Source organism: Lygodium microphyllum, chromosome 10 (assembly GCF_053477565.2).
Source record: "Lygodium microphyllum isolate KBCC chromosome 10, Lygodium_microphyllum_v1.1.10, whole genome shotgun sequence".
Taxonomy (NCBI): domain Eukaryota; kingdom Viridiplantae; phylum Streptophyta; class Polypodiopsida; order Schizaeales; family Lygodiaceae; genus Lygodium; species Lygodium microphyllum.
Window position 1 is genome coordinate 87,492,639 of NC_141144.1, and position 72,089 is coordinate 87,564,727.

General features: G+C 41.6%; 1 protein-coding gene and 1 pseudogene across 4 annotated transcripts; one reads left to right on the forward strand and one right to left on the reverse strand.

Annotated features, from left to right (window-relative positions):
- Nucleotides 1-1,839: 1,839 nt before the first annotated feature.
- Nucleotides 1,840-48,042, reverse strand: LOC148030251 (YCF49-like protein). 4 transcript variants are annotated; one of them, XR_015692153.1, is made up of 5 exons: nt 47,530-48,042; nt 21,699-21,777; nt 2,818-2,886; nt 2,522-2,735; nt 1,840-2,378 (listed from the first exon to the last, which is right to left on the reverse strand). XR_015692153.1 is itself a non-coding variant. In XM_087686541.1 (4 exons), the coding sequence occupies exons 1-4, from the start codon at nt 47,937-47,939 to the stop codon at nt 2,628-2,630; spliced, it is 666 nt and encodes a 221-aa protein (XP_087542667.1). In that variant the 5' UTR covers nt 47,940-48,042; the 3' UTR covers nt 1,841-2,627. The 4 variants fall into 4 exon arrangements, 1 of the variants encoding a protein (XP_087542667.1); XR_015692155.1 differs by having other exon boundaries at nt 1,841-2,251; XR_015692154.1 differs by having other exon boundaries at nt 1,841-2,280.
- LOC148030252 (phosphoribulokinase, chloroplastic pseudogene) lies at nt 39,295-43,191 on the forward strand (annotated as a pseudogene).
- Nucleotides 48,043-72,089: the final 24,047 nt, after the last annotated feature.

Consider the following 72,089-nt stretch of genomic DNA (forward strand, 5'->3'; position numbering starts at 1 on the left):
TCTCGATTCTTAGACTCCAACCTTCGGAAGGGATTAGCAACAATGGCAAACAAGAGTGGGACCAACAAGCAACCTTGCCACTTCAACCTTTTTAGGGAGAATGCTTGAGAGAGTACCATTAACACTAACCTCTCTAATCCTAATTTATCCATGATAGCAAGGAGAAAGTCTAGACTCGTATTTATCACCATTTTCTATAGTGTGTTCAAGTTGAGTGTTGCACCGTGTATTTTACCCCACCTAGCAAAAACTTTACTCGAAGGCCTATTGCATTGGCCATCATCAAGTATGTTACATTTAACCACGACCTTGACTTATGCCTCACTAGCGACTTGGATAATAGCTTGATACCCCCCTCTTTACAAAGCTTGGAATTCCTCGTGCATGCATTCGACAACCCTCCCAAATTGCATCATAACTTGAATATTAATTCCATCTATCTCGAGATTTCATCTTCTTGACCACATTATGAAGCTCCTCTATCTAGAAGCTTCCTCCCTCTCTACAAGCTTAAGGAAGTTTTGGAGATTGTTGGCATAATCGTCCTCCACTAGGAGTTAAAACCCAACAAGACTAAAAGTTAGTACTTTTAAGGAAAGTTGAGGGACCAACCACCATCCATCGTGATACATGATACATAAGATCCAACTTGGCCACACAAGTGTCATCTCGATGCATGTTATGCCATGTAAACATCCTCCTAAGCCTCCCTCTCCGTACTATTCATGGTGTTACAAGCATGTCAACTCGACTTGTCATATTCCAATCTCCAACCACCAATATATTGTTCTCTCAATGCTTATTGCCCCCCCAAAGCCCTCCCACTCTTTGGCCCGATCTCTTCCATTATGGCACCTCCCCTACCTCATCCTTTATGACACCTCCCCCCAAGGTTAGTCAAAAAACTAATATATCTAAGAGTGCCAATTGGTGCTAGGTTATCTCCCCCAAAGAATGGAGTGGCTTGTCAATAAGTTACAATCAAAGCTTGAAAGATACACTATCCCTCTATCATTCAAGTGTTGGTTAATTGTTGTAGACAAGATCCTTCCCTTGTAGTGACATTTGTTCTCAATTGGCTTGGGAAATTATGCAACTAGAGGAGAAAGAAGATACATGCTAAGTAAGAGAGGCTCTACATAACAAGTCGATGATTGACATCACCATGTGATAAAAATGTGTAAAGATCTTAAAGAGAGCTACGTCAAAGGTGTAAGTTGATACTTTCACAAGAGAAGGTCCATACCAAAGGTAGGAAAGCCCATTTATTTGAACTTTAAGATCCTTTTCAATTAACTTTGATATCCTCCAAAGGTTTAGAAGACCTAATCGCCATTAGATATTCAATAACACACTCGTGAAGCCATGTAAAAGAATAGCTTGAGCTTTAACTATCTTTAGAAACAAATACTTTTCTAGGAAATCGATCAATCCAATAAAAGTGTGTAAGCTAGAAAAAACCGAAAATATCGTGCATAAAAGCTAGTGAGACATGTAAGCTAGTGACCAACCCGAGTTCTAAAAGGAACTTATATCATTGTAGAAAAACAAGTATAACCTATAGCCAACAAGATCACTATGAGTCCCAAAATATTATTTTTGTGACTTACTGCTCTAATCCAAGTAATGATTATATGCTAGTTCCATGTGCTCAAGAGTAAAGTGTTCCCAACAATCAATCTATCTTGTTTCTACACGACTATAAAAACGATACTAACTCGGACAATCAAGGGGAGTAAATACATTTAGAGTTAAACTTTCTATATTAAACAAACATCAAGGCCCACATTTTAATTTTCTATATTAAACAAACATCAAGGCCCACATTTTAATTTTCCAGCTTAAATAAGCACTAAAAGTCTAGTTGTTCACAGGTATGAAAATGCCATCAATTGAAACGAAATTCTTCAAGGCAGTGTATGGGTCCTATGATGGATCCCTAACACACTTATATGATAATATCAATGTTCAATTATGAAGCCCCTTTGTAAGGATAGTTAAACCTCATAGATCTATTCAAGGCATACCTAGGCTCTATTGTACCCTTAAAACAAACCATGAGATCAGGCCGAAAGTGGGCACGCACAGCACCGTATAGAGTACGCATGAACCACTCCAGGAGTACGCTCTCACCCATCACTGATCAATGGCCAGGCAAAGTCATCATTCAAGCAGGTGTGCTGGTTCAAAAGTCAGACGTCAGCCTCCCTCTCGCACAGTGCACTTAGTACGAAATATGTCCAATTCTTCCCTGTGTAACATATAGATAATGAACACGCACTGCAGACATTCAATGGTTGCCAATTACTGATCAGGTTACATAAAAAGGATCAAACAGCCCTACATCTGCACAGCACACATTTGTCCCTTGTCTATTTCTGCACATGAAACTGAATGTAAGGCTCTGAGAATTACACAAATGAGTAAATACCCTTGAAACCAAGCCGCCCCCCCAACCCCCAAAGAAAGAGAGAGAGAGAGACACACACACACACAGAGAGAGAATATGTATAAGAACCACCTCTCAAGGATCATCGTGCTGACACCATTTCTTTATGTTCAAAAGGAAAATGGATGATGAAGGTGAATGGGGGGACAGTGTGAACACTGGTTTGCATCGCAGAAACCTATGAAACTTTCGAGCTGTTTTGGGTTGACTTATAGATACGGAAGGCAGCTAACCACATTGTGAAATTGCCTATCATCGTGAGTGCAGCTTGTAGAGCCACCAAAATCTGTCAGCATCACAAGCCAAAGTTTCAAGTCAGTTACAGAAAGTGGCCTTTCCATATTCTTATGAAGAATTTGCCGCCTTACCTCTAAAGATTCAGCATTATAGAAAAAATGCCAAGTACATGCACACATAGCTCCACCTAACAGAGGTACCTGCAAAGGTAACATACCTTTTGAGTGGAATTCAATGCACTTTTGTTTCAAACTTGGATGAAACCTCTGAAATACTGGCAGCACGTTTTATCCTTATCTAGATAAGGAGCTAGAGTTGTATGCTTACTAAAAATTGAAGAAAAGATTTTGCAGGACAGCTTCAAGTTGCCTATAAACACCTATTTGAAGGTCAGTAGCACAGTTCTTAACAAAACTCACTGGAAAACCTCACTCTTGCATGTCCCAAAAGGCTATAGAAATAGGTCCTGATTGACCAAGGTTATTCTCATCTTAATCAGACGTTTCTTTGGGGGCATCACTAAGGTAAGTGGGTTCCAATCACGAGTCCACATGTTAGTGCCTCTTTCAGTCTCAAACATGTTCATGAAGTCCACTCCCATTGGTATTGTTGTTTCATTTTGCTGTCAGATTTACAGAATTGGCGCTTTACATCTTTTTACAGACACTTTCATGGCTTTGTCTTCAATGAACTCCTGCATGTCCATGTCACAAGGTTCTTATCCTGTGCATGCCCCATCTTCAAATATATATTAATGGGTTTCAGGTGGTGTTGACCAAATCTCTAATTGTCAACAAGCCTTGACAGCTCATGTTGTAAGTTGTCGCGTTGCACTTCTGTGTCCCATCCTTGTCGATCGCATTGCTCTATGGTCGTATGCATCAAATGGAGAGCATGTATGATTTATTTATTTATTTCAGTAGTGGTTCACATGCTATTTGTCTCGGATAGTCAAGCCTATGTTTGCCGGCATTATCACACCCGCATTACTTCAATACAGAACTGGCACTTATTTCGCATGGCATCTTAAAGCCATCCTTTATGGCGGAATTGCTCAATACCCTCACATCCATCTACAAGAAGGATAATGCCGATATTCTCCTGGAAGGGGAAGAGTCCTGTATCCAGAATGTTTCAGTCTCCAGTGGCTTGCTGGTGACCTACTCGGAGCTGTCATTATGAAGCTTTTCTATATAGATCGTTGTGACTGAAAAACTGCCTTACCCTAGTAACCTAGTCACAGAAAATGCATACATTAGTGACCTAGTCACTCTTCTACCATCAATGGAAAGTTAATACGTCAAGTCAATTACAGCATCATGGTAGAGGACATCATGCAAGAGCAATCAAATGAGCACATACGTTCTCATACCATACGTTAGGTGCATGTTTCAAACCATACAAGGCCTTATGCAACCGGCACACCTTTGAACAAAGCCAAGAGGTTGTGTGACATAAACCTCTTCATTTTACATCCAATTGATGCACATGCCAATTAAAGTTAGCAACCAATGCAATGATATTGCAAATGGTCATCGTGCATAAAGTGGGTGAAAGGTCTCATCATAGTCTAATCCCATATTCTGGCATATCCTTTGGCTAAATACCACATCCCTACCAAAAAAACACTTATTTGTGGAAGGTCGGTGCAAGCGGTACCCTTTATACTCTGCACTATAGCCAACAAAAACGCACAACCTTGTCTTGCAACTTATGTTTTCATGGCTATTGCACCAAAGCATATGCCAACCAGCCAAGTGACGTCACTAGCTTGAAGCCTATAAGTTGTCGAGATCTATTTTTTCTTTCAGCCACGAGATTTTGCTGATACACATAAATTGTAGTGCATTGACGGACAATGCCATTGTAGTGCATTGACAGACAATGCCCCATTCAGCCATAAAAGTGTTGAACCCTTTTGACTCATGTGTCCAAGACGCTTGTGCCATAGCTCTGTGTGTGACTATACTTCTACAACTGGAACAAACTTTCCAAGAAGTGCCTTGCATTGCAGATAATACAAAGTTCCTCTTTTACTGCCTCTAGTGACAAGCATGGATCCTTTCTGCACCTTCCACATTCCACCACCAAAAGTAGTGAAGTAACCCTTGTTGTCTAACTGCCCAACTGAAAGCAAACTCTTCTTGATGCTTAGTACATACCTAACATCATGAAGAATCAATTCCTGGCAGTTTTCAAGAGCCAAGTGTATGGTGCCAACTCCCTCTATGTCACGTGCATAGTTATTCCCTAGGTAAACTTTCCCAAGGTGACCTACGTCAAAAATGGAGTAGCAATGGAAGCGTAAGCATATGTTGTAATAAACTGCTAAAACACAAGACAAAAGAGAAAGGAAAAGAGAACACAATACAAATGAGAACTCGGATGTATGCTCGAGAAATGGAATCCATGTATCAGGCATGAGACTGTCGCATACAACAATGAGTCACTGGCTACATGGACACCGGCACCAGCTCCTCTCTCCACACGACCTCCAAGTGGTGAACTGAACTAACTAAGGAGGAGGAACCTAGAATAAATAGGCATGAATGATGCCATAAAATATGTCAGGTCTGCCAACATTTAATGCTGGCCAACTGGCAACAATAAATGCCACAATAGCATAAAATGCTACACAATTAAAATGCCTAAAATAACTATCTAATGTGCCCAACCATAATACATGCCCAAACTCACACATGAGCTGACATACTCTACTAACACCCTCTCTCAGATCATGGGTAATCTGATACAATACAATGGTACAATGAGAATGAATCAGAAACTATACAACATAGAACCACCAAGTAGAACCATGGATACCCAAGTAGTGGGTGATCGAGCCACCACCAAGGTGCCTCGAAGAGAACCTGATATCAATGTCAATCATACCAACTCCTGAAGATAGAGAAGATCATAGCAGCTCTCAATGTCTGTCAACAATGCCTCTGATGTAGTATACGTGACCATCCTGCCACCAATGCTCCAGCACATAAATGACCATGTATTCCCCTCCTTTGGCTAGACCGCCAAAGTGTCCCCTCATATCAACTCCAGACAAAAGCCACCCACTCTCTATCAAAGAACTAGCCCATCATGAACTTGGATGTCAATCCTAGCTCCAGGATTTGTACCTGCCAAACTTCGGTCAATGCGTCAAGGATATCCCTCTCTGAATCCTATGCATCTATATAGAAATATAGATGAGGTATGGCTACCCCATCTCACCACCCTCTCACACTCCCTCTCTGGCACTAGAGAGTTTTGAGGGATAAACTCATCACCACCACTAGAAAGCAGCTGAGGAAAGGGCCACCAAGCCCTTCCCACAATCCGAAAAAGAGGATTCCTTCCGTGCCTTGGACTTCGCCTTGGCCGGAGAATCCAAGTTGAAATCTGAGGTAGATGATAACTCATTGGATGAGTCCGCATCCCGCTTCATCTTTTGTTCCTTTTTCTTCCTGGAAACCACTAACTCTTTGCAATCCTTCCACAAGTGGCCCTTCTTGCCACAGTGGTAACACTGGGCCTTCGATTTCTTCATCTTCGAACCCCTCTCTGAGGCTACAAGAGCCTCACCTAAACCTCCATAATGTGACGGAAGCCACCCTTGTAGTTACAAAGTAGCCTCATGCTCAAGCAGCATTGAGGACATATGAAGAAAACTTACAAGAGTCGTAGATGTCTATGCCTGTAAAGCATTCAGTACTCCATCAAACTCCTGAGGAAGCTTGTAGAGTACCATACCAACAAGATGTGCCTCTGATAGGGCAAACTGCATAGTGCGAAGCTGGTCCTGGATTTAGATAACTCGAAGTAGGAATGATTGGATCGTATCTTTGGTTTCAAACTTTAATTGCTGGAGCTGGCCATAGAGAGTAACAGCCCTCATGGTGAAAGGAGTCTCGTACATCAACTGCAACTTCAACCATACGTCTGAAGCTATCCTGCAAGAGGTAACTGCGGCCTGAAAATTGAAAACGCAGGCAGCAGAGGGGCTATAGACAGCAGACGATGGCAAATTTATAGAAAACGCACGTAAAACAAGTCGCTTATATGGAGCAGCAATCACCTAACCAGCAAGGGTGAAAACAGTCCTAAAATCAGTAAGAAAACACAATAAGAGCACAAATCTTGAAATCTGATACCATGTCAAAACTTAGAAGTGAAGCAGCAATGGAAGCATAAGCATATGCTGTAATAAACTGCTGAAACATAAGACAAAAGAGAAAGGGAAAGAAAGAACACAATACAAATGAGAACTCAGATATATGCTCAGGAAATGGAATCCATGTATCAGGCACAAGACTGTCACATACAACAATGAGTCACTAGTTGCGTGGGCACTGGCACCGGCTTCTCTCTCCACACGACCTCCAAGTTGTGAACTGAACTAAGGAGGAGGAACCTAGAATAAATAGGTATGAATGATACCATAAAATATATCATATCTGCCAATATTCAATGCTTGCCAACTAGCAACAATAAATGCCACAATAGCATAAAATGCTACACAATAAAAATGCCTAAAATAACTATCTAATGTGCCAAGTCATAATACATGCCCAGACTCACACATGAACAACCTACTGCATAAGAAGAGAAACACTTCAAAAACAGAGTTACACGAAACGAAGCACCACTGTCGACAATCCACGATTGTGACAAACCATCATGGGCAAACAACAAGGCATCTATCACGTCTTTTTTGGTGATATACATGTATTCTATTGTCATAGCATTTGGATCTAAAGATGCAACCATCAAATCTACAATATCTTTATTTTCTTCTCTCTCTTCAATGACAACCCTAGATATCACATTTGCCTTCTTTGTTTCAGAGGTAGAGTCGCTATCTTTCTCATTCTTTTGCATTTATCTAATTTTCGAGTTCTTGTTCCTTTTTAAAATACCTACAATTGGGCTTTTTATGCCCTTTGCATCCACACTAGTAGCAAGTAAGATCTTGCTTTTTTCCTTACTTTTGCTACGATTTTGTGTTTATTTGCAACATTTCACTTATTTTCAATTCTTCCTCTTACATTATAAGCCGATCCACTACTACTCCCACTTGCCTTGCATCTAATCTCCTCATTGAGAACAGAACCACGCACACTATCAAAAGTCAAGTTGGGATTGTTACTCAAAGAAACAACCAATGCTTCCCATGAATCTGGTAAAGTCATGAGCAAGAATATCACCTTCAACTTGGGATCAAAAGATTGTAAGCCTGCATCCTTTAACAGACTCAAAATCCCAGTAAATGCATTCAAATGCTCTAAGGCAGCCTTGGAGTCATCAAGCTCCAAGTTAACCAACTTCCGCATAAGATGGACATGATTGACAGGAATCATATTTTCATATGAAGCTTTGAGTTTCACCCAAACTTCTCACATGTAGTGGAGAGTCCCTTGATATCAACCAAGATATCATCTATGACTGCCATTTTGATGTAAACAGTAGCCTTCTTATTCATCTTAGCCCATTCCATATATGACAAAGCAACAAACTTTTCTTGTTCCAAAGCATTATCACATACCTTCAAAAACAGGATACCCTACACATGATCTTTCCAAAGATTGAAGCCGTTGGCATCAAATTTCCGAATCTCGAAAAGATTCTTTGTGTCAGAAGTGGATGCATTGCCAGCCATTTTCAATTTCTGTGGATACCATCAGCCAATAGCAAGGTTGCTGAATATAACAGCAACTACACAAAATGCACTTCCAAAGGTGCTCAAGAAGTACATAATTTGCTGCAATTTCAGTCCAAATAGGCTGGTTACAGCATATACATGTACAAAATGTCATAAGTATGCATAAAAAACTACTCCTACTTCAATGATACATCACCGTAATGCCCATATGCAACAACCCAAGTGCTGTATATACCACTATTTCACTACGCAATAAGCATTTAGCAATATATGTACTAAAGGAAACTGCCTTTTGACAACATTTGATACATCCCAAGCAAGAATTTCTCCCACTCACCAATGAATCTGCTGTTATTTCATTGCCAAAGTATGAATTCGCACAAAATACATCACCGATGTGAACAATCCCAGAATTTCTCCAAAAAATTTGCCCCAAATGTATTAATACAAGTTCCCAAGTGCCAAACAAGGGCAAATGTTGCAGAAATTTAACAAATTCTGCAAAAGCCCCAAATTTCTCGGGTCTAGACGTGCACCAATGTCAATGAATTCAACTCAGCTGAGCAAAATTTCACTGGTACATGAAAAGCCCCAAATGTTCCAAAGCCAATGTGTACAATGTTTTGCAAGTTTTGGGTCAAATGTCACTATACAAGCATTCACTGTGCAAATCAAAGGAAATCCCAAAAGGGCTAGCTATTGTGGTGTCCAGAGATTGCTCCAGATTTAATGAATGTCAGTCCAAAACTGACAGCAGGACTGCCACATCACCACCAGAGGGCCTGACAACTGTTGCACTGTTCCAGAAGGTACTACCAGCTGTCATCTGTCTGATTTAAGTGTTTCAAACAGCCTATCTGATTTTAGGGTTTCAGACTGTCTGTCTGAGCAAAAACAACCTATGCTTGCCTGCTTGAGCAAAAAACAACATGCGCCTATACCAGATTTAGGGTTTCTGGCCTGTCAACTAACAGTCTAGCATACACATGACCCAAAAAGTGATGACCTGATGATTTTCACGCCAAATGAGCTGGATCTGACTCATATGGACTCCAAGAAGCACGCATGCCTTGACCGAAGCTCTGATAGTAGTTTGAAGGGGGTGTGTACAATAGGAGTGCAATGTGTGCAGCAGTAGAGAGTGTAGAGAAAGCAAAAACGTGAGTAGGGTGTGTAGCAATGTGGTACACACAAAGAATAAAAGAATGCATTTATCCTTAGGTACAGTACACTTACACCCGTAAGAGTGCGTTCACATGTACAAGTAAATATATACACGAGAAGCATAATGAAGGGCCTTTACACCCAACAATTTTTGTGGTGAGATTCAATGAAGTTGTGCCTAGAAAGCGAAACCCCACAAATTTCTATAAACAAGTTTCGAGACATAGAATTGTAAATCCCCAAAGTTTTGGAAAGAAATTGAGGTGAAATTTCATGTGTAAGATGAGATAGCTAAAATTTCTGCTTAGATGGAGGTTGCACGCAAGCAGGCCTTGAACATTGAGTTGACTTCTTGGAGTTGAGTCAGGGCAGTCCAATGAATCGTGCATGTCAAGTGGCAACAGAAAATGTTAGGCAAGAGGATTGCAACAATCAAGGCAACTGTGGCAATCAAAATGTGAATGCAACAAATCTTCTAGAACAAGCAATGCAAGAGTGGTAGGTGTTGTGGCTAAAGAAGAACCATCAACATATCACGCAGGCCACGCAAAGCAGTAGATATCGTTGCTCAATAAGTCATGGCCGAACACATCATTGTGTTAGAGATCATCCCCAGGACACAAGCATTTTCCTCTTTCAGGCTGTGTACATATGTAGTTTCCAGCCAGGCAGCCGTTCGGGAGTGTTCCAGTGTGCGGAGCAGGTTGACAGATCCGTCAAGGTCAGTTTGAGTGCCACATCAGCAGCAGAGTGCCACATCATCATTTCTGCCAGGTCAGCAGTCACATGTGTGATGGGAGATGCTGTCGCAAATGCCACGTTTTTGTGCAGTCGGCATTTAATGCAGCTGACCTAATGTTGGGCATTGTTTTTTCCTAGGCTATATATAGCTAGTCTCTTGCACACTCTCAGATATTCACAAGCACTCTCAGGAGATCATGGAGATCAGATCGTGATCAGGCCTTGCTGTCCTTGAGATGTGCACGTGTGGTGACATCATCGAGGAGGAGATACGCAAACATACGCACTGCGCCCGTGTACATATATGCATTCCTTTGTATTCAGCATACTTCCTACAGCAGATCTTCTTGTTCTACTGTTTTTTCTCTCTCTCTCTCTTCTCTCTGTGTTCACTTTCTCTCTCAATCTTGGTCCTACGCTTCCACATCACTGCAGTCTGACATGGTATCAGAGCAGTGAAGATGGACTGACTGAGTGAAGAACCTACTTGAAGAGGTGATTTCAATGCAACACAGGCCTGCGTTTCCAGCGTTCGAGGGCGAGCAGGAGAGCTGCGCATCGGAACAAGGCTAAAGCGAGCATAGCCGCACGGGAAAGGAATCCAATTGGTGAATTTGTTGCTGTTTGTTGCTGTTTGAAGAGGAGGAAGGCTGCGTTTTCAGCCTTCAACTGCAGATTCTACCTTTTCATCGCCTCCTGTGGCTAAAGAAGTTTTGGGAAGCAGAGGAAAGAGCTCTTGCAAGCTGCGTCTTCACAATTAGAGGGGGCTGCTTTTGCTTTTGTGCAGGCATTGCAGGTGAAAATGTCTACAGAGACCGACTTGGAGTTCCGAGCAATCATGGACCAGAAGGTGCCTGTATTATCGGTTCTTCCATCAGATCAAAAGCTCAATGGCGACAATTACCGCATCTGGCGCGTGATGATGTTGGCCATCCTGGAGTCTTACGATTTGATGAAGCTTGTGACGGAGAAGATCGTACGGCCCTCGATGAGAGATGAGTCCAAACTCTCTACAATTGCTCGTGCGGAGTTGACCAAGGCCCAGTCTCACTGGGACAAACTGAATGCTTGGATTCATTCTTTTCTTTTTCTGTCTTGTACTACAGCAGTGATAGCTCACATCGAGCACTTGACGGTGGCTTGAGAGATATGGCTGGAGCTCGACTAGATGTACAACCGGATGACCCTGATGAAGAGGGTTTCTTTGGAGGTGCAGATACAGACCCTGTCTGTGAATAAGTCTTCTTCGCTACGGAAGCACATCAACAAGCTGAGATAGCTTTCAAATGTAGATTCAGAATGCGGGGAAGCCAATTTCCTCCAAAGACATGGCAATCACTTTACTGTCCCAGTTGCCGCCACGATTCGGTGCCTTTTATTCCACTCTTATTGCTTCAGGGCGGGAGTCGACTCTTCGTTGATAAGAGTTAGTTCTTATGGTCTTAGACCAAGAGGAACAGTTGAAGGGACAGAATGCTTCCAAATCAGAGGCATTGACAAGTCAAGCCTCTCAAAAAAAGAGGAAGGACCAAAAGAAGAAGAAGGAGAATAACAAACCAAAGAAGGACAAGGAGAAGGAATCGACATGTCATATTTGTGGTAAGACTGGCCATTGGAAGAAGAATTGCCCCGACAAGGACAAGAAGGACCCGAAGGATTCTCGAGCGGTGGTTGCACCCTCATCAACTGCTTTTCTTCACTTAGCGGTCGTTGAGGACTCTACACCAAAGACTTCCAATGCTGCGATGACAGTCCCCCAAGCTTGAGAGTGGATCATTGACAATGGTGCCTCACGACACATGACTCCTACCATTGGTGTTGCCCATTTGCGACCTTCGCATGGGCAAATTCACATAGGAGATAGCTCTTCAATGTCCATTGTTGGGCGGGGTGAGATGCTACTGATTCCAGATGGATGTGGTGATACCCATACTTCCAAGGTATTGCATGTACCACATTTAGGGTATCATTTACTTTCGGTACATAAGATTTGTTCTCTTGGCCTTTTGGTGAAGTTTGACAATGATGCTGTTCGAGTCCTTGATCGTGGATCGAGAAAGATTCTCTCTTCAGGGTATGTATGAGGAGAACGGCATTTACAAATTAAAGTCTTCTACAACTCTTACTTCTCTTCTTCTTACTTCTCAGACACAGTCCGAGCTGTGGCATGCTCGATTTGGCCACTTGAACTATGATTATCTTCGGAGGACGTCACGAGGACAGCTTGTTTGAGGATTGCCGGACACAGTGGTGAGCCAGCAGCCTTGCGTCTCCTTCATTCGTGGGAAGCAGCATAGGGATGCAATTCCCAACAAAGCTTCGCAAATGTCTACTTCACCAATGAAGCTTGTATCTACGGATTTTTGTGGCCCTATGAGGAACGAGTCCTTGAAGGGGAGCTCGTACTTCATGTTGATCGTAGATGACTACAATAGGACTTGGGCCTACTTCTTGGCGCTGAAGTCGAAGGCTTTCTCCCACTTCAAGGATTGGCTTCTCTTCGAGGAGATCCGATTGGGCCAGTGATTGAAGACCTTGCAATTAGACAAGGTGAATTTGTTTCTAATGAGTTTGCTCGTTTTTGTGAGCGCCGATAGACACCTCAGTTTCTGTGGGCTGAGGCTGAAGTTGCAGCACTCCACATCCTCAATCGATCTCTCACTTCGGCCATTAATGGGATGACACCTTTTGAGGCTTACTTTGAGACTACACCTGATGTTTCTTATATCAAGGTTTTTGGGTATGATGCATGTGTGCACATTCCCAAGACTCAGCGAGACAAATTCGAAGCGGCTTCCCGAAGACAAGTGTTTGTTGGCTACAACTCCCAGTCCCAAGGATATTGCATGTATGATCCCGTAAAGCGGGATGTCTACACGAGCCGAGATGTACCATTCGTGGAAGATCCGCTAGCCACAGTAAGGGTGAGGAGCACCCCGTACTTGGAGATCCAGAAAGGGGAGAGTTGGGCTCCCGAGATAGTTCCTTTGGAGCCAAAGCCTCTTGATAAAGATTCTGCTTCACATACAGAGTCTTCTCTTCCACCAGCCACCCCAATGGAGCTTCCGCCGGTGGATGTACCTGAGTCTTCGGCAGATGGAGAGTGACGAGGAGAGATCCGGCCTCCTTCTCATTGGACCCATAATACACTCCGAGGTTCAGGGATCGAGGGGATCCCTGAGGGGTGGAAACCGCTGGATGGACTGCGGAAGTCACGGAGGCACCAGGCCCATTCTACAAAGCTTGTTTGCTCTAACTATTGTTTGATGACCCGTGTTATGCACGATCGAGAGCCCACCTCCGTAAAGGAGGCTTTGCAGTTTGACCATTGGCAGAAAGCTATGGCAGCTGAGTTGGAGGCTATAGAGGAATGCCACTTGGTACCTCGTGCCTCGTCCCTCTCATAAGAAGGTGATTGGCATCAAGTGGGTCTTCAAGTCTAAGTACCTTAGCGATGGTTCTTTGAAAAAGTAAAAGGCCCGCCTTGTTGCTAAAGGTTTTGCTCACACGCCCAGGCATTGACTTCCATGATATTTTTGTCCCCACTGCTCATATGGCAACTATTCGAGCTATTCTTGTCTTGGCTGGCCATAGAAAATGGCCTGTCTACCAGTTGGATGTAAAATCGGCCTTCCTCAATGGTGACTTCAAGGAGGAGATCTATGTGGAGCAACCTCTTGGCTTTAGATCCTCGGATGGGAAAGTATACATGTTGAAGAAGGCCTTGTATGGCCTAAAGTAAGCTCCACATGCATGGAACGAGAAGATTAACTCATTTCTTCAATCAAAGTTGGGATATCAGCACTTCAAGGCCGATCTGCAGCTTTATGTACACACTTCCAAGGCTGGTCGTGTGTTGTTTGTGTTGTATGTTGATGATTTGATTCTTACAGATAAACATGCATAGAAGGTCAAAGAGACAAAGACAGCTTTACAACAGAAGTTCGAGATAACGGACTCGAGGCTTCTTTATTTCTTCTTAGGTCACAAGATTTATTAGTCTCAGAGGGGGATTTTCATCTCTTAGTAGAGATACATTCAGGAGCTCTTGGTGACTTTTGAGATGGAGAATTGTCGAACCATTTCTACTCCTATGGATCCGAACTCGAAGGCCACTTCACACTCGAATTCTCCCTTGACGGATGATTCCCGCTACCGTCAGCTGATTGGACCATTCATTTGGCTCCTCAACACTCGTGTTGATCTTTGTTTTGCTATAGGCCTCTTGGCGGGGTTCATGAGTAAACCAAAACAGGTGCATTGGCAGGCTGCCCAGAGGATTCTTCAGTATTTGAGGGAAACCTCTGACTTCGGGATTTCTTATCCAACAGGTACAAGTGCTTCAAATCTTATTCTTGCAAGTTGGAGCAACTCGGATTAGGCTGGCGATATGGACCACCGGCGGTCTACTGCAGGCTATTGTTTTACCTTGGGTGCAAGTGTTATCTCATGGAGTAGTAAGAAACAGCCCATAGTAGCCCTTTCTTCTACTGAGGCGGAATATCGAGCTGCGTCTTCCACCACATGTGACGTTGTGTGGCTTTGGAGATTGTGAGGAGCTTGGTTGCCCCCGGACTCATCCTACTCTTCTGCAGTGCGACAAAGAGAGTTGCATTGCCTTGGTACGGAATCCTATATTGCATGCCCCGACGAAGCACGTAGAGATCCAGTACCACTTCATCAGGGAGAAGCTTCTGGATGCGACCATTGACGTGGAGTACTGCAAGACGGAGGATAATCTTGCAGATTTGTTTACGAAGGTGCTTCCCCAAGCTCTTCTTTGGAGACATGTTAAATCCCTCACCCTTATGCCTCGTCCAGGATCTGAGAGGGGGTGTTAGAGATCATCCCTTGGACACAGACATTTTCCTCTTTCAGGCTATGTACATATGTAGTTTCCAGCCAGGCAGCCGTTCAAGTGTGTTCCACTATGCGGAGCAGGTTGACAGATCTGTTGACGGATCCGTCAAGGTCAATCTGAGTGCCACATCAACAGCAAGGTGCCATGTCATCATTTCTGCCAAGTTAGCAATCACACATATGATGGGAGATGCTGTCGCAAATGCCACATGGCAAAGGTTGTGCAATTGGACAGTTTTTGGGCTTTTTTTGTGCAATCGGCTGACCTGATGCTGGGCATCATTTTTTCCTAGGCTATATATAGCCAATCTCTTGCACACTCTCAGATATTCACAGGCACTCTCAGGAGATCGTGAAGATCACATCGTGATCAGGCCTTGCTGTCCTCGAGGTGTGCGCATGTGGTGACATCATCAAGGAGGAGTTACGCAAACATACGCATTGTGTCCATGTACATAATATTCAGCATACTTCCTACAGCAAATCTTGTTCTTTTGTTTCTCTCACTCTCTCTCTTCTCTCTGTGTTCACTCTCTCTCTCAATCTTGGTCCCACGCTTCCGCATCGCTGCACTGTAACACATTCTGCCATGGCTGAAGACATCATTGTGCTAGCTGAACAAGTTGTTAGGCCATGGAAAGAGCAAGGAAACATGAAGGACAGAATTGGCAACTTGCGAGGGCTTTTGCACAGTAATACCACCATTCGAGGTTCATGGTGGCACAATTCTTAACATTGCTGATCAATTCTCCACGTCATCTTCTTCCTTGGTGAATCATCTAGTACACTCATGGACACTAATCTTGCAGAAAGTGCAATGGCACCTAGCAGAGGATCGTCTTGTGGCTAACTCTTTTCAACCAGAATTGTTGGTTGTGTCAAGGATGTTGTCTTGGGATGAAAAGCGGGAGGACCAATCCAAACTTAATTGCATGGCGTGCTTGGGGTTAACTTCTATTGTTGATGGCACCCTAGTGAGCCATAATGTGTTGATGTCTTTCCGTACCACCAAGCGGCTTTTTTGGATTCCTCAGGCATCTTGTCACTTACGGGCCAGATTTCGATAGTTTTGCAACATAAACAGCCCTTTCCCACCTAGGATATTAATCATCCTTGGCAGGATTGGGATCTTGCAAGATGACTACATATTGAGAAGGCCTCAACTAATCAAGTTTATCATCTCATAATCATAGATTACCATTGGCTGGTCACCAAAGCCAATGCAGTTTGGAGACTATGCAACTCTAGGGCCTCGCAAAAAATGATTGTCATGGAAGGTTGGCTGAACAAGACCCTTCCTTTGGAGAGTGATGGTTGGTGGCCTTCCTCTTGCATTGGTGCTTTTTCAATGCCACATCTCGAATGGCTATTGTTTCTTCTGTACTACACCCTAGAATCCTCTCGCCCCAATTTCATTTTTGGCCATGTAGCCAAAAAATTATGGTGCTTCTTGTCAGATATTTGGAGAGCGGTTGCGGGGCCCACTTTGTACCTCTCCAATTGGGTCTTTGCTAAAGCCAAATTTCCCACCCTTGCACAGCCACACAAGATGTGGTTCCATTTTCTCACATTTTTAAGTTGTTGGCACAACTGGGCCATCTGGAATGTGTTTTTTTATAAATTCCACCACTTTTGTTCAAGGACATACATCAAGGCTCAAAGGCCTTTTACATTGGCAGTTAAATCTCATTCAACATGCCGATGTTCTTCCAAGACAGGATTTGGTTCCTTCACATACGGCAATCTCTTCTCTTCCTTTGCCATGACTCTTGGACTCATCATGTGAGTGATATAATTACCTACTACAAGGCATGAGAGAGAGAGAGAGAACTAATCTAAATTGAAAGTGATAAATTATTGTACTTAAGACTTTCACACCTTAGCCTTTTATAGAACTAAGGTTGAAGCTAACACCTTGGCCCCATTAAATGTGAAGGTGCAATATGCACTTCACTTACACACCAAAGTATGTTCACACATGAGCAGAATAGCCAACACTTGCTAGCATTTTCACTCCAGACAACATCAGTGACCTTCTTCTACTCTCCTCACCATCATTCTCATCATTGCCAATGAAAACTTGCTATTCCTAATCAATAAGCCAAAGCCACTACTAGGGCCATGTTGTTGTTGGTCAAGGTTGCTATCATCTGCAGTTTGGCTAATCTACTACCCGTGGCTACTTCCTCATCAAGATGTTGTTGGCTTGCTGTGCCCTTAGAGCCTGTGTTTTGCATCCTAGAGGACTGCTGCCCTTCTCAGGCTGCCATATCATCTCATCTTCTGTTGCTGTAGAGTTTGGGATTTGTCTTGAGTATGATACACTCTTAGTTGTTTCTAATGAATCCAACTCCTCCATCAGTTCACCACCTAGAGGTTGGCACCAACCCCAATCCTCAAGACACGGAGTCAGTGGCCCTTTCTATATTCTAATCATTCTATACACCCTTCTTCACTTCAGCATTTATCAGATTCTGTTATTGTGTGTTGTCTTCAGTCCATTCCTACAAAATCAAGGCCTGTTAGGATTTCTCTCATCCGCCCTCTAGTTTGAGCCTTCACCTTTGACTTGGCTTCCCTTGCAATTGGCTTTGGTGTTGCCACTTGTGCTCATACTTTCTATCTCTTACTTCACTTGTGCAAAGGATCTTGTGTTGCTTCCTTCCTTTTAGAGTCATTCTCTTGTTGCCCCGCATGTTTCTCATGGCCACAACTTACATCAGCCTCCACATAGTTTCATGGAAAATTGAAGGAACTTGGCATACCACCACCTAAAGATTCTGGAGGTTTTCACATTTTGTCATCACACGTGTTGAGCTAAAAATGCATTAGCATCATCAAACATCCCAAAACATGCTTAATTAAGGACGAAACCTTGTTTTTTTTTTTTCAAAAAATGTGTTCCTAGAGAGTGTTTGTATCCCATAAGCACAAACCCACTTGGGAGGGCCCAAACTTTCTATAAATAGGTATGCTACCTTCCATTTAGCCTTAATCTCGTTTTTGCAGATTTCAGGTATTCCAGCTTGCTGCCCACATCCCAGACGCGGAGGACATCATGGTCCAAGCTGACCATTGCTGTCTACAACGTCTGTTTCCAACCTACCACACATTGTTCGGAGTTGATTTCAGCATGTTGACTGCGGCTGCTGGTTTTTCTTGCGTTTTTAGTCTCTCTCTCTCCTCTCTCTCTCTCGTACAGCCTACATTTGTTGTTTTCTCTCTCCCATAGCCAATATTTTTAGTCTTTCTCTCACCTCACCTACGTTTTGTCTTTCTCTCTCTTACATTGCCGTCTATATCAGATCCAACCTTCCTTCGCTACATTTGTTGGTGTTCAATATCCGCAGGCTGCCTTGTTGCGATTTGGGATCCGTTTGGAGTATAACACACTCTCTAGCTCATTACCCCTGCCTTGATCCTTGAGATACAAGAGTTCGAGGTACAGTATTCATTCACTACATAGTGTGTTTGCTGCATGAGCATTGTATATTCAATAGTCATATCATTTCATTCAAGCTGTCAAAAGATGATGTACCAGCGAGACAGTAGGATTTGCGGGGAGGAACACGAAGTGAACTCGGCAAACATGGAGAAGAGAAGAGAAAAGAGAAGAAACTCTCATGAATGGAATGATGAAGACCTAAATCATGGAGTGAATGTGATACAAGGGAACAAGGGTGTCGTAGCACAAGGAAGATGATAAAGACAGTCACGAACCACGAACCACAATGTCCTCCTGAAGGGATGTGAGGGTAGTGGAGAGGCTGGAGAGAAGAGGTGACGAATTGAATGAATCAACCGTGAGGAGTGAATGAGAGTGGCCTATAAATAGGCACAGTCGGTCTAGGATGGCGCCCCTTTTTGGGGCTACAAGCCCTAAACGCAAAACGCAAAACGCAAAAACACAAAAACACAAAAACACAAACCGCAAGTGAAGACTAAAGGGTATCTCAACACCACCTCTCAGGCTCAAAAGGAGGAACAAGAGAAGAGTGAGGTGGAGATGCAATGCTACATGTTGAAGAATGCTCATGCAGCAGGTGCCACTTGGACAATGTCTCTCGTGGAAAAATTGATCACTTGCCCAAGCGCCCTAGTACAAAGATGATGAAAACATACAATGCTATATCGGACTTTTGTGGTGCCGAGAACCACAAGGATATGCCCGTACTCGATCTCGGGAGTTGGCTTCATGTTGACCAAGAGACAAAGAAGATCCACTTTGTAATCTGAGAATACCACCTGAAAGGAGACCCTTTGAAGATAGTTAGGAGACTGGATGAGCTATAGAACCCGAAACTCAACCTCGAGAGAGAAGCCACTAGCTTCGTGACTCCATGCTGGAAGGAATACGAAGGCCTAGCCACCAAGTCGCTGCTGAAGACCCAAGGGGCCCGATCTAAGTAGATCCTCTAGATCCTGGGTATGAGTAGAGGAAATGAATTCTCAAAGAAGAGCCACTCCTCGAAAGTGAAAGGTGGTGGTGTGTGAAGAACTTCATGACACATAGGATCTCTCTCTGAATCAGAAGGAGTAGAAGTAGGAACCCCCTCTAAAGCCGAAGAAGAATTGGAAACTCCCTCTAAGGGCGAAGTAAGAAAATCCCCCTCTGAATCCCAATCTGAGAGAGAGGGAATCCAACCACTTATGGCTCACGGACTGCAAAGCATCTGATGATGAAGAAGTGCCGTCGGTCATGCCGAAGAAGGTATTTGGGACTCAGAAGAAGAAGCTAGAAAGCACCCAGAAGTGGCCTCTCGAACTTGAGTGAAAGAGGATGGGAAAGAAGGAGATGTGGGCCATGGAAGCCACTGTACTCGGAAGTGGGTGGGAAAACCCTCCGCATAATGGGATCGTCTCCAAGAGGGTTTATCGCCTCGCAAGGTCTTAGAGCCTCCGTGTGCTCGAAAGGACTTAGTGCACATCGGGTGCGGCTTATTGCCTTGAGCATAATACTCTGATAGCTGATGTAGAACGATCTCTGTGGCCCAGAAAGGAGAGGTGGCACAAGGAGTGCTTGGTGGAAGATACATATACTCCGAAGGGGTGGGAAGCAAAGGTCAATGTCGACAGTCTTCGGTGGGATGACCGTTCGTGCCGCAGTAGGAGCACCACTAGAAGGGTAATCTATCGGTGGAGACGCCATGGTACCGTTGTGGTAAACTGGATAAGGGAGGGTAGGAGGGAAAAAAAGGATATCTCCCAATACACAGCAATAAAATGCAGCAATAAAATGTCGCAATAAAACACAACAGTAGAACGCCATAGGAAAATACCGCAGTAGAACGCAACAGTAGAACGCCACAGTAGAACGCAGCAATAGAACGTCACAGTAGAATGCCGCAGTGGAACGCAATAGTAAAACACAATAGCAGAAGAAGAGAAGTGGATGCCGAACCCGCCACCGATCTTTGCCTTCACCGAAGTAGAGGATCTTTGCCGCTGTTTGAGCAAATCCACCTCTGATACCACGTCAAAAGATGACGTACCAACAAGATAGTAGAGTTTGTGGGGAGGAACACAGAGTGAACTCGGCAAACATAAAGAAGAGGAGAAAAGAGAAGAAACTTTGATGAATGGAATGACGAAGACCTGAATCATGGAGTGAATGTGATACAAGGGAACAAGGGTGCTATAGCACAAGAAAGATGATGAAGACAGCCACAAACCACGAACTGCAATGTCCTCCTGAAGGGGTGTGAGGGTAGTGGAGAGGCTAGAGAAAAGAGGTGACGAACTGAATGAATCAACCGTGAGGAGTGAATGAGAGAGTGGTCTATAAATAGGCACAGTCAGTCTAGGATGGCACCCCTTTTTGGGGCTGCAAACCCTAAACGCAAAACGCAAAAATGCAAAAACGCAAACTACGGGTGAAGGGTGAAGGATGAAGGGTGAAGAGTGAAGGGTTTCTCAACACAAGTTTCCCTCGTGTTGCTCCAAGTTTGTACAACTCAAAACAATTCAAAGAGGCCAATACTCTTACAAGGGGCACCCACACCCAAGGGTGCAAAATGGCTGTACAGACAAGAGGTGTGGAAGGTTGGATTTGGGCTTCAGCAGGTTCAAGTCCCAATACAATGTCCTCATTCTTCTCCTCTTCCCTCTATCCCTTTTCAGTTTCCTGCTCATTCTGCACAAGCTCTCCACCAAAATCCTCAGCAATCCTGTTGCGCCTACCCATGTTTTGCAAGACAAACAGCTTCTCCTCATTGCATATGTGGTTTGCACAATACTCTCTTAGACCCAATTCAAGTCAATGTCCCAACTGTGGTTGTTTTGCCGAACCTCACTTTCAGCTTTAGAATGTTTGCCGGCCACTCTGGAACAGGCTGCTCCAAGTTTGTGGTACAAGTTCTCTAGAAATAAAAGAAGAACTTACTCGTTCCAAAAGCACCCTGAGGTGGGCCGGGAGGGGGCGAGGTTGGGTTACTTTGGGTGGGTTTCAGACTTAGACTACAAATTCCAATGGAGCTTTCAATTCACATCTGTATTGTGTTTAACAAGGAAACAACAAAAACCTAGCAGGGGGAAGCAGAAACAGAGCCAGATAGGAGAGGAGGAGAGGAGGTGAAAGAGAAGCATGCATACCATTCCCCATGAAAGGCCTTTCCAAGCAGCATTTCCAGGAGTGTCCCCATATTTCCAGACCAAAGCCATTGCTACAACCCTGTGAAAGTTCAGAGAACAAAGCCAAACTAAGCAAATCACAAGACTTGAAGCTTAGGGGAATAAGCCCCAGAAAAGAAAAGGTGAATGCTAGCATTAATCAGCATTGTTTTCTAAGCCTCTAATTGGGATTGTAGTCAATAATCAGATTATACACTTTTCTGTTTGTTTCTTAACATCCAACTTGTACTCAGGAGCCAAACTACACACTTTTTGTAGGTAATAAAATTCATCAAACTAAACACACCATTACTCAACTCTTTTTGCATATTGCAGCTGACATTTTACTCCTTAGTATAAATAGTGTTTTCCAGCACCTCACTAGGGGAGCTAGCTTAAAATGCAGTTGACTTCAGATGTGAAGATTCAAATGACTCAATGAATGAAATAGATCTGTTTTAATGCATTTTCAGGCAAGCAAAACATCACACATTCAAAAACTTGGGCAAAAATCCATCAAACCATCTCATTTTTTTGAATCCCCAATCGTAGCATAACTTCCCAAAACCTGCCTGAAATAGAGATGCTGCTGCAAAGCTGATGCTTCCAACAACCTTAACATGTTCTGCCACTATATAATGCAGACCATGGAAAGAGCCCAGGACAGCATTTTGGGCTTCATTTAGCCTCTTAGAGGTCTTGATGTTTCCCTTTTGGCTAATCAACCTAGGATAATCATTGAAAATTTTCTGCCAATTGATAAGTCAAATTCCTCGGAATATTATAGGTCCTTGGGTTTGTTTCATTCTGTAATTGCCTTCCTTGAAGAATGTGCATGACCCCAACCATGCTCTTAGGACTGTCAATGTTCTTCACAAACTACATGTAGCACTATACCCAGGCCACCATACCCTACCCCGAGTAACAACCAAGGACACCTTTTGCAATGTTGGTCACCAAAAAGGGAGGCTTGTTGCAACATGTCGGTACATACACCATACTCATGTTGCTAAACTTGAATAAGCCCTATCTTGCCATGTAAGATGCCCATGGTGATATGTATGGACACCTCAAGAACAGCAGGGACATCAAGCTGCTTACAAGAGATGGAAATTGTAAGGCCCAAAGCCACTGCACTTTTCGACTGGCTGCTCCACAGCAGTACCATTCTCCAAAGATTTTGTGCATTATTTGCTCCAAGTTCAAAGATGTCATAGAAAGGAGTGTTTGTCCAAAGTGATACTGCATAAGCAAAATCAAACACAACTTGCAGAGTGCTGATATCAGAAGGCTCAAGTTTTTCCTACACATACAGATGACGAATCATGTCTTGAGCAATGGAAATTTTGCTATCACTGCTTTTTGATGCCATCATTGTTCCAAACAACTCCTTCCTGTTTAAATGCACTAGAGAAGGTCAGTGTGAGTTTAAGTGGTCATTATGAATTAGTAGTATTAGTTAACTGTAAGTTTAATTGGTCATTATCAAAGCAGCAGTATCGCTACACCCACCTTAGTAAATCAAAGTAAGGACAAGATGAAGTGAAACCAAGACAAGGGATGGTTTGTCCTTCACCAGCACAAGAAGACTGTGGTTATGAAGTTGTCAGCATCTACAGCAAGAGAACATGTTGGTAGGAAGAATACTGCATATAGCATTGACAGGCATCATTTCAGGCAGTCGCACAGTAGAGAAATAAGAAGAAGAGAAGCAAGCAAGATTTGGCGGCGGGTAACATCTATTGTACTTAGAAGAAAAAGAAGACAGGTCTATGAAGAAGGAGAAAAAGATAGACGTGTGCGGATTTCTGCATGTTCTCATTTGTGGCACTGCTGTCAGGCCAGTATGATAAAGAGAGATAGGTGCTTGACTATTGAGTAGAAGAAGAAGAAAAAGCAGCAGCAGCTCAATGGCCAAACCAAGAATGCCATAGCTCAATCTAAGTTTGAGAAGAGGAGAAAAGGCTAATGAAGTCCACATCTTGTAGACTCCATTCTCCTCATGACCTACACAAAGAACCTATTGAGAAACGCCTTGGAAGGAGTCCTTATCAAACTCAACTATAAGGCCAAGAGCACAAATCTTGTTCACTGAAAGAAGATAGAGAACCTCTAATGTGTGGGCACCACCTTGCCCATGCAGAACCAATTCCATATCACCTTTGCCTTTTATCAAGACTGAAGAGCTATCACCTGTAACAATTTACCCATGCATTGGACGCATATAGGCAATACCATCTACAAAAGAAGTCACATGGCAGGACACACCACTATCCACAATCCACTCACTGGACTATGGAGCCTAAATCACTGCATCAATGGCCGTCTGAGGAACATCCTCAATCCTCTCTAAATGGAGGAAGGTTGCCGATAAAGAAGCAGCCACTACTCCTGAGTTCTTTGTAGTCTTTTCCTTCTTGGTGTCCTTCTTATCCTTGTCGAGGCATTTCTTTTTCCAATGACCTACCTTGCCATAGATATGGCAAGTAGACTCCTTGGGTTTATCTTGCTTATACTTCTCGTCCTTCTTCTTCTTGTTATTGTGCTTCCTCTTCTATTGGGAAGACTAACTTGTCAATGCCTCTAACTCGGGAGCGTTCTAACCTTTGAGTTGTTCCTCTTGTTCCAAGACCATCGAAAACAACTCTTCCCACTTAAGGGTTTCGGTCTACCCTGAAGCAATCAAGGCGGAATAAAATGCACTGAATTAGGGTGATAACTGTGAAAGAAGAGTCATCACCATGTCCTCCAAGGTAATCACCTTTCCTACATTCTAGACCAACATTTGCAATCGCCGAAGCTTATTAACATGCTCTCACATAGAAGAAGACTTGTTGGGCTTAAAGACCACATCTCAACCTCCAAAGATACCTACTTCATAGCGCTTATCTAATTGTACTGTTAAGAAGAAGACAGGAGAGAGAGAGAGAGAGAGTGCAAAAGAGAGAGAAAGACTGCAAGAAGAGAGAGAAAGAGTGATGAGGAGAGAGAAATACTAGAAAAGGAGAGAGAAAGACTAGAAAAGGAGAGAGAAAGACAAAAAGAGAGAGGAAGAAGCCATGAAAACTTGGAAAGAGAGGTGAAGATGAAAGGAGACTTGTATTATTATCTGATCCCCCAAAAATCAAGTCCCTAACACCTTATATACCAGCCATCCAATGTAGCTAGTATTTCCCCATTATTAAATCCCTCTCTCTTACATTCCATCCCCACCCGAAGGTTTTTGCCCTCAAAAACAATTTGGGCACTTATGATAACTAGGCAGGAGCAGGTCAGAGTACTACTCTGCTGCATTATTACAAGGGCATACTAATGAATGAAGAGGTATTATTGTATATAATGGGTCATTGGGGTATGTACGATACATGGGCCTTACTGGGGAATTATCAAAATGAATTTTTGACCCAAGTATCTTGAGTAAATGCAAGCTGCAAACAATGGACACCAAGTTGATTACTACAAGGCCCTGCTGTAGTAAATCTGTCATAACTTTCTGTAGGAGACTCCGATCGGAGTGTGCCATATGTCAAAACAAAGCTCTCAAGGAGTACTTTCAGCCCATGTATGATGTCCATTGCTGTCCATAGTACAAAATAAAATCTGCTTTGAAACAGAGAGCTATCTGCAATCAATTCTGAGAGAAAACAGGGCCATAGTTAGCTAGATTCCAGCCAAATATACTTCTAGTAGGTATGGAAACTCTTCCAAAACTGAAGCTTACCTCCAAGAAGCTTCCTCAAGCGGTAAACCTTGCCACTTAATCAAGTATTCCATGATGGAGTGAGAGCGAAGCTTCTTTTCACTTTGTCCTATGACTTGCTCATGTATATATTGAATGATGCCTTCATCTATCAGTGGTAGCTCCTCAACATAATCCATTGATGATCCAATGAAAGGCTTCAATTGACTCACATGGAAGACATTATGAATCTTCGTGGATGGGGACAATGCCAACCGATATGCCAAGTATCCCACTCTTTTGACAATCCGATATGGCCCATAGAACTTGTGAGCGAACTTGTTGATGGACCCATTCTTAAGGGTGACATATTGTTAGAGATCAGATCAGATCAGGGCAGCAAGACAGGCCTGGTGCAGTCGGACTGCCTGCAGTCGGACTACACAATCGGACTGCCACTTGGCAGTCCGACCTGCAGCAGGCAGCCGGCTGCATTTAATGCAGCCGCCTGGCCATTTCTGGCGCCCTCTTTTGCCCGGATTTTCAGCTATTTATATCTAGCACTTTCAGCAGTCTGGTACACTTCTCTACTCGCAGATTACAGACCGGTGACACACGCAGATTCCGTCTCTGTTCGCAGATTTCAGACAGCAGACAGTGCAGACTGCAGCCGACTTCGAGGTGAACAGCAGGTTGCATCGTCGAGGTGGAGACACGCAGTCCAGCGCACTGCGCCCGTGTATATATCTGCATATCTTTGTATTCAGCATTCTTTATACAGCAGATCTTCATTGTCTCTTTCTCTCTCTTCTCTCTCTGCGTTCTCTCTCTCTCAGTCCTACGCTTCCGCACCGCTGCACTCTGACATGGTATCAGAGCAGTGTTTGAGGGCTGACTGAGCGCAGAATCAACCTGAAGAGGAGTTTCCATCGTGACACAAATTTGCGTTTTTTGCGTTTAAGGGCAGACAGGAGGGCTGCGCCTTGGAACAAGGCTGAAACGAGTGTGGGCGCACAGGAAAGGAGTACAGGTGGTGGATTTGCTGCTGTTTACTACTGTTTGACGCGGAGGAAGTGTGAGTTTTCAGCCTACAAGTGCAGGTTTTGCTTTTTCATCGCCTCCGGCGAGTGAAGAAGGTTCAAGACGCGGAAGAGCCTTAGCAAGCTGAGTTTTCCCAGTCAGAGGGGGCTGCTTTTGCGTTTGTAAAGGCATTGCAGGTGAAGATGTCTACAGAGATTGACTTGGAGTTCCAGGCGATTATGGACCGGAAGGTGCCTGTCTTACCGGCTCTTCCTGCAGATCAGAAGCTCGACGGCGACAACTACCGCATTTGGCGCATCATGATGTTGGCCATTCTTGAGTCCTATGATTTGGCGGAGCTGGTACAGGAGGACATTGACAAGAGATGAGTCCAAACTCTCTTCCGATGCTCGTGCGGAGTTGGCCAAGGCCCAGTCTCATTGGGACAAACTGAATGCCAGGATTCGATCCTTTCTCTTTCTATCATGCACTACAGCCGTGATCGCTCACATCGAGCACTTGACGGTGGCTCGGGAGATATGGCTGGAGCTTGATCAGATGTACAATCGGATGACCCTTATGAACCGGGTTTCTTTGGAGGTACAGATGTGGACCTTGTCCGTAAATAAGTCTTCTTCGCTACGGGAGCACATTAACAAGCTAAGGTAGCTTCAGATGCAGGTTCAGAATGCGGGGAAGCTGATTTCCTCCGAAGACATGGCGATCACACTATTGTCCCAGTTGCCGCCACGATTCGGTACATTTTACTCTGCTCTTATTGCTTCGGGGCGAGAGTCTACTCTTCGCTGGGAAGAGTTGGTTCCTATGGTCTTGAACCAAGAGGAACAATTAAAGGCACAGAATGCTTCCAAGTCGGAGGCGCTGACAGGTCAAGCCTCTCAAAAGAAGGGGAAGGACCAAAGGAAGAAGAAGGGGGATAACAAGTCCAAGAAGGACAAGGACAAAGATTCCACATGCCATATTTGTGGAAAGACTGGCCATTGGAAGAAGGATTGCCCTAACAAAGACACGAAGGACACCAAGAAGAAGGACACCAAGGATTCTGGAGCGGTGGCTGCACCCTCATCAGCTGCATTTCTTCATCTAGCTGTCATTGAGGACGCTTCACCGAATGCTTCTGATGCTGCTAGTGGTGCCTCACGGCACATGACTCCTTCATCAGATGGTGTTGCCCAGTTGCGACCCTCGCGTGGGCAGATTCTCATTGGAGACAGCTCTTCAGTATCTATTGCAGGTCGGGGTAAGATGCAGCTTATTCCCGATGGACGAGGTGTTACCCATACCTCAGAGGTTTTGCATGTACCAAGATTAGGGTACCATCTCCTTTCAGTTCATAAGATTTGCTCCCTTGGCCTTTTGGTGGAGTTTGACAGTACTACGGTGCGAGTCCTTGATCGTGGATCGAGGAAGGTTCTCTCATCCGGATATGAGGAGAACGGCATTTACAAACTGAAGTCTTCCACCGCCCTCTCTACTCTTCTTCTTACCTCTCAGTCACAGTCAGAGTTATGGCATGCTCGGTTTGGTCACCTGAACTATGACTATCTTCGGAGGGCGTCACGTGGACAGCTTGTTCGAGGGTTGCCGGATATAGTGGTGAGCCAGTAGCCATGTGTCTCCTGCATTCGGGGGAAGCAACATAGGGATGCCATTCCCCACACAGCTTCGCGGTGGTCTACTTCACCGATGGAGCTAGTATCTACGGATCTATGTGGCCCTATGAGGAATGAGTCCTTGCGTGGGAGCTCGTACTTCATGTTGATCGTGGATGACTACAGCAGGATGACATGGGCCTACTTTTTGGCATTAAAGTCAGAAGCTTTCTCGCACTTCAAGGATTGGCTTCTCTTTGAGGAGAACTGATCGGGCCGGAAGTTGAAGACCTTGCGATCCGACAAGGGAGGTGAATTTGTTTCTAATGAGTTTGCTCGGTTTTGTGCAGATAGAGGAATTCACCAGGAGTTTGCCAATACCAACACTCCTCAAGAAAATATTCTTGAACGGAAGAACCGCAGTGTGATCGAGATGGCGCGCACCATGATGGAGCACCGACAGACCCCTCAGATTCTGTGGGCTGAGGCTGTGGCTACTGCAGTCCACATCCTTAATCGATCCCCTACTTCGGCCGTGGAAGGGATGACCCCATTTGAGGCTTATTTTGGGACGAAGCCAGATGTTTCTTACTTTCGGGTCTTTGGGTGTGATGTCTATGTTCACATCCCCAAGGCTCACCGTGATAAATTTGAAGCAGCTTCCCGAAAACAGGTATTTGTTGGCTACAGCTCCCAGTCTCAAGGCTACCGACTATATGATCCCGTCAAGGGAAATGTGTACACTAGCCGTGATGTGCGGTTTGTGGAGGTTCCGGCTACTTCAACAGGTGAGGAGCATCCCGTTCTTGGAGATCCAGGGGAGAGTTGGGCTCCTTCTACAGTTCCACTGGAGCCCGTACCTTTTGATTATGATTCTGTTTCTGACACAGAGTCTACTGTTCCACCGGACACCTCAGCAGAGTTACCACCGGTGGATATTCCCGAGTCTTCTACTGATGGAGAACGACGAGGGGAGGTTCCGCCTCCTCCTCGCTGGGCCCATGACACACTCCGTGATTCAGGGATCGAGGAGATTCCTGAGGAGTGGGGACCGCAGGATGGTCCGCGGCGGTCACGGAGGCACCAGACACATTCTACGGAGCTTGTTTGCTCCAACTATTGTTTGATGACCCGTGTTATGCAAGATCGAGAGCCCACCTCCGTGAAGGAGGCTTTACAGTCCGCACCATGGAAGAAAGCTATGGAAGCTGAGTTGGAGGCTATTGAGAGGAATGGCACTTGGTCACTCATGCCCCGCCCCCCGAAGAAGAAGGTGATTGGAGTCAAGTGGGTCTTCAAGACCAAATACCTTAGCGATGGTTCTTTGGATAAGCACAAGGCTCGCCTTGTTGCTAAAGGTTTTGCACAGCGCCCAGGTATTGACTGTCATGATACTTTTGCCCCCGCAGCTCGTATGGCGACCATTAGAGCTGTTCTTGCTTTGACTGACCATAGGAGATGGCCTGTTTATCAGTTGGATGTGAAGTCGGCCTTCCTCAATGGTGATTTGAAGGAGGAGATCTATATTGAGCAGCCTCCTGGCTTTGGATCTTCAGATGGGAAAGTCTACAGGTTGAAGAAGGCCTTGTATGGCCTCAAGCAGGCTCCGCGTGCATGGAACGAGAAGATTGATTCGTTCCTTCAGTCTCAGTTGGGATATCGGCGGTCCAAGGCCGATCCGCAGCTGTATGTTCACACTTCCGAGGATGGTTGTGTGCTATTTGTCTTATATGTTGATGATTTGATTGTCACAGGTGATGATGCACAGCAGGTCCAAGAGACGCAGTCAGCTTTACATCAGACATTCGAGATGACGGACTTGGGTCTACTCCATTTCTTTTTGGGCCATGAGATTTATCAGTCTCAGAGGGGGATCTTTATCTCTCAACAGAGATATGTACAAGAGCTCTTGGTGTCTTTTGAGATGGAGGATTGTCGGGCCCTATCTACTCCTATGGATCCGAACTGGAAGGCCACTTCCCATTCAGCTTCTCCTTTGGCGGATGCGTCCCGCTATCGACAATTGATTGGGTCTTTGATTTGGCTTCTCAACACCAGGGTTGATCTATGTTTTGCTGTTGGGCTCTTGGCAGGGTTCATGAGTGAACCTAAGACAGTGCATTGGCAGGCTGCTCAAAGGATACTTCAGTATTTAAGAGGGACGTCTGATTTAGGGATTCATTACCCCACAGGGACAGATGGGTCAGATCTTGTACTTGCAGGTTGGAGCGACTCGGATTGGGCCGGTGATGTGGACCACAGGCGGTCTACTACACGTTACTATTTTACTTTGGGTGCAGGTGTTATTTCATGGAGTAGCAAGAAGCAGCCCACGGTAGCCCTTTCGTCTACTGAGGCGGAGTATCGGGCCGCGTCTTCCACCACATGCGAGGTTGTGTGGCTTCGAAGATTATTGGCGGAGCTTGGGTGCCCCCAGACTCGTCCTACATTGCTGCGATGTGACAATGAGAGTTGCATTGCCTTAGCAAGGAACCCTGTTTTTCATGCCCGGACGAAGCACATTGAGATCCAGTACCACTTCATCCGAGAAAAGCTTCTGGATGAGACCATCACTGTGGAGTACTGCAAGACGGAGGACAATCTTGCGGATTTGTTTACGAAGGCGCTTCCTCAGGCTCTACTTCGGCGACATTCCAGATCCCTCAGGCTTCTACCCTGCCCAGGCTCTGAGAGGGGGTCTTAGAGATCAGATCAGGTCAGGGCAGCAGGACAGGCCTGGTGCAGTCGAACTGCCTGCAGTCGGACTGCCACGTGGCAGTCCGACCTGCAGCAGGCAGTCGGCTGCATTTAATGCAGCCGCCTGGCCATTTCTGGCGCCCTCTTTTGCCCGGTTTTTCAGCTATTTATATCTGCCACTTTCAGCAGTCTGGTACACTTCTCTGCTCGCAGATTACAGACCGGTGACGCGCAGATTCCGTCTCTGTTCGCAGATTTCAGACAGGAGACAGTGCAGACTGCAGCGGACTTCGAGGTGAACAACAGGTTGCATCGTCGAGGTGGAGACACGCAGTCCAGCGCACTGCGCCCGTGTATATATCTGCATATCTTTGTATTCAGCATTCTTTATACAGCAGATCTTCATCGTCCACTATCTCTTTCTCTCTCTTCTCTCTCTGCGTTCTCTCTCTCTCAGTCCTACGCTTCCGCACCGCTGCACTCTGACACATATCTGGACTTGGGCACCTATGACTTGCTCGGGTATGTATTGAATGATGCCGCCTTCATCTATCGGTGGTAGCTCCTCAACATAATCCATTGATGATCCAATGAAGGGCTTCAATTGACTCACATGGAAGACATTATGAATCTTCGTGGATGGGGGCAATGCCAACCAATATGCCAAGTCTCCCACTCTTTTGACAATCCGGTATGGCCCATAGAACCTGTGAGCTAACTTGTTGCTGGACCCATCCTAGGGTGGCATATCTGGACTTGGGCACTTTCAAAAGCACCAAATCCCCTTCTTGGAACTCAACATCCCTTCTTTTGTCATCCACATAAAGCAATGCCTCAAAAGGTGAAACTCCAATGCTAAAGTGTGTAGAGTTATTATAGGCAAACTCAACCAAATGCAACCATGAGTCCCAAGCATGCTGCACATCATGATAGAAATGCCTCAAGTAAGTTTCCAACCACTTGTTGACCCTCTCTGTCTGGCCATCAGTCGGTGGATGGTAAGCAGTGGAAGGGACTAACTGAGTGCCCATAGAGCTGAAAACTGCCTGCCAAAAGTTACTCATGAACTTAGCATCCCGATCATGCACAATGACCTGTGGTAAGCCATGTAATTTGAAAACATGTTCCATGAATTGGCTGGCTACTTGAGAAGCATTATATTGAGTCTTTGTAGGAATGAAATGGGCTGCCTTGGTGAGTCTGTCCACAACTACATAGATGTTGTTCCATCCTTTTTGGGTCACTGGTAGGCCGGTAATGAAGTCCATAGTAATGTGTGTCCATTTGCCTTCCGGCATAAGCAATGGCTGAAGTAAACCAACTGGTTTTAAGGTATTGTCCTTGTTTTTCTGACATGGCACGCAGTTCAAGACAAAATCTTTTACATCCTTCCATAGGCCCTTCCAGTGAAGGCTCTTAGCAATCTTGTCATAGATTTTAAATATGTCCAAATGACCAAGCTGTAGGCGAGGAATGCATCTCTTGCATAATATTTTGCTTGAATGGAGAAGTGTATGGGATGGCAATCCTACCCTAAAACCATAAGAGACCGTTATTAAGCTGATATAGAGAGTTCTCTTCCACATGCCCTTGCTGTAATTTCTGAAAAATGTAGCTGAAATCAGCATCTAACAAATAGGCATCCTAAAGCTCTTCTATCCAATCATTATGAAGTTCCATGATGGCTGAAACTTTACAGGCCCACATTCTAGATAACGAATCAGCAACTACATTGTCTTTTCCTCACGTATGTGTAATGTCAAAGTCATAGTTCTGCAATGTAGCTGCCCATCTGCGTTGTTTGGAGGTAAGATTAGACTGAGAGAGGAAATACTTGAGGACCCTATGGTCGCTCTTGACCCTAAATTTGCTACCATACAAGTAGTGGTGCCATTTCTTAATGGCATGAAGGATGGCCAACATCTCTTGGTCATATACATTCATGGTCATCTCATTTTCAACAAGTTTGCGGCTCTCAAACGCTATTATCCCATGCTCCTGTGACAATGCCACCCCTATGCCTCTGCCACTGGTATCACACTAAATGGTGAATTCTTTTGAAAAATCTAGGCATACCAAGATGGGAGCTGAGGTAAGCAATTCCTTGAGCTAATTAAAGCTCTTATCAGCTATGGCATCCCAAAAAAAAGCCTCTTTCTTAAGCCTATCAATCAAGGGAGCTGCAATAGTGGCATAATGCCTAATGAATCTACAATAGAATGATGAGAAACCAAGAAATCCTCTAAGTAAAGTGGTATTTGCAAGTGTGGGCCAGTCTTTTATACACTGCACTTTCTTAGGATCAGCCCTAATTCCATCTTCACTAACAATGTGCCCCAAGTATTCCACTTCTGTCTGCACGAAAGAACATTTTGTCTCCTTGGCAAAGAGTCTATATTGCCTCAATATATCAAACACCTGCCTCATATGCCAAAGGTGATCCTTCAGTGATCTACTATAGATGAGGATGTCATCAAAGAAAACCAACACAAATCTGAAAAGAAAGGGCTGAAGTATTTTGTTCATTAAGCTCGGAAAAATGGCCGATGCATTAGTTAACCCAAAAGGCATAACCAAGAAATGATAAAGCCCTCAATCAGTCCGAAACGCTGTTTTGACCTCATCCCCTGCCCTCATGCGGATCTAGCCATAGCCTGACCTCAAATCTATCTTTGTAAAGTACTTAGCCCCCTTGAGCTCATCTAGCAAGTCATCTATGCGTGGAATGGGGTACTAAAACCAGCCTTCCTTTTTGGAATGGATGGTAATAACCTGATTTAAGAGTTAATTACAGCAATAAATAAATACACATAAAATGAAATACACACTTTACCATAACATTCTTGGACAGTGGACACCCTGTTGGCCCCAAAATTGGCGCCCCTTGCGGTATTTCTTTAGCTTTCATTCAATTGGAAGGAGTACAACTTGAGATTCTTCAATCCCCTCCTACTAACCAATTGCTCTTGCTGTCATAAATGTTCAGCGAGCCTTTTGGGTCATTTGCTCCTTGTTTCACCCAAGACTTCTCCTCCAATTTGACCCTTGGCTAGCCAAATGCTGCCCCAAATCAATTCGAGATGGGCTCGCTCCTGAAATCCCTTGATAATCTTCAATTATCAGCTATCTACTGATTTCAGTCCCTTGAGCCTTCAATCTCTGGCACGGATCCCAAGGTGGCTGCTAAACCCTAATTTCTGCTGTGAATTAGGGTTTGCTGCAGAAATTACAGATCAACCCACCAAAAATGGCTGAGACCTCCTCCGAATGGCTGAGAATTGCTGAGAATGGCTGAGCATAGGCTGAAGGAGATGAGAGAATGCTGTAGAGAGAGAAAATTTTGAGATTTGTCACAAAGAACTGATCAAAATCAGTTATTGCCCTGCTGTACCAGCCCCAAACGGATGCACCAACAACAATAGGAGCATCAAAGATTCTGATCTTCAGGAGAAACTACATCAGCAGTAATTGTCAGCTTCCCAAGGTCAAGAATATGCAATCTCCATCACCAAAATAGTCTCCAATGGCTGGGAATTGGCCCCAAAAGCTGGTAGCAACAGTCCAACACCTCTTTCCAACAGCTTCAAAATGAAACAACGAGATTTCCCTCTCCTTTCAGCCCTATTTAGCCTTTCCCCCACTTGCATGGGAAAGTTTTGCCAAGTGGCAGCTTTCTTAATCCATTTTCAGCAATTTCCAGCCATTTAATTAATTTTCAGAATTAATTAATTCTGAAAATTAATTCAGCCCTTAATCCATGCCCAGAAAATTGACCTTACCCATCCAAAAATTAATTGGCTAGGCCATTTGCAACCCAAAGTGGTCCCATGCATTAATTGACCCTTGGACAAGCATTAATCCATTAATTAATGCCTAGTCCCTAGTGTCACCACTGACACTTAATGGCCAATTAATGGTCCTAGGGGCAAACTGACACCAAAATTCACCTAGAATCTAACAAGTGTAACTTGTTACAACTTTTGCCTTTGACACCCATCTTTTTCACAAGGTCCTTCAGTCTTCAACTGTGAGAAAGTAGCTCGCACCTCACATATGCAACACATGTGCATCTTTTAATTGCACATTTGATTAATCCTTTAATCAAATGTCAATTAAACATAAACAAAGCATCAAATTTTCACGTCCTCGTGACAAACCACCCCCTTGAAATCCTTGCAATCATCCTGGATTGCACTGTAATGTGTCAAAGCAAACAATATTGCACTGGAATTTTCACAAGGCATCATAGTCAACACAACATTGGCCACTGCTAACTAACTATCTCATATGCCCACCATTTGCTAAAAATTTCCAGCCAACATAAACATAGCATAAAGCTCAACAATAGTCCATAACTGTTGCCAGAAACTCATCGGATGCATCCCAAACTCTTGTTTCTCAACAATGCTGACTACACAACCATAGTAAAGCATAAACCGAGTCGAAACTATGGCTGAATTGTCAATGACATTTGTTTACATGCGACTGTCCATGGAATCAGCTATACACCATTAAAAACTAAGCATGACCTGATCATAAACTGATCATGGACTAATATGAGAACCGATCACAAATGGCTGCAAATGTGACTCCAAACTGATCACAAGCTGATGGTAAAAAAAACTGATCAGAAACTAATGCAAAAGCTGATGCAAACAACTGATCCCAAAGTGATCATAAACGGTTCTCAAACTAATCAAAAAGTGAGCTGAAACTAATCAGAAATCGATCTCAAAATTGAGGCAAAAACTCATGTCAAATTGGTCCAAAAACTCATGCCAAACTGGTCCAAAAACTCATGCATAAGTATAGTCTCAAAGCCGCGGTGACAACCATACTCATATACATGTATCTCACAGTGACTAGTACACCGAGTAGTGACCTCATGGCAGACATGCTGTTAGCACAGTACCTTGGATGCATGCTGAATACATCCGAGATCCACTACATACGAGAGCTGTCCAAAACCGATGGAGTGGAAGTGCTACCTCCCCCTTGAGCATCAGGCAATGCTCCGAACGCCCGCTCTACTGAACCTGAGTAAGCCCAATCCAAAGTCGGCTCTAACTGAAAGGCATCGAGATAAAGTTGCAACAACTGAGGATGGTCTGCCAAGTCATCCTCTTCCATCCATTTGGCATCCATTGGTGAACAGTTGTGAAACTTCACCCAATAGCTTATGGAAGCTTCACCTTTGACCTTTTCTCTTTGTGCCAAAATCTGCTCAATTACCAATATCTTATTCAGCTCCTCTACATTGGACTGAATTTCAGCAGATACATCCTTAGGCACATCACCATAAAAAGGCCTCAACAAGCTCACATGAAAGGCATAGTGTATCCACTAGTGTAGAGGCAATTTCCATGATAGCCAGCATTAAACGGAGCATTTGTATGACCAGCACTTATTCCTTGAGCCCCAAAAGCACGACGGAGTACCGATACTTGCCCATATGCGTAATTTTGCACACCAAGCATCATACCGATGCCACCATACATCAGATTATGCATTCCATGAGCCATACCCGAGTACATTGGGTTATGCAAGCCATGCATTGGTTGCTGAAAGTTATGGGGAGGTGTTCCATACATTCCCACATTCAGTCACTCACCCACCATAGCATGAAAAATTTGTGCTACCACCAAAGTAAGCTGGCTGCCCCAAATTCTCATGCAAACCTTGCTGTCCAAAAACCATAGGATAGGCAAATACATCATGAACTTGCATTTGCATTTCTTGCCCAACGCCCAACTAGCACCAACTGCTTTTCATCGTGAGCATGTTTAGGAGCATCTTGAGAAGGCTTTGGCTTGTTCTTCGGTGCATCTTGCTGTCCCGAAGTTCTAGAAGAGGATTTTCTCTTCTTGCCCTTGTTGTCCTTCGTACGAGTGTTCAAAAACCGAGTAAACTGAGGATCTTTTGCCAATTCAGCAAAGATATTGGCTATTGTCCTCATCCGATTCTTGAACTGGTCATCAAATTCCTCTTCACTTTGCCGGTCATCTACCTCGTGATGGCTTGAAGGCCCTGCATCTTGCCCAACAGCAACATTTTCAGCTTGTTGTCCATCATGAGAGCCTTGTCCAAGATTAGGCATTGCATTTCCTTCATTCCCGTGAGAATGTCCATACTGAGAGGCATCATCACTGCGTGATTCCATCTCACTATATGAAGACATGTTGCTGTAATTTCTCAGCTGAGCACAAAAATCAGCATAGCAAGCTTTGGCTTGCAATCAGGTGCCTTGGGCCCACCAAATCAAGAGATTTGAAGTATCGCGGCAACGGAACCTTGAAACCAGCCTTCCTTCTTGGAATGGGTGGTGATAACCTGATTTAAGAGTTAATTACAGCAATAAATAAATACACATAAAATGAAATACACACTTTACCATAACATTCTTGGACAGTGGACACCCTGTTGGCCCCAAAATTGGCGCCCCTTGCGGTATTTCTTTAGCTTTCATTCAATTGGAAGGAGTACAACTTGAGATTCTTCAATCCCCTCCTACTAACCAATTGCTCTTGCTGTCATAAATGTTCAGCGAGCCTTTTGGGTCATTTGCTCCTTGTTTCACCCAGGACTTCTTCTCCAATTTGACCCTTGGCTGGCCAAATGCTGCCCCAAATCAATTCGAGATGGGCTCGCTCCTGAAATCCCTTGATAATCTTCAATTATCAGCTATCTACTGATTTTAGTCCCTTGAGCCTTCAATCTCTGGCACGGATCCCAAGGTGGCTGCTAAACCCTAATTTCTGCTGTGAATTAGGGTTTGCTGCAGAAATTACAGATCAACCCACCAAAAATGGCTGAGACCTCCTCCGAATGGCTGAGAATTGCTGAGAATGGCTGAGCATAGGCTGAAGGAGATGAGAGAATGCTGTAGAGAGAGAAAATTTTGAGATTTGTCACAAAGAACTGATCAAAATCAGTTGTTGCCCTGCTGTACCAACCCCAAACGGATGCACCAACAACAATAGGAGCATCAAAGACTGTGATCTTCAGGAGAAACTACATCAGCAGCAATTGTCAGCTTCCCAAGGTCAAGAATATGCAATATCCATCACCAAAATAGTCTCCAATGGCTGGGAATTGGCCCCAAAAGCTGGCAGCAACAGTCCAACACCTCTTTCCAACAGCTCCAAAATGAAAAAACGAGATTTCCCTCTCCCTTCAGCCCTATTTAGCCTTTGCCCCACTTGCATGGGCAAGTTTTGCCAAGTGGCAGCTTTCTTAATTCATTTTCAGCAATTTCCAACCATTTAATTAATTTTCAGAATTAATTAATTCTGAAAATTAATTCGGCCCTTAATCCATGCCCAGAAATTTGGCCTTGCCCATCCAAAAATTAATTGGCTAGGCCATTTGCAATTTAAAGTGGTCCCATGCATTAATTGACCCTTGAACAAGCATTAATCCATTAATTAATGCCTAGTCCCTAGTGTCACCACTAACACTTAATGGCCAATTAATGGTCCTAGGGGCAAACTGACACCAAAATTCACCTAGAATCTAACAAGTGTAACTTGTTACAACTTTTGCCTTTGACACCCATCTTTTTCACAGGGTCCTTCGGTCTTCAACTGTGAGAAAGTAGCTTGCACCTCACATGTGCAACACGTGCATCTTTTAATTGCACATTTGATTAAACCTTTAATCAAATGTCAATTAAACATAAGCAAAGCATCAAATTTTCACGTCCTCGTGACAGGTACCTATTCTTCACGATGATCTTATTAAGATCCCTGTAGTCTATGCACATTCTGAAAGATCCATCCTTCTTCTTGACCAATAACACAGGGGAAGCATATGGTGAAGAACTAGGCTCAATAAATCCCATGTCAAATAATTCTTTAAATTGTTTGGCAACTTCTTCTCTTTCACACCTAGACAATCTATAAGGTGGCTTGTTCACAGGCTTTGACTGAGGCTCCAGATCTATGGAATGATCAACCGCCCTATTAGGGGGTAGTGATGTAGATACTTGGAAGAGGTCCTTGTACTCTTCTAAAAGAGCGCTCAATGCTGAATTCTTTACTGTTTTAGTGGATTGATCTGAATTTTCTTTATTTAACTACAATACAAAGATTTGGGACCGTCTCTTGAACTCTTTCTTGAGTTGTTTGCTACTAATGAGCTGAAATTCACTATTATTTTGAATTCCTTGCAAGTGAATGAGCTAACAAACTCCATATACAGCAAGGAAAAATCCATGGTTATAGTGCCCAAAGTTTTCAACCAATCACAACCCAAGACAACATCTATAGGCCCCATTTCCAATGCAATTAGATCCATTTCCTGTCCAAATTTTTCAGCAAGCTGAATATGAACAGCAGGGCATACTTGAGTACTAATTTCTTCCTTCCCATTGGCAACTTGCACCTTCAATGGCTGCTGTAAATCAGTGGAAAAACACTGCAGCCTGTTCATGACTGCTCTATTAAAGAAACTATGAGTGCTACCACTATCTACAAGTATAAACACATCCTTTCCATGAATTTTCCCCTTAATACGCAATGTATTAGGGCTTCTAGATCCTATCCAAACATCCATAGATATGGTATAAACAATGGCAGCATGTATTTCAGCATGTAGTTCATTCTTTCCACCCATATCCCATGATACACAACCACCGGGGGTCAAAAGAAAAAGAGTCAACAAGGTCAAAGAACTCTTCTTGATCAAACTCTTCATCAGCATCATCCGTTTCAGCAATCATCATAAAAGCATGTGCATCCTTAGGGTCCTCCTCTGAGTCCTCAAATACCAACATGCTGTGAACCCATGCCTTAGCATTTCTAAAAGCACATTTTGAGGCATGATCAGCTCTATACTTCTCACCACACTTAAAACAAAGCCCTTTTTCCTTTCTTTCTTTATACAAATCCATGGGAATGGACTTTGGACTGCCAAAGGCCACAAAGCATTTTTATTCTTGCTGTCCCCTTGCCTATTATCCATTCTCCGGCTGTTTGTTGTCCTGAAATTACTTTGTGGTCTTGAGGCATTAAAAGTGGGGTATGTGGGAATCTTAGGAGTGCTGAATGGCACATTACCACCACCATAACTTACCCCAAACTGTCCCGGCCTTACAGCACCTCTTTGCTGCCCAAAATGTGACTGCATAGGTCATCTTTGCTGCCCAAACACTGGCTGAGAAGCCCCTCTTTGCTGTCCATGCTGAAATGAAGCATCCGGGCAATACTTACGAGAGTACCTCTCAGCCAACTCAATAGCTTTGAACAAATCCGATGGATTTTGAGCTGAAACATCAACCGAGAGTTGGGGATTCAGCCCGTACATATACTTATGTAACTTGGCATCATCACTAATCGACTTAACATACATGGTAAGGTTGAAGAACTGATTTGTGTATTCTCTAACAGCAAGACCACGCTGTTCAAGGCCATACCATTGGAGGGAAAGCTTTTCTTTCTCCACCAACGAGACAAATACTTGCACCATGAGTGCCTTGAACGCTTCCCACGAGTTTACTTGCTGATTTTCTCTTTTAATGTACCTCCACCATATATGTGCAAATCCTTCCAAGTGGATGGTTGCAAAATGGATCTTTTGGCCATCACTACGAGGCAAGATGTCAAAAAAATCCTCAAGCTTGGAGAGCCACTCTTCGAGTTTAGTTGGAGATGACGATTGACCATTGAATTTTGAGAAGATAATCTTGTCTCTCAGCTCTCTTTCATGATTAGGTGGTTGTCCCATATATCCAAACTGAGGCTGATCCATGTGGCTGTCCAAAAATGATCCATTATTAGAGTAATTCCTGCCAAAAGATGGCTGAACTCACATAGATGGCATGGGCCCTTGCAAAGGCTGGAAATTACCCCTCATTGCATTGTTCATGGGCTCCTCTTGCCTATGTGAAGGCTCTCCCTGTTCAAAAGTGCTGTTAGGGACGCCCACTCTCCCCAAAGTACCTTGGGAGTTCATATTTGTGGCATTTACTGATGGGCCAATCACTCTTTTAGCATGCATACCCAACCTATCCTCGTGTTCCTTCCCTTTCATTTGGAATTTCATCCACTTAGTGAGCTCGGCAGCAAGGGTGTCCATAGTGGTCTTCATTTGACCAACGCCTTCCATCAATACTCTATGCCTCTTAGCTAGCCTTGTCTCATGCAAACTGAGGTTGTTAGTGAGCGCACCGAGGCTCCCCACATCATGAGAGTAATCTTCATCTTCCACCTCAGGGTTAGTTTCAGCCCTCGGGGCTCGTGCATCCCTTATTTGTAGCTGAACATTTTCATTGGCCTTGGTTTTTCCCCTATTCCCTGCCATGGTTAGGTGCAGTCCTGTTAGACCCCTGTCGATATTTTGCCCGTAACTTGAGCTAGGAAGCTCCGATTGATTTACTTTTTTTGTTCAAGTCGAAGCCAAGGATGCCCTCTTTGAACCGAGCATAAGCACGCGCTCCCAGGTTTTATACAGAAAATTCTGTAATAGGAAAAGTACTGCTATATTGTGCAGTCCAGCACCCTGTCTACACCTGTAGGAGGCCTGTTTTGACCTGTAAGTATCTTGTAGGGTCCAACTAGAGCTCCAAAACTGATCAAGGCCCTTAGTAGGACCTGTGGACACGCTGCAAGACCTGCACCTCAGTTCTTGGGAGTAGGTACACTTCTATAAATGCAAGCAGATCGCTTACAGCACCCTACGGGAGTCAAGAAAGGGATTGCAAGAAATCAACTTGTCAATGCATGACTAAAAGGTGATGCATCCCACATGGCATAATACATTGCCCAACCATCCAAATTCACTATTTGTAACCTTATTCCAGAACTGAGCATGTCATAAACATCTCTTAGCATAATTTTCCCATGCATAGGCATCTCCCATACATTCCAAGCATCGTATTCACTACCATTGACTGCATATGTATTCGCATGTCTACAAATACATCCTCAGTAGTATTTTCCATACATTTGCAGTCAACAATACATCCATATATCAATGCCAAGTCAATATCTCAATTCTTCAAGTGGATACCTGCACCTGCAAGCAACTTCGGGCTCCAGATCACCGAGAGGTAGACAAAGTTCCCCCCGGGCCGGGTTGTGCACCCCTTCAAGGTCTATGATGGCAAGGGGGGGTCACCCCTCTTTTGTCTTGCCACCTCGCCTGGCATCGGGCTTTTCCACACCCGGAATATACATGGCAGACATTTATTAATTAAACGCCCAACATGAGATGCATTCGAAAGTACGAATTGCACCTTTTCATGAAATGCATGGAATGGAAAATTGGGGTCAAGGGTAGGGCTTACCAAGCAGTGACTCACTGCTGACTTACCCTTATACAATGGATTTTTTTGTTAATTTTTTATTTAAGTGGCTCAGTCAAGAAACAACAACTCAATTGGTTAAGGTAAGCAGAAGCAATAATCCTAAATGAGTTTCAGCATGAATTTATCCATTCAATGATAGTGAAGCAAAATGACTGTGACGAATTGGATAGCAAACAAGCATCAAATTTATCACCTAATGCCTACTTAAGCTCTTGCATTCTCTCAAGCAATTGGCTATGGCTCAGCAAGAGGATAAATTTGAGAGGATAAGAGTTTTAGAACTAAGTACCTTATGATGCTTGACGAAGTTGGAAATCAATTAACAGGCAGAACTTCTCAAGCTTCTCTTGTTGCAAGCTTCACATTTGCCACATGAGTGCACCATGCACCCAACATCAACATGATCTCCAACCTTGAATCGTCTGATGTCTGAACTGCTGAGCTGACCTCAATAAAAATAACAATTCCAACAACTTCATGCCTTGAAATGATAGGTATTGTGATCCTCAAGAATGCCCTCTACCTTAAACCTTCAGCAAGTTGTTGGCACTGTCACAACAAGATGCTCCTCAAGAATGCCCTCTACCTTAAACCTTCAGCAAGTTGCTGGCACTGTCAGGCTGCAAGGAGAAAGGAGTGACCGCATTGGATCCCTACGCCAACAACTTTGATCTCATGTATGAGCACGTCAAGGCTATCAAGGAAGGCAAGCCCATTGAGAAGCCTATTTACAACCATGTCACTGGTCTTCTTGACCCACCAGAGACTATTCTGCCTTCTAAAATCTTTGTGATTGAGGGTCTGCACCCCATGTTTGATGCTCGAGTCCGAGAACTTCTGGATTTCAGTATCTACCTAGATATCAGTGATGAGGTTAAGTTTGCTTAGAAGATTCAGCGAGATATGGCAAAGCGCGGCCACAGCTTGGAGAACATCAAGGCTAGCATTGCTGCAAGGAAACCAGATTTTGATGCATACATAGATCCCCAGAAGCAATACACGGATGTAGTGATCCAGGTCCTGCCTACCCAACTAATCCCAGATGACAATGAAGGCAAGGTGCTGAGAATAAAGATGATAATGAAGGAAGGAGTTCCAAATTTCACCCCTGAGCATCTCTTTGATGAGGGATCAACCAACATCACCTCGGGTTCACAATAAGGCGATGCAAGAAGCAACAAGTGGCCTTATGAATTTCTTTGCATTCGATCTGCACCCTTCTGGTCCACGCCTCTAATCATCTTCTTGCAATCTTCGAGTGTTGCTTTCTTGTCTCCAGGGTTTGTCAGAACAGAGTGGAGCACCTCTGCAGTGATATTTCCATTCTTGTCTAGATCGAATACATCAAACACAGCTGAGAGCTCGTCAACGCCTGCAATCTCAATCTCACCCGAGTGATGGACTCTTCTCTTGTTGAAGTCAATGAACTCTTGAAGAGCTTCCCAGGGCTTCAAGACTGAGCACACCGCATCTAAGTTAGATCAGAAGCCATGACCGGAGCATCGGCAGAAGGCAGTTCACCTCTATTTGCCCTTACCTCGCAGCAGGAGCCGCAAGAGGACCAGTTCTTCCTCCGAGTTAACTGATGGCTCTTCTCTGAAATCCCCCCACTGCTCCTTCACCTTGGTCTCAAGGATTTGAAATCCCCCGCAGCTCCTTCACCTTGCTGCTCCTTCACCTTTGTCTCAAGGATCTGAAATCCCCCGCTGCTCCTTCACCTTTGTCTCAAGAATCATCCCTCTCATCACCTAGATAGTTTCTCCCTATCTTTCTTCTCTCCATCTCGAGCACTCAAGAGCAAGGTTGGAAGCTCTCTGAGACATGTCCCCCCTAGCATTATCAAGGAGATGGAGCAAGTTTTTGCACAGTTTGATGCCAACGGTGATGGAAAGATCTCCGCAGATGAGCTTTGCCGTGTTCTCAAATCTCTTGGTGACAATACAACCGAAGAGGAAACTGGGCTAATGGTCGCAAAAGCAAACTCTAATGGAGATGATTGATGTCAATGCAGAGGCCATTTACAGGCCGGCAGAAGAGAAAAAAACTTCCTTAACGGTTCCAAAAGTAGTAGAAGCAAAAGCCATAGAAAGGAGAGATTTGATGCTTTAAAAATGAAGAGCATGATGGAAACCATTAGTGGTAGTAAGGAAGAATGGGCTAATCTCCTCCATGGAAGCTTGAGAGAAGCTTGAAATGAAAGAAAAAGAAAGACTCTCCCTGAAAAATAACAATAACTATACCCTCTTCTACTCTTCTTACCACTGTTTTTTAGAAATTTACCTTCGAATTTGGCCCAAAATGATCCACAAGCTGCCAAATCCGGTCTTCCAGCCTCTAAACTTGGTCCAAGGACTCCATTAATACTCGTGACTACTGTCCTCCTAATTCTTGACCTCAGGGTCCTTCAGCGCTCCTCCATTTTAGTGCCTGTCCCTGTGTACTTGAACCTTCTTGGATTTTTAATTGAAAAGGATGGTAACTGAGCATGTAAGGTAACTAAATGGATCAAAACTACAGCTCCGATACCACTTGTCAAGAAGAAAATAGGAGAGAGAAGAAGAGGAGAGAGAGTGTAGAAGAGAGAAAAAGACTACAGGATGAGAGAAAGAAAGTGACGAGGAGACAGAAAGACTAGAAAATGAGAGAGAAAGACAAAGAGAGAGAAAGAAGCCACGAAAGCTTGGAAAGAGAGGTGAAGATGAAAGGAGACTTGTATTATTATCTAATCCCCCAAAAATCAAGTCCCTAACACCTTATATACCAACCAGTGTAGCTATTATTTCCCCATTATTAAATCCCCTCTCTTACATGTACATTTAATCCAACTCTGGCCATATCTCCTGAGCCATGGTCAAGTACTCAAATGTAAGCAATAATAGCTGGAGTACAAGAGAGAAAGAGGAAAGTGCGAAAGTGGGCATTCGGTTTATCCCAATGTGCCTATATTTTAAGCAACTAACCTTATCATCCGTAGAAAGCTTGGAGGTATCACGAGTTATAGGACGGTCTAAGCCTTGGTCACAGGCTCCACTGAATCATACGACTCCAAGATGGCAAGCATCATTACCTGCCAAATGCACTAATTCTCCCCATCAAGCTTCTAATCTAAAGAAAGAGCCAATAACACAAGGACCTTATGGTCCATAATAGCCTAAAACTCTACATCAATCTCGGAAGACATTGTCACATGAATAACCTGCACCAAAACAAGGGCAGCCCCTTTGACTCTGCACACAATGTCTGCTAGGGCTTCCTCCACTTGTCCCAAACGTGTTTCAACCGCCACTAGAGGTAATGAAAACTTAAAATTTGCTCCAAAAGGCTGAAAATGCAGCCTGTTATCCTTCACGAACAGGAAATACCTGAAAAAAACAGCAACTTTGCTCGTTTCCTGCACTTCACCTGTTCATCTCAGCCTCTGTATGCTTAAAACACAAACTTTTGTCGCGAAGAAATCTCCTGTTCAGGTCTGCCTACAATCAATCAGCCCTTCAATGCTGCTCTGAGACCATGTCATAGTGCAGTGAATGCGGAAGCATATGGACAAGACTGAAAGACAATGAACACGAGAGAGGAGAGAGAGAGAGGAGAGAGATAGAAAAGAGACAATAGAGCGCAGTTATCTGCAGTAAATGAATTCTGAAATGAAGAAGGCAGAGGTACAAGCAGCCTGTCAAAGTATCTCCTCGTGCCGATCTCTGTCTCCACGTGAAAAGATAAGTGAATGTGGACTGGCTGGACGCTGGATATAAATAGCTAAGCAATAGACCCAAAAATGACGAAGTTGGCCAGCTAAAACTGGCCAAACAGTTGCTGAAAATGGCCGACTGCATATAAAATGATGTAGAAGACTGTGATCTTACCCACGTGTGCCACATGGCACTACTGCCTGCCCACTAACTGTCTCAATGGAAAATGCCCAAACTGATAACAGACCACCAAAGAATGTTGGACCAATCAAGCTAATCTCATGGAACAAGAAGACTACAATCTTCTACATCATCAGAATCAAATCATCCTTATTAAAAACTATACAAAACAGTCCCTCTAAATCACAGTCTATTCTATAGCTAATGGACAAGAACTAAAGAGCAGGCTACTATCCAAATTCATGCAAAAATCAACTCCACACCACCTATTCTTAAAAGGAGGTGTTGAGTAACAAGGGTAGAACCTTAGGGCATAAGAACAAGCACTTTAAACTTGACACAAGAAGTGATATGTCAATGAAAAATGAGAAGTGATGTAAGCAAGACTTCAATCAAAGGAGGTGGAGTGAACATAGTGATGCATCCCCCATTCATGGAAGAGGTGAAATTTATTGGGGGATAGCTTTTGAGAGCCAGATTACCTGTATCTCTGTGCCTATTTAATGGCACCTTAGTTTAATAGTAGTTTGTGCATCTGTTTGAGTAATTCTCTCTTCGTTATTTTCATGGCTCTTTTGTATTATGATCTTGGGTAGTCTCCAACACCTTTGATGCAACTACCATTCAGATGAAACCCACTCAGGTGCCCACATCACTTGTAAGTGCATATTAAATAGTGTCTGTTAACATTCACCCTCACTTGAGAACATTAGAGCACCAACTAGTTCATAGGCTTTGAGTGAAATACTTCAAACAAGATAAATGTCCAGCCAAAATTATGCTTCCAGATGTTTGAAGCATTTACCATAGCCAAAATTATGCTTCCAAATGTTTGAAGCATTTACCATAGTCAAAATTTGTTTCAAGACTATAGATATTCTCAACATTGTGCATCAAAATCTGGCATTGTTCCACAAACTGTAGAGCTTTTGGATAGCTAAATGCTTTCTTCAAGTGTTACATTTATCAAACATTGCTGCTCCATGAATTGCCGTTTAACACTGCTATGATACATAGAGGCAGATGTCTCTAACTGATTGTTGAAAAAGATATCCAAGACCAAAGGAGTCTTGAAGCTACAATAAGAGTGAATGCATGATGTGTATGCAGGAGGGAAAATCAGTCTGGTAGAGAGAGTGTGTGTGTGAGTGCAAACGCATGCGCTTTCAAGTGCTTGTGTGTGTTTCCCCCCCCACACCCCCCCCCCCAAAAAGAAAAAAAAAAAAAAACTTAAAACACTCACACTTTGTTTGTTTTGTGAAACCATGGCTCACTTACGCATCTACAGACAAAGGGGATGGTCCTCTGAGCGAGCATTGTACAGATAATTTGCCAAAAGCAGTGGTAAAACACATCCATGAAAAAAAAAATTGCACATCGCCAACATAGCAACTATCATAGAGGGATTGCCACACAAAACGCCACATACATATGCATGCACACATGCCCACACGCACTCACCCGCATGCACGCGTGCGTGCACTTAGTCATGTACACTCATTTCGTGAAGCATAAGTCAATATGTATATTGAGCTCCAAAGGCAGGTCTATATAAGGTACGGTACGAAATGAAAACTATTATGTTGTGAGACGATAGAGGCAAATGGAAGAGGAAATTACAGAAACTGACCATTCGACAACACTGGCGACATGGATGGTCCAGGTGGGGAGCGAGAGGGCGTTCTTGGGCTCGCTGGCCAGAAGCTCACGAACCACGTCCTCGGCCATCGCTGGATGCGCATCAATAACAAGGGTCGCAGCTAGGAAGCTGCCCGCTGCGGCGACGTACATAGCGCTGGAGGAGGGCAGGGGCAGGGGCAGCGAGGGGCCGCGATTCTTCTTCACCGCAGGCAGGCCATGGTCGCATGGCTCGCTGCGATTCTTCACCGGCGGCAGGCCATGACCGCATCCCAGGTGAGAAGGGCTGAGGTGAGAAGGGCTGTGGCGCGACAGCACGAGAGAAGAAGCGGGGGTGGGAATGGAGGGGACGCGAGACAAGGAGGGCGGAGGTGCCACGAAGGTGGCCGTGAGAGACAGCATGATCGCATCGCCAGAGCTACGACACCCATCTCATTGACTCATTCATCCATCTCATGGACTGACTATCTCCATCCATTCATCCATCTCATAAACCAAATGGTTTTTGTCCTCTCATCCGGACATAAATTGGGCTAGTCCTAAGCTCTCTCCATAACAAGAAATGGTTTATTCATGAACGAAGAATGCATGTGGATCATGTTGAGAAACAACTCATCTAGAGCTCTTGGTTGGATGTGAATTCCTCCATTTACATAATTACAATGCGATATGGGTATGGAACCTAAGAAAGCTCATTCTTATGTGGCATGATATCACAAAGAGAGGGGAGAGAAGAGAGGCTAGGGCCTATATGGCTTTTGTAATATTCACAACTATGTATCCTTCCATCCTTCAAATCTATCTTAGTGCAAATAACTCAAATGAGTTGTTAGAAGTGTTCTTTTTAAATACCATCTATTTTGTTTAGGATTAGGCCTTTTAATACCATTTCAATTTAATTGGATTGGACAGGTTGGTACGTGGTGTTTCTACTATGGGATTCTTATCGGGTTTGGTGAGCATGGTTTGGAAGTCAATTGGGTGTGAATTTTGGTTTATGCTTTGTCATTGGATTATGTAGTGGCAATCACATTAGAGTTATTAGGTGGGAACTCATTGATGATTAGTTGAGCTTTTGGTCGATAGACCATTAAAGTACTCATGGATTGAGCACCCTTCCTCTTAGCTTTTCTCTTACCATATACATACATGTGTGTGTGTGTGTGTGTGTGGAAAATGTAATCAAAGAAAATGCTCAATCAAATAGAAGTAGCCAAGAAGTAGAAAGGAGTGCATGAGAATAAAGTAAAATTGACAAATGAAACCTAGAGGAAGTGGCAAAAAGGAAAGTAGGTCTACTCCAATGGGTGGTGGGGTGGGTCCAAAAAGGTACCCACATGAGGATACAAAGCTACTAAGTCATAAAATGGGGGCAAGAGAGATGCCCATTATGGATGCACAATGTGTTAGTAAAGATGGAGATACTAGAGGGAAGCTTCTAGTCTTGAAATTTACCAAATAAGAAGAAAGGCTTCCTAACACATAGAAAAGTAGTCAATGAGCAAAAATTCTTGTTGGATAAGGATCTTAGAACTGCCCCAATGACACATAGGAGAGAGCACACCACACATCCTTGAGGCAAAAAAAGAGGGAAAGTATATTATATATTCTAATGGATGAGTGATCATTGTAGAGTATCAATTCCTAAATACGCCAAATGACCCCACACAGCCTCTCGGCCAAGAGCATATGAGTACTATAAATTATTCTTTTAATTGTTACATTTATAGATGTGATTTTGGATTATAGTATAATTAATTACCCCTCCTAACTCCAAGCAAGGGGTTTCCCACAAGTAGGTGACTATCTCACCTCAAATTACATACATAAAGGGCACCCTTTAGTAGATTGTTGTGGCCCTTATGGCTCTTCTACATCTTAGAGATTGGCCCCAAGATGCACCATTTGAAACATATAAAGCATCGTAACATACTCCTCTCTTGATATTTATCATTCCAAGAGACTTTTCATAATCTCATGTAATCTTTTTTCCAAGAATAAACATGCTAACCTATGACTAGGGATCTTCTTCCACTCCAAGTGGGTCAACATGCTGTTTTTCAAGCAATTGCTATGCATCCAACCAAGAGGTTTATTCCAATACTATGCTTTAATGCTCATTCCATGTAAGATGGAATGCTCTAAAGTACACAAACAAAAGAAAAGTAGCATCATCTTCCATGTATACATTCATATATTTTCATGCTTTTCACTATACTTATTGTGACAATGTAGAAGATAGCACCAAGAAAACCCATGCTACTATCTTCCTTACACTAAAAAAAAGACCTATATGCATATGAAAAATATAAAAAAACCATCATATTAATCTCATTTTTCCCTTCTCACCACCCCCTATCGATAAATTTTGTAAGCATTATCATTTTCTTAGGTATGCAGTGAATGAGAAAAACTATATAGGAATGCACCTTAATATCCACAACATTAGGATCATCTAAACATTCAATTCCCTTAAAATGAGACTTACTGTAAAATATTTCATAAAATCACTTTATTTTTAATTGTTTCAAAATCGCTTTAGTAGCCCATTGATGCTCTGCACAGCCACTAACAACCACCTTTACATTCACTTGCTCTATTACTTGCATCATATCGCACTTCGGCACTCCTTTTCCCTCTCCCTCTTAGCCCATATGAATAGTCCATATGAGGAGAGAGAATGAGGAGAGAAAGAAAGACTAGGTTTTCAATATTTTGCATCATCCATCATTTTGTGTGATTCCAGCGGGCGGTTAGAAGCAAAGAAATTCAAGAATCCACATCTAGGAGTGTTTCTCTCAGATCAAGAATAATTGCAAATTGCTATTTTTTTGAAAAATGAGCGAGCATTGAAAAAATGCACCCCCTTCCCAATCATAGATTTTTTTATTTTTCCATCTTCTTAATCACCTAATTACCAAGTATCTAGTTCACTTTTTGCATGTTCACACTGCTAGTAAGTGATTTTTTAAAATCACAGGGACAAACAAGCTTATATTCGAGATCTGAAGGTACAACTATAATCTTGGCATCATTTTCTACTAAGTTAGTTAGACGCTATTTCCAACCTCTAGATGTAGAAATTACATGGCATAATGGATAGAATCTAAGCAAGAAGTAGAGAACACACAACAAATATGAGAAGAACATAGACTGCTTTAATTTCAAACAAACTGATACAAATATAGCTTTCACCACCCATGCACTTCCATTGTGAAGCTTAGATGGTGATCCAGACAAGTGATAGGTAAAGAGCTTAGGGTAGTTGAAAGAACTTTAATTGAGTGAAAGACAAATTGACGATGGCTTTAGCGGGATCTTTCTTTGATAGCATGGGAATGCTTTTGATATAATAAACTTTGAAGTTTAAGCTCATCGAGATGTGCTAAGGCCATAAAGCATTTGAAAAGTGCATCTTCATCCTCGAGAGAAGGGTTGATCGTGAATCTTATTATAGGCAACTTGATCTCAAGGGGTAATGCACACTCCTCTCCATAAACTAATTTGAATAGGGTGCGGCTGGTAACTTGTTTTAAGACCATCTTATACACCCATATAGCTACATATAATTTCCTATCCCAATCTCTTTTTTTTTCTGAAATAATCTTTGATAGGATTTCCACAAGTTGCTTATTGGTCCTTTCAACTTGCCCATTCGTTTGTGAGCTGAAAGGCGTTGTTTTATTATGCTTAATCTGCAAGGCCTCAATGAAGCTTTTGATCACCTTATTCACGAAATGAGTTTCACAGTTTGACACCAACTCTTTTGGCAAACTAAACCAATAGATTATGTGTTCATGAAGGAAGCTAGCAATCTTATTTGCATCATCCTTCCTCATCACTCGTGCTTCTGACCATTTTGTAAAATAGTTAGTCACTCACTACTATAATATACCTTTTTTGCGTAGAGGAGGATGGGGTAATTGAACCTACAAAGTCAATGCCCCACTTCTTGAATGGCAATAAAGTCATAATAGGAGTCAGCAGACACTTCCAATTCTCTTTACTATCATGTCTTTGGCATATATCACATCTCTTTACATATGCAAATGTATCTTGGAAGATGGATGGGCACCAATATTCGGCTCTTAAGGCTTTCTATGTAGTCAATCATCTACCAAAGTACCCTCCACAAGCAAAGTCATGACACTCTTCCAAGATGAATGGAGCTTCATTATGCATAACATATTGACAATAAATATAATCTACCCCTTACCGGTATAGAGTTCCTACAATTAAGGCAAACATTAAAGCTTATTGCATAATTTTCATTTTCTTAGCCTTGGATGACAAAGAGGCTCCGATCTCTCCTATGGATAGATAATGCATTATTGCAACATATCAAGATGAAATAGTGGAAGTGTCTATTTTAAACAAACTCTCTAGGTCGCTAAGTTCAGCCAATACTTCTTGTGGCTCCCCAAAGTCTACAAGACACTCTATGATTATCTTAAGCTTCTATAGGCTTATTTAGAGTTACTTGGTAAACATCTTCTATAGTACACTCCTCCCTTTATTCATCACTCGATGAAGTCTTAATACCAAAAGGCCCCTCTAGTGCATCCAATTCCATTGAGGATATGGATGATCTCTCATTTTGAGGTAATTTTAGGTAAGCATCAATTATAACTCATCTAACATCTCTACTTAAGATCAAATGACCAGTCGATATGTCGACTTGATAGTCGAATCGCAAGATCCACGGCCTTCCTTATAACACTTAATAGCTTGGCCACCTTGCAAACCAAACCTTAAGTCAAGGATACATTCAACGTTAGCAACAGTTACATGGACTTTAGTAATACAACATTCTCAGTTGTCTCAATTTGTCATTAGCAATCCTTAGAATTGTGGATGTATCTTTTTGGATCTCTAATCCTAGCCTTCCATCAATTTCGAACTCATAATGTTAATGGAGAATTATGTGGCATGGTCCACCAATATACCATCAACATAAGTTGGCACCCTTGGAAAATATTTTTCGATATATGCAAACCAGTTATCACCAACACAGGCTATACCCAAGGGTTTGACATATATCTAATAAGTTAGCAATAGCTCTCTTCTCCCACCAAACCATCCACTCTCTTGGTCACTTCGTATTCTTAGGCACCTCTTTCTTGGCCTTCACTTTCTTATTTGTTGGCTCCTTATTTAGGTTTTCTTTGCCATCATCAGCCTTCAAAGGACCACCTTGTACGTTAGACCTATGGATTTTCTCACCCTTATCATCCTATTTAGGGGTTGTCTCAATAGGTTTTGCATTATCTTTATCTCCCTCTTTGGCCTTCTAACCTCTTGTGATTGCTCGTAAATTAGAAGTATCAGTAGCATTAACACACGTTGCTTCAATCAAACTTACGCCACTACCATTAGGCAATTCTTCCACAATAGCCTTTCCTCTCTGCAAAATTTGCTCCCTTATCTTATTAAAGATTATTTCCTTATCCTTAATGATCAATAGGACTTGGCTATCTATTTCCTTGCTGAAGAAAACTAATCTTTCTCTAGCAAGTGCTGGTTAAGTGACCAAACTTCTTGCATATGTCACATTTAACGTTAAGACATTTTCAAGAGAAGTGCACCACTTACAACTAAAACTTGATGGACCTGCATCATCAAGCTTCCTAATGTCCATAAGATTTTGTTGATACTTTAGAAAATTGACATCCATAGCAATTTTCCCATATTGTTCAGTAATCATGTTGGTGTAATGTTTCATCATGTCCTTGGCTTCCTCAATAATATTTGATGTAGAGGATGTGTAACTAGTGGCATCAGGGCCACCCCCACACTAGGTTTTACAATGTGTAAAGGGGTTGCATCTAGATAGTTTAGTGTAGTGTTACTCAAGTACAATTGGATTGTGAAATCTAACCTTCTTAAGAAGAATTACAATTGAGCAACACAGAAAGTACATTGATCAAGCATTTAGAAAATGCTTTTTTTATTATTTTCTCAATAAGAACACTTTATATGCACATACACCATTCATTTTTTCCATTTTAAAATAAAACAAGACTTATCATAAAATATTTCATAAAATTGCTTTATTTTTTATTATTTTGAGATTGCTTGGGCAGCCCACTGACACTTTGCATAGTCACTAACAACTATTTCATGCTCCCTCACTCCATTGCTTGCATCACATCATGCTCTAGCACCACTTTTCCCTCTCCCTCTCAGCCCGTATGAATACTCGTTATGAGGAGAGAGAAAGACTAGATTTTCAATTTTCTACACATTGCATCATTTTGTGTGATTCAAGTGGCAATTGAAAGCAAAGAAAATTAGGGTTCCACAGCCAAGATTGTTCCTCTTAGGTTGAATAGTTGTTGCGAATCGCCATTTTCATGAGAAATAAGGGGATGCAAAAAAAATGCCCCCCCAATCATGGAGTTTTTGGGTTTTTCCTTCTTCTTAATCACTAATTATCAAGTATCTAGTTCACTTCCCGTATGTTCACACTACCAAAAAGTTGTTTTCTTAAAATGTAGGGGCAAACAAGCTCAAATTCAAGATGTGAAGATACATATACGTTTTGGTGTTGTTTTCTTCTAGCCTGGTATGCTTTCAATGTGTTTTAGGCTACCCATTTTTGCTTAGAAAACTCCAGTGTATCTTAATTTTAATCACAAATTCTTCATTTTATAGTTCAATTTTGGTACCTAGTCACACCTCTCAACAAGGTACTTTGAAGATAATTCCAGAACTCAGACATTGCCATGTACACAAAAATAGTATACAGTTAGTGACTATGTACATGGATATATGTAGATAAGTTCATATCGATCTTAGATCGGAGTCCCAATGGGACAAGGGGATAAGATCATGTGGCTATTCTATTAAGAGAAGGGCTCTAATATGTAGTTCATGTTATACATAAAGATGTGGAAGTAAGATGCCGATGTGTTAGAGTGTGGAAGATAAATGTAGAAGTGAGATACATGTGGATTAGAGATGTGGAAGAAAGATGTGTATGGATAAGAGTATGCATGAGATGTGGAAGTGAGATGCATGTGGATTAGAGTGTGCACAAATAGACATGCCAATGTTTGTGTAATAGCTTACCTAATGTACTTGGATATACATGGGAAAGTACATATTGATCTTAGCCCAAAAGGCCTAGAGGAAAAAGGGGATGATGAGGTATAGCTATTCTATTTAAATAAGGGCTTCGATATGTAGTCCTTTGTAATGCATAGATAAGTGGAAATGGGATACATATAGATTTGAGTATGCACGTATAGATCTAAGGATATCTACATTGGAGTATGCTATTATCTTCCAAAGTACTCTAGATTTACTACTAAAGAGAGGTTCCTATATGTAGCACTTTATGAGAGCATCATGAGGCTCACAAGTGTCAAGGATGCCTTACTGGCAAATCAATGCTTGCACAAGGAATAGTCAATCTTCTTTCTATGAGTGATGCCAGGAGGCATATTCCACGATGGATTTCGTGAGGTTTTGTGGTGGATTTCGTAAAATTATATTTATTGCCGGGGCTCGTACACAAGGTGGATTCCTTGTGCGAAAAGTCGATGGGGACGCCTGTCCTTTTCGGGCATTTCATTAATTTAATGTGCAAGTGGGTGATTCCGCAAAATACATATTTAAATTAATGGACGTTTATGAGTTTAGAGTGTGCACTCATAATAAATTAAGGTTAGGACTGAGTTCTAACCTATTTATTTATTTTGTAGCTGAAGACTGCTAGGTATTCACTTTTATCGGTTTAATTTTATTATTTTCTAACAATTGTGAATGCTTCAGTTGATGTGTAGAGTAGGTGGCAGTGGCGCTGGGAAGCATTGGGCAATAGTGTGTATTCAAGTTATTTAGAAGAATTTATCATTTTTGATGGGCACGCATCTTAAGTGTGGTGCCAATATTTATTTTGACGCGCTTATTTATTAAAGCTATTGACACATATTTATTATTTTGTATGCGCATGGACGCACGATATAAATATTTATTATTGGACATTGTATTTGGCCACAATCTAACTCTTTGGGCTCCCAATCGCTTTATTCTTTATTTGGACAAAAGCAAACACAAAAGCTAAAGCGTACTAATTGTAAATTTGGGTTATTTTTTGAGCTTGGAGATGAATAATATATTAAATACATGCTCTGTAGAGCGCTCACACAAAGCATGGGGGGAGATACCCAATTAGTCTTCTTGCTTCATATCGTGCAAATTTTCTCTCTTGGTTTTTAAGCAAAAAATAGAGTTCTTTGTTCTTGGGAACCTTCCGACGATCGCTACGTATGCATATGGCATCCGATTTGCGCACCAATAGTATCAGAGCGAAGCTGAGATCGAGGGCTTCCAATCGCTTACCATCTTGCGCGAAGGCGAAGCTCTCGGAACAATCGAGCTCTACAGTCAATCTCGCGATAATCCATCAATACTAGCACGTTCCTGGCGGTGAAGAACCCCCTGCTACGCACTCAGCTCGCGAAGGACCAACCTCTACAGGTGGAGGACCACTTGGGAGGTTCCTTTGCCAAGTTTTCTTCTTCTCAGAAAGAACATGTAAGAATTTTAATCAAGCTAGAGTTTATGAAGCTTAACAAAGCTTAAGATAAGCTTAAGCTCTATAAAATTTGATTATTGGCGGTGGCAGTATGCACTAAAGTTCGCTGTCGTCATTAAAAAGATGCCGCCGTTCTGTCGTGATTAATTCAGGGAGATCACGTTTTTTTTTTTCTTCTATTAGAGACTAAGCTTTACTAAGCTTACTAAAGCTTAAAGCTTAATAAGCTACAAAGACTAAATTCCCAAGGTTTAAAATCTCTCCTATAGCAGGAGTTCATATACAACAACTCCTAAACCGGTTTTCGACCTCCTTGTAAGCCCCCATTCGCACTTGCTGTCTGACAGAGTTAAGTTCCAGCACGCAGATTGCTATACATAGTCTACATGGACAATATATCATTTTGGAAGAAGGCCAACATCAATTTTCATAGCCGTGAAGAAGAAAGATCACCAAAAGTCACTTTTTTTAAAAAAGCAAGCCTTGTAATCCCGAATTTGAGCTATGCTCATCCCGCTAACAGGATTTTGAGTGTGTGAGGTTGTTTGAAATTTTGCAGGATGACCGATCAAAATATGGAAGATTTTATGACCGAAGGTGATTTACTGGAACCAACGATGGAGCAAAAACTGGACCTAATTATGATGCAACTTAAAGAGGAACGAAGAGCACGTCAAACTTTGCAAGCTCAATTGGCCAGTCTGCGACGATCTACTGCCAATCAAGATGAACCACAATATGAATATATTATACAACGTACGATCGATGCGACACTTGAAGCGCAATCTATTCAGAAAGAAACAAAGATAAGTAAAAGAAATTTCAAATTTCGTACTTTCAATGGATCACATGATGAAAAGACTATACTTGCTTTTATAAGCCAGTTTGATGATTATTTCCATGAAGAACAGTATGTTGAAAAAGACAAAATTAAGTGTGTCACTAATCATTTAGTGGACAGAGTATCCTTATGGTGGACCGTTGTCCGCAAAAGCATTGATTGTCCTACTACTTGGGAGACTTTCCAAAAGAAAATTTTGCAGAATTTTCTTCCACTCCAATTCCATGAAAAAGCAATCAAACAGTGGGATCTTCTGCAAAACAAAGAGATCGCAAGCCTATTTCCCAATATACCGAGCGTTTTTGAAATGCTTTATTGCAACTACGAATGCTCAAAGATGTCCCTGAGGTGACTCATAAGCGGAAGTCTATGTCTGGGTTACTTGGTCGCTTCTATGCGGAAGTGAACATGTTTAAGCCAACAACTCTCGAAGATGTAATTTCCTTGGCCCATGATACTGAAGATAAGATTCGAGGACGAGAGAAGCGGCCACAACAATTTTCAAACAATGGTAACTTTGGTACAAAATAATTCAATTCTAATTTTCAAAGATTCTATCAAAACCGTTTCCTTCCATCTTCATTCCGTAAATCTTGGACATGGCCCCTTGCTTTACCATCAAACACAAATCCAAATCCTAAGCCATTTCTTCAGCCAAATCCCAACATTCCTAAACTTCCCGCTATTACCAATAATGTGTCTAAAGCCAAATCCATAGTCTGTTACAAATGTCATCAACCTGGACATCTAGCGGCGAATTGTCAACCCAAAAAGCCAACTGCTCACATCAACTATTTGGGAGTGATTGAAGATGAAGACCATGAAGAAATGCTAGATTTCACAAAAGACGATGATGATAACTATAGTTCTTCAGATACTTTACCAGGTATACCAAATCCCCATTCTTTATTAATGATGAAATGTTTTGTGCATGGTAAAGAAAAGACTGTTTTACATGATGATGGGAGTACACACGACTTTATTTCTGCAAAATTGGTCAGAGAATTGAAATTGCATATTGTTTCTACTCATTATTGCATCAAGGCTGCATTCTTAGGCACTAGATACAATGGAACACAAGAAGTGCATGACTTAGAAATTAAAATTGGTGATTATGTTGAACGTAGGAATTTCTTAGTTGTGCCTTTGCAATCTAGTGACATTATTCTAGACATGCCTTGGCATCATCAGCATAATCCTGATATAGATTATTCTACGCATTCAATGAAGATTCATTCTCATGGAAAACAAATTACATTGCATGGTATGCACACCTTTGATAATTTTCCATTGCTTAGTCATACACAGGCTAAATGTGCATTAAGAAAAGGTAGCAAATCTTATTTAATCTAGGTGAATGAAATTGAAGTTAAGGAAAATAAGATGCATCCTAGGCACACACAATTTCAAGACTGTTTTATTGCTGACTTACCACCTGGTTTACTACCCACACATCGTGAAGATCATAAAATAGACTTACTTCCAGGTTCTCAACCACCATGTAAAGCACCTTATCGACATAATCAAATTGAACAGAAAGAAATTCAAACTCAAGTTGAAGAATTGTTAACTCGAGGACTCATTAGACCTAGTAGTTCTCCATTTGGTGCACCTATATTATTAGTTAAAAAGAAAAACAACACTTATAGGATGTGCATTGATTATCGTGCCCTAAATAAAATCACTGTAAAAAATAGATATCCCATTCCCAGGGTAGATGATCTTATGGACAAACTACAAGAGGCTGCAATATTTAGCAAAATATATCATCAAGTACGACTGGACACATCTGACATTTTCAAAACTGCATTTAGAACTCAATTTGGACATTATGAATTTCTAGTTATGCCTTTTGGATTAACTAATGCACCAGCTACATTTAGTCGTATGATGAATCACATCTTTTTGAAGCATCAACATTGTGTCATTGTTTTCTTTGATGACATATTGGTTTTCAGTAAGAATGAAAATGAGCATTATGAACATTTATCTTTGGTTTTCAAATTACTGAAAGAGAATCAATTATATGCTAACCCTGAAAAGAGTGAATTTTTCCAAACACAAATTGAATACTTAGGACATATTGTTTCATCTGAAGGTATTGAAGTTGATCCTAAAAAGATAGAAGCAAATTTGAATTGGCCGATACCTAAAAATGTGTATGAATTACGTTCTTTCCTAGGTCTTGCTAGCTTTTACAAAAAATTTGTGAGAAATTTTTCATTGCTTGCATTACCTTTGACAAAATTATTAAAGAAAGGTATTGTGTATTATTGGTTCGAAAATCAGCAAAAGTTTACTAGACTATTTTTCCTAGTAGTCATTGACACTAGTGGATCTGGAATAGGAGTTGTCCTTATGCAAGATTCTCATCCCATAGCTTACTCCAGCTACAAGCTTAAACCCTCTGAACTCAAATACTCTACTTATGATAAGGAATTGCTAGCTATAGTACAAGCTTTACGTCAATGGAAACACTATTTAATGGGATCTGAATTCATGATTAAAACTGATCAACAAAGTATCAAGCATCTCCTTAGTCAGCCACAAATCTTTGACCATCATATTAAATGGGCTACTTTTATTCAAAGTTTTCATCCACTTATCCAATATCAACCCAAAAAAGAAAATGTTGTTGTCGATGCCTTAAGTAGAAGACCGACTATTCATAATATTTCTGTGATATCTTTTGATTCTCTTATCCCTATGAAAGATACTTATGACCAAGACCCTAGTTTTCAAGCTGATCGGAATAAATTAATTACCAATAACTAGATTCCAATTGATTCATTGTCTTACGCTGATGGATTTATGTTTTATGAGAAAAAGGTTATGTGTAACTGTTCCATTTAGATCATTTGTGTTGCACGAAATTCATTGCCCTCCATATCAAGGCCATAGAGGTATTGCTTCTACCTTACGTACTTTGATTGAAGATTTTTATTGGCCACAGATGGAATCCGATGTTTCTAACTTTGTATCTGAGTGTTTAATTTGTCAAAGAGTTAAGCGACACCATGGTAAGCAGTATAGTTTGTTAATGCCTTTACCAATCCCTGAAAGACCATGGGAGCATATTTCAATGGATTTTATTACTGGTCTACCTAACACTCAAGCTAATCACGATATGATATGGACTATTGTAGATCGATTTAGCAAACATGCATATTTCATTCCATGCAAGAAAACATTAACTGCATCTCAAGCTACTCAATTGTTTATGAAAATTGTTTTCACTAACCATGGTTTAGCAAAAGTTATTATTTCTGATCGAGATTCTAGATTCTGCAATATTTTTTGGATTACTTTGTTTGCTAACTTAGGAACAAAGATTGATTTTTCATTTGCATTTCATCCTGAAACAAATTGGCAAATAGAAGCTACAAACAACACAATCTTAGATCTTTTACGTGCATACACAATTTCAAAACCACAAACCTGGGATACACACTTGTATTTACTTCAGTTTGCATACAATAACACACCCCATACAGCTATATGAAAAGAACCTTTTGAAATCATTTATGGATATAGATTGCCTACACCTCTTATTTCATTGTCAAGCAAAGTTAAAGCTATTGATGATATTGCCCACATGCATGCTACTATTTTCGATGAAGTTAAAGATATGATTGCGAAAGCCCATGAATCATATACTAAACAAGAAAACAAGAAAAGAAATTATAGTGGATGATTATGTCTGGTTATGAATTGAAAAGCGAAAACTACAAAGTGTTGAGAAACACCTTGTTGTAAAGTTAGCTCCTAGATTTTATGAAACTTTCAAAATCATTCACAAAATCAATGATAATGCCTTTAAACTAGAACTACCCCAACACTGGAAAATCCACAACACTTTTCATATTAGTTTGTTACGACCTTTCAAAGGCGAATTACCTGTCCATCCCGTTTATGAAAATTCCCCTTTGTTAGAAGAAGAAACTGAAATCCTTGAACCTGAGACTATTTTAGATACTGACTTTATGACCACTAGAACCGATCGTAGATATTCTAGATATTTGGTGAAATTTAAAAATCATCCTGTTGAAGAGGCCCAATGGATGTACAATTGTAACCTAAGTGCTTACCCCTCACTGCTCCCTCCACATTGAGCTAATAGTAATTGAGGACAATTGCTATCTCACCTCGGGGGTATGATGCCAGGAGGCATATTCCACGGTGAATTCCGTATGGTTTTGCAGCGGATTTCGTGAAATTATATTTAATTGCCGGGGCTCATACACAAGGTGGATTCCTTGTGCGAAAAGTCAATGGGGACACCTGTCCTTTTCGGACATTTCGTTAATTTAATGTGCAAGTGGGTGATTCCGCAAAATACATATTTAAATTAATGGATGTTTATGAGTTTAGAGTGCGCACTCGTAATAAATTAAGGTTAGGACATGGCAAATAAGAGAAGAATGGAGAGTACATGGCAAATAAGAGAAGAATAAACATTTCTTTAATTTCTAATAAAGTGTTACAATGCTGGCTTTGTCTACCCTTGTGCTTCTACCATGAAGCTTAGATAGTGATTAAGATAGATAATAAGTGAAAATTTTAAGGTTAGCTAGAAGATCTTTGACTAGGTTTGAAGATGAGAATGGCTTTGAAGGGATCTCCCATTTGAGGGTGGGACATTGAGCATGTCTAACACCCCCCTTAATGTCCACATGTAGGTGATCTACATCCTTGACTGAATGCCAAGTCTTTGTAGATGAACTCAAGATAGATAATTTATGTGATATTTGGCATAGATATTTGATCTATTCTCCTTTGTTGGAACATAGCAAAAGAAGCTCTCTTGTATTCTACTTTGAGTCTAAGTCATAACTCTACACAAGAGAAGTTCTAGAATTGTACGTGATCCACAGTCAAGTGTTCCTTTTAAGTATTTAAGCATTCATCATCCCAACATTCAATGACTTTGATGAGGTTTGTTTAAGAATCTCCTCAAAACACTAATTGTAAAACTCATATTTGGTTTGGTATTACACAAATAGATGAGACTATTGACCAAGTGGTTTGCATCACATATATTAGAATAATTTTGCAACACTCATATTTATCTCCTCTTACATACCTCCTTAGTGTCACCAGCATTCCACTCAGCTAGTTGTAGGCTATCTCCCTTGCAATCGCCACCATCATTGATTGCATTCATACCTCCTTCATGACCTACAAGCATAATAATTTCATTACTTGAAAATAGTTTGCAATCCTACTCACAATCACAACATTGTTATCTTTCTCAGATATAAAGAGTATTTGAGCTCAATTAAAGTATTTTTCAAATTGGCCAAGATCAAACTCTCTTTGAAATTGAGCTTGACCTAGCTCAATTCAAACTCTCTTTGAGATTGACCTTGGCCATGTGTAAAGACTCTATAAAACTCTCTTTGAGTTTGAGCTTGGCCATATGGCACTAAAACTAACTATATTTGAGATTGAGCTCTTAGCCATGTAGCCTTAAAATAATCAAACTTTCTTTGAGTTTCAACTTGGCTATGTGGCTAATCTTAATTTAGTTATTTCACTTTAAATTCACTTACTCCATCTAAATTTAATTGTAAGAGGAATGCCTTGATAAATAAATTTGAGTTGATAACACACTGAACTTGATGATGCAATGGGGTACTCTGTCTTATCCTTGAAATTGACAAATCTTCCATTTTTCTTATCTCTCTCCGTATTCCATTACATTGCCTAACATTGCTCTATTCCTACTATAAATTGCATGCTTCTCTCCAATAAAACGTGAATTAAATTGAAAGAAACTCAATGAAGTGACTATAGTTTATTTTAGGGTTAGATACACTTATGAAGTTTCATAAGAAGTGTAGTAGATTAGAGACTACTTTGTTTATTAATTTAATGTTTTACACGTTTTAGTAACCAATAGATATAAATATTACATCAATATTTAAACAAATATTAATATATGGTTAAGATGTTCGCTTAGAAGGCCGAATTAGTGGGTTTTGAGTAAGAAGATAAAGTAGGGTAAGTAATTTTCATATGTTGGACTACATAAGATCAAGGGAAGGAATTTATATCGGTAATTGAGAGTATATTTGACCAAATAAAACTACCCTTGGTCTTAATTGACACAACAACTTGACACATACTTGTCTTGCCCATGCATTCTTGTAGGTCCTTAGGGGTCATCAATTTGTCATCTGGTTCTTTTTTCCCCATTGTGGAGGGATGAGAAATTAAAGTGATGGATTGAGTGAGGAAGAGAGTGAGAGAGATCTGAGTTAGAGACAAGTGCAGAGAAGCTTCATTCTCCATCCTCTTGTTGTTCTTGTTTTTATCTATTCTCCTCTTGGAAATGGAGTGATAGTGGTAGATGTATCCAAGGGACAAGCGGTAGTGAATTGAGAGCATCCATAGTTGGATCATGGATCTTATGAAAAAATTGTGTATAGCAAATCAAACTATGATGATTGTGGAATACTATTCTTGAATATTCTTGCATTTTTTCTTTGTGTGTGTGTGTGTGTGTGTGTAAGAGAGAGAGAGAGAGAGAGAGAGAGAGAGAGAGAGAGAGAGAGAGAGAGAGAGAGAGAGAGAGAGAGAGAGAGAGAGAGAGAGAGAGAGAGAGAGAGAGAGAGAGAGAGAGAGAGAGAGAGAGAGAGAGAGAGAGAGAGAGAGAGAGAGGATTGTTTGGAGCAAGAGTATAAGCTGGGTAGGTGAGAAGTATTTTATCTCTTGAGTGAAATGCACTCTTGAATGAATAAGAGTTTTTCAAATGTCCCTTGTTCCATGGAAAACCCAACAAAAGATTGGTCTTTCTTTAGTTTTTTAAAACCCCTATTTATCCTCCTTAAATCAATCAAAATTATAAATAAATTTTATAAAATACTTCTCTTCACTCTTTACCTTTTGAATCTCATTTAGTCTTTTTTAGATTATTGACAATAATTTGCTTAGATTTTTCATTACTCCAAATTTAAAAGTCATGAGAGTAAAATTTCTTTCCTATTTTATAATCATTTGTATTTTATCTATAATTAATATTTTGACTTAAAATGATGAACATAAAATATTGAAAGTTCCATTTTGGATGTAAAGGGATTTTTATATCTTGAGCTATGGTCAATAAATGTACTCTTGGTGAAAGTTCATATTTTTTTTGACATGCTTTTGGATGTTACTTGACATTTTTATATTTGACTTTTTCTCTTGTCCTCTTTCATTTTCCTTTGAGCTCTCTTACATACTCCTTTCAACCTAATCTCTCTACCTCCTTTGACCTTCATTCACCCAATTTCTCTATCTCCATTGGGTTCTCCAAGATTTTCTATCATTACACATGGTTAAGCTCTCTCCTAACAAAAGAAAGCAAGTTCAAAAAAGAAGGATCTTTTATATTGAAATAGATATGAATATGCTTTTTTATTCAAGAGGAGATAGCTTGTAAAGTTGTTCATTGAGATGGCAGGATCAACATGTGTAGATATTGATAATGAACTATTTGGTTAGATGGGTCTTCACATCTATACTTAGTATATTAGTGGTCACTATGATTGTCACATGGCCATTGACTCATTGCTTATTGTATTTGGTTAGTCAGACCTATCTATATCTAGCATAGTTATAGCAACAAATTGATTAGTATAGTCAATTATGCATTGTTTGACTTAGTAGACTACTTTTCTTTATGTTGTATTTTATCTATACTTTGTGTACACTATATTATATAAGAAAGAATGAAGAAAAGCAAGCAAAAAAATGTTTTCATCTTCATGTCTCTTCTTGTGTTCTTGGATAAGCTTCTTCTTATATGTATTACTTGTCTCTAGCATATTAGCTTGAGTAAGTCCCTCCATCATGCAATTTGTGACATGCTATTGAAGCAATACCACTGAGAGAGGTTGGTTTTGTATGCCGAAGTAAAGGAGGAGTAAGAATTCAAGCAAGTAAGCAACCCATAAGAAGCTCTCCCATTCTCTCACTCTTTTCTGTGGATAGTGCCTATGGTGGCACTAGAAGTAGGACATAGCAAAAATACCAAATTGCTATGAGATCTTGTGCAAGAAAGACATTTTATATTCTACAAATATATTATTTAGTATTTTTTTGCTATGTTTTTGGCCATTTGAGTCCGTTTTGGGCCTCATTCCAACTTTGCAAGGTTGTTGATATAAGTTTTAGGATATACTATAATTTTGATGATTTTAGCTATTCTCAAGTACAAAAATTATAGATTTCAAATCTATAAGTTTTGAGGTGTTTATCAAGAAGCAAGCACAAGGTTGATCTATAAATAGATTACAAATTGCATGTGTTGTAGAGTAACTAGTGAAAAAGGATACTTGGTTTATTATTGTGCAAATATGATAAAAGATTGCAAAAGATTTTCTTGATGTTGGATACTCATTTTTGTCTTAATGGCTAAGAATAATGTTCTAAGTGGAAATTTTATTATTGAGAAGCTAGACAAGAATAACTATGGATCATGTAAGTTTCAAGTGACAAACTTTTGTTATTGAAAAAGGCCTTTACAAGTTTGTTTCAAGTAAAGGAAAGGAGCTAGAGCTAAGGCCAATATGAATTGGGATCTAGTGCCATTGCCCAAGGGCAAGAGAGCTACTAATTGTAAGTGGATCCATAAAACAAAGTATAATAACAATGGTTCCATTAGCATGTATAAGACCAAGCTGGTTGCAAAAGGCTATGCACATACATATGGCATAGACTTATAAAGAGACATTCATCCGGCTTGCTAGGATGGCAATTGTTAGATGTGTGATTGTTTTAAAAGTACCCAAAGGTTAGAGCTTATAGTAGATGGATGTGAAGTATGCCTTCTTGCATGGTGATTTGCAAAAAGAAGTATATATGGAGTAGCCAATAGACTATGAGGATTTAAAGCACCCCACATGTGTATGTAGGTTAAAGAAGGTGCTCTATGGGGCTGAAGCAAGTACCTAGAGCATGGTATGACAAGATTGGAGAGTATCTTGTGAACATTGGATTAAAAAAAAAAATGGTGGAGAGTAGTCACTTTATGTGAGGAAGGATGATGTAGGTCTAGTCATCATAGTCATCTATGTTCATGATTTGATTATTATGGGTAATAATGGTAGTGGGATTATTAATATCAAGGGCCTTTTGAAGTAGGAGTTTGAGATGAAGAATTTGGGTTAGTTGAGGTACTTTTTTAGTATTGAGGCGATTAGATGTGCTAATGGTATATGAATATCCCAAAGGTAGTATGGCTTGGATATATTATCCAAGGATGGTATGACGATGTGTAAGCCTCTTTCAGCGCCATTAGAGCAAAAATGTACAGTGGAGTGTTGATGTTAGAGGGATGAGATAGAAGACCCTACTATTTTTGTGAGGATATTAGGGAGATTATATGCCTATCACAAGGTCACACTTGAGCTATGTTATTGGAGTTGTGATTCAATTTATGAAGGCATTTGGAAAGCCTCATTTGGATGTAGTTAGACACATATCAAGGTCTATGAAGTCCACCTTGCATTATGGACTTTTGTATGAGAAAGGTAAGGATGTATATGTGTTTGGACGTAGAGATGCAAATTGGGCTAGTAGCATGTCTAATAGAAGATCTCTTAGTGGACTCATGTTTCCCCCTGGTAGTGTGCAATTGTTACTTGGAGCAACAAAAAGCAATCTATTCTTGCTTTATTGAGTACATAGGCTAATGTAGAGTTACTTTCTATGGTGACATGTGAGGTGGTATGGCTACAAAAATTATTGGGCGATGTGGATGTGCATGAAAATGGTTCGATTTTCATTCATTGTGACAACATGAGTAGCATACATTTAGCTAGGAATTGTATGTTCCATGCTAGGACAAAACACATTGAGGTGCATTATCATTTTGTGAGAAAATGTACTTATATGTGAGATTAGCTTGGTGTATGTCAGTACACAAGATCAAGTAGCTGACTTTCTTATGAGGTCATTAGGAATAGAGAAGCTTTGGATATTTCACAGCTTACTTGGAGCTATAGAGATGCGGTTGAGCTTGAGAGCGAGTGTTAAGATGGCAAGCTCAACACGTTGTCCCAGCGCGCAAGGTTGAAGGTCACCATAGGGGTTTGGCAAGAGAAGAATGTATGGGGGTTCAAGAGCTTAAACTCCAGAGATGGTAGAGATAAGAGAAGGGTTGAAGGTTTCAAGCCAAGTTCTTGAAGATAAGAGACAGCAGGGTGAAGGTAGATTCAGGGAGAGGAGTAGACGAAAGAGAAGGAGTTTGAAGAAATTGAAGACGTAGAAGAATACTCCCAAAAAGAAATAGAAAATGAAGAAGAATACTAACAGTCATGAAGCTTGTCACTTTCTTTTAGTATTATGAGAAGATATAACTCTAATAGACAAAAAGGTGTATAGAATAATACCTTCCTCTGTGCTGCTCAGATCGCCAATCTGATGCTTTCATTGACTCCAAAAGAGGGGTAAAATACCAGCACACCTGGCCAGAATTCTACCAGATCACTCCTTCTTCATCTTCCCCTTCGGAGTGCTGTTCATTGCCTGAAAAAAACGATCGCACGTCGCATGATTTCGTCAATCTCTCTTTTTATATAAAATCCTCTCAAATTGGCTGAAAGCTACATGCTTTTTTTTACATGTCATCCTAATCTAGAAGTTGTCTATAGTTTTATGAAGTTTTACAAGAGATAATATCTAGAATATAAAAAATTGGCTAAAAACTTGTCCAAAAAAATCTAATATTTTGAACCATGGACACTAACACTAATGCCTAAAGTGGCATTGGCTCTCTAAATCTAAAAGAAAGCCACACTCTAGATTTTTTTACACGGTGTGCACATAGGGGCATGACATCCACCCCCTCCTAACCTGCACATCCTCTGGCATGTGTCAAAGTCTTACGGATTTGTAGTGTCAAAAGAAGTATCTTTTACCATGTCAATCTCTTCATCTTTTGCCTCTTCTTCTTCCTCTATGTCTTCATGCTCTTGAATTATATTCAAGTCTTCTAACTCATATGTTGAACTTTCTCTTCGTTTGAAGAGCTTGATTATTTTTCCAGCTACGGGTATCTTTATGCTAGTCCCATCCAATTCAGCCAATGAATATGTGGCATTGTTATGAATGACCTTTACCACATATAGGCCAAACCAACGCTTTACCATCTTTCTAGAAGCACTGTATTGATTGTCTAGGCTACTGTCATAGACAAGCACCCAGTCATTTTCTTGAATTGCTCTTGGCCGAAGTCGATGCTGCTTATCAAATCTTCTTTTGTTCTTTAGTCTTGTTGTCTTTAGCTTCTCAATAGCTGCTTGAACATCTTCAAGCCTTCTTTCTAGCTACCATATGTGCAAAGTCAGCAACTCTTCTCTATTGATGCCTTCCTCCCAAGATAGAAGACTCCATGTGAAAATAGATTCTTCAATTGGCATAGTTGGTTGTTGTCCATGCATAAGTTCAGCTGGCATATAGCCCGTCACTGAACTATGAGTAGTCCGGTTAGCCCATAATGCAAAAGGTAGCATTTTAGGCCATTCTTTGATCTTTCCTCTACAAGACTTTACTAGAGCTTTGAGAATAGGTTGATGACCTCTCTCACTCTTTCCATTGCCTTTAGGATTGTAGGCTGATGTCAAAGCCAACTTGATACCCAATTGAGCAAAGAAGTTGCGTGCCTCATCAGCATCCAATTCTCCTCTATCTCTGCAGTTACTTTACCTACATAGCCATATTTGCAAAACACATCTTCAAGCAAAAAACGACAAACAACTTGAGTGTTCTTGGTTGTTAAGGATTTGCCTTCAACTTGATTGGTTAGATTCTCTCTTGCAAGCGCTAAATACCGCATATTCCATATTCCTGTTGGCATGGTTACAAGATCAATAACCCATCTATAATGTACAGACAAGGATAAGTCACCATCTTGATGCTTGACCATAGAATACATCTAACACACATAATAGGTTTCGACAAAATGTGCTATGTCCCGATATATGTTTTGCCACCAATATTTTTCTTTGACTTTACTAAAGGTTCCCCATATGCCTCAATGGCCACCCCACAAGCTTTCATGAAATTCCTTCATTACATGTTGTTGCAATCTTTTGTTACCTAAAACTCGGACAGATGCTCCTTTCTTCTTTTTTGCGTGCTTCCACAGATGTCATTCTTTAAGAAAAAAGCCATAAGCTTTCCTCTTGATATACTTGAACTCCTCATCAGTCCAAGTCTCCTTCTTCTTCATTGTGCTCAAATATTGGGCGATCTTCAGCCAATCTTCTTCAAGGAAATGAACTAGAACTTGAGCAATGCAATGAGCATGCTGGCTTCTAGTTGACCACCCTATTGTTTTCAGCTTTGGACTAGTATATGAAGTAACTGAAAATGTATTTTTAGCAGCCATGGAATGAAATTCAACAAGTATAGATTCTCCAGATTCATCTTCTTCCATAAGTTCTTCTTCATTGTCATATCTTGCACGTGATAGCATGTCAGCAACTGAATTCGCCTTTCTTGCAATATGCTTTAATTCAGGGTTGAGAGATTTAATATATGCAATCCATCTTAGCATAGCAATGTTGGGTGTAGAGCAGTTGGCAATCATGCCCAAGAGTGGAAGACAATCGGTTTCTACCACTACGGAAGCACTTATATAAGTATTCACGATCACACTTTAATGATGTTACAACTCTCCACAATTCCCTTTTTACTTATGCATACCTTCTTTGACGTTCATTGAAAACCTTTGCTCCAAAACGAATTGCATACCTATTACCTTCAAGATCCTCTTGGCCAACAGCCCATCCTATCCCAATGGGACTTGTATCCACAGTAAGGATGATGGGTTGACCATTTGAATAATTAGCCCTTTGAGAGTGGGGGTTGAAATTAATAGCTTCTTTAATTTACACATAGTGAGAGTATGCTCATTACCCCAAGAGAATCTTTGGCCTTTTCTTAATAATTGATAAAGATTTTCGGCTACATGAGCAAAATGTGGTATCCATATGAGATAGAATACACATGCATCAATAAATCTTCTTACTTCTGAAACATTTGTGCATTTTTCTTTCATTCTGCTAATGGGATCTATCTTGATTGGAGAAGGTTTGCATCCATATGGACCACATAGATGACCGACCACTAGGACTTCTTCTATTCCAAAAATCGACTAAGCTTCCGAAAGGGTAAGATGTACCTCTTCTAGCCTTGTTAAAATCCTATCACAATCATGAATATGGTTAACTACAAATGTCCTGTAGCCATCTTCGTCAAGCTCCTCATTATTTTCATTGACTTCACATCCCTTAATAGGTACATCATCAAGAAATGGAAGAGTAAGTTGTGGAATAAAGTCCCTTAAGACTTTGTGCATGGCATTCATCATATGGGCTACGGAGTTTGTTTTACCTTATGGTAGAGTGCACATGCGGACCAATCCAAGGGGTGTCTTCATTGTGGTAATGTCTTGGCTTTCTAATGAAAGATGAAATTGGTCATATCCTGAATATAGGTCGCCCATAGAATAAATTGCTCTACCTGCAAAAGCTTCAGCAAATTCATCAACAATTGGACCCTGAGGGCTGAAATGATGAACGGGTTGCCTCTTACCCATCCAACCTCCAATCCTCACTAAGAGAACTAAAGAGGGGCACCACCTAGCCAAAGGGAGGATGGGCTAGGACATCCCTTTTCTCAAAGAGAATCAAGAGAACCAAGACACAAATTTACAAGAGAGAATATATGTGCTAGACACCATATTGAAATATAAGAGAGAGAGAGATGAGAGGAGAGGGAGACAAGAGGAGAAGAGGTAGAAGAAGCTTGCCATTATGCCACATGGAATGAGAAGATGAGGAGAGAGGGAGATAATAGGAGAAGAGGTAGAGGAAGCTTGCCATTATACTACATAATAAAAGAACTCACTCATAGCTTACCTCAAAGAGATGAGGATATTCTAGAGTGCTCTCATGGACTTGTTATTGTCCTTCTTCTCCCCCCTCTTCATTCTCCATGGGCTCTTTATATAGCCTCCATGAGGGATTAGATTAAGCTAATCTTCTTGATTAACATAATCCTAGATGATGTATGGCATCTTTGAAAATATGGAGAATAGTGGATGGGACAAGTCCCCACCTTGGTAATCATGCAAGAAGCCAAGGGTGGTGGTAGACAAAATAGAGAAATTGAGCTAGATTACAAGAGGTGGATGCCCAAAGCACATTATTATAATATATTTACAAGAAGGACAGAGTGGAAAGTTGGTGTGGTGAAAGAGAGAAGAAAATTGCATGTAGCCAACAGTCTGCGCCTTCGTAACTTCAAATCCGTGAGGAATTTGAAAAAAGTTTCTTCTGCAACTTTGTAGACCAAGTCGAAACGATTAGGCATCGCGAGAATTTTTTTGAAATTCGCTTTTTCTTGGGAGTTATTGAGATTTAAAAAATGGCTTTCAAAAGCTGCTTTGACTTTAGTCCCCCATATGTATATAAATACATATAAGCATGTGACAAAAGGGGTCCATGCTTGTAAGCTTTTGAGCAAGATCCAAATGACACCATGGTGTGGATATTGGCTTGTGTGCTAGGGTGAGGTGTCCTCTAATGATGGTGATAGATTCCAAATCTTAGTGATGCAGACGGAGCCCATGTGTAGTTGGAGGCTAGTCCTTTGAAAAATCTATGCATTCACTCAACTCCTAGGTGTAATCCATTTTCCTCTTCACTAAGATAACCATCCCTTTGACCCTTTACATTGACATGCCTTCTAAGAACTTGTTCCCCCCATTTGCTAGAGTTATTGTAATCGAGAAGCAATGTAGCATACCTAGTGCTTGAAGAGTAAACCCAAAGTGATATGGTAAGCTCTTGATAGGGGCTTTGGCCAAAATTTTGTGGTAATAATCCGGGTTGTAAAAAACCCGGATCAGACTCGAACCAACATTTCGGATTGTGACACGATTAATAGGCTGTAGATCTTGAATGAATCGTAAAGATCCATTTTTCTTGGGCACGATAAACCATCGGTTTGAGTAAGGTGCTGAAGAAGGTTCTAAAATCTTCATTATGATCTTCTCATTTAGAAGTTCCAATAATTTGGACAAATACGCCCTTGGAACATGAATATGCTTGAGGCTCCAAGGCACATGTGGGACCGTAAAAATGACCATAGGAGCCACAATATTTGGATCCAC

What these genes read in the sequence shown, in the direction of transcription:
- LOC148030251 (XM_087686541.1), bottom strand. Translation starts at nt 47,939, where the DNA reads ATGCTGTCTCTCACGGCCACCTTCGTGGCACCTCCGCCCTCCTTGTCT. An exon ending in GTCGCCAGTGTTGTCGAATG is followed by an intron (nt 21,778 to 47,529) that starts GTCAGTTTCTGT and finishes GAACTTTCACAG; the next exon opens with GGTTGTAGCAATGGCTTTGG. An exon ending in ATAATGCTGAATCTTTAGAG is followed by an intron (nt 2,736 to 2,817) that starts GTAAGGCGGCAA and finishes TGATGCTGACAG; the next exon opens with ATTTTGGTGGCTCTACAAGC.